Source organism: Tachysurus fulvidraco, chromosome 24, assembly GCF_022655615.1.
Source record: "Tachysurus fulvidraco isolate hzauxx_2018 chromosome 24, HZAU_PFXX_2.0, whole genome shotgun sequence".
NCBI classification, from domain to species: domain Eukaryota; kingdom Metazoa; phylum Chordata; class Actinopteri; order Siluriformes; family Bagridae; genus Tachysurus; species Tachysurus fulvidraco.
In genome coordinates this window covers 15,176,203-15,248,291 of record NC_062541.1, presented here as the reverse complement: position 1 = coordinate 15,248,291, position 72,089 = coordinate 15,176,203, and the positions used below count along the sequence as shown (strand labels likewise).

General features: G+C 38.1%; 1 long non-coding RNA gene across 1 annotated transcript; it reads right to left on the bottom strand.

The window, feature by feature from the left end:
- Positions 1-38,491: 38,491 nt before the first annotated feature.
- Positions 38,492-70,499, bottom strand: LOC113660375. The gene is made up of 3 exons (XR_003444792.2): positions 70,419-70,499; positions 46,742-46,858; positions 38,492-40,916 (listed from the first exon to the last, which is right to left on the bottom strand). It is a non-coding gene; the product is annotated as an uncharacterized LOC113660375 (long non-coding RNA).
- Positions 70,500-72,089: the final 1,590 nt, after the last annotated feature.

Below are 72,089 nucleotides of genomic sequence, written 5' to 3'. Positions count from 1 at the left end.
GTTATTTTTCTCTGAGCTCTCTTATCAACCTCTAGAGACTGTAGTGTGTGAAAATCCCAGAATATCAGCAGTTTCTAAAACACTTAAACCGGCCAATTTGATACCAACAGTTTAACCGTCACAGTTAATGTCACAGAGATCAGACTTTTTCTTCATTCTAAAGTTAGATGTGAACATTATCTGAAGCTCTTGACCTGCATCTGCATGATTTTATACATCAAGCAGGTATGGAACGTGCATGTGTTCCTAATAAAGGTGTTCATTTTCTAATGATGTCTAATGGAATACAACAGATTTCATTACAAAATGTATATTATTGGCATTACACATTTACATTTTAAGAGTTTCTCTAATTTATCCCTTTTTTCTTTTAATGACTGTGTGACTCGAGCTGCATGGACTTCACAGGTTTGTTTAAAACCTGATGATGAACGTTAGATCAAATCCATCGACGTGAACACGTGCTTGAGTAGAAGAGATTAGACGTGAGAAAAATCTGATCTTCTGTACAAATCACTTGAGATGATCAATATCACAAATTTGCTCAAACTGAAATAGGAACCAAGAAATGTGCAAAATCTGTAAATTAAATATTATAAAGACTATAATAAATATTAACACTTACTTTCCAAATAAAATTCCAACACACTAATTAAAACAAAATTTCAGCATATTCAGTGTATTTTTAGACCCCGCTGTTTCCCTACATCTATTTTATGATGCAGCTCGTTTGACTCAGAAATCCTATACATCGTGTACGATCATATAGCAGGTTTTATTCAATTTAAAAGTCTTCGAATTCAGGACGAGCTTTTAAATCAAATCTTGTCTAAGCTTTCTTGGCACTAATCAAAAGTAATTTACCGACATTTCATTATATATTTTTGGTGTAATCCTATAAAATGCTTCGTCGTATTTAAATCCGATCAATGGCTTACTCTTTTGTCAAGAATGGCATGAGAACCATTTTTAATGAGGTTTGGTAATCGAGACATTTGTTTTGACCTGCAGTTTCATCTTCGGTGACAGGTTAAAAATATTATTTATTTGTAGCACACTTATATATGGCATCAATCTAACACATTTTAAATCCATTTTTAATATTTTAATAATGTATGGAAACACAAGAGGCTCTGTCTTTATTTATTTATTTATTTATTTATTTATTTATTTATCTGTCTGTCTGTCTGTCTGTCTGTCTGTCTGTCTGTCTGTCTGTCTGTCTATCTATCTATCTATCTATCATTTGTTTGTTTGTTTGTTTGTCGGGCATAACAACGGTAACAGGGTTCAGTAAAACATTTTCAAAATTCAGCTCAAAACAAATCTTTTCTAAAATTCATTTTAAAGAGATGATGTAAACATCCTGATAATAAACACCATAGGTCAATATACACTTCCTAATTTATTACTCACAATGCTCTCAAATGATTTGAACACAGTACACTAGATTAAAAAATCTTGTTTTAAATTAGTTCAATTACAAAAATTAATTTGGCTCCCCATGACCCGAGAAGTTCGGATAAGTGGTAGGAAATGAATGAATGAATGAATTTTACTTTGTCACTGGCATGACTCAGCCCGGACTTTGGCCACGTGCATCTGTTTACGTTTCTCGTCACGTGTCTGCCCCGCCTTCGTCTGCTCCTCCCTGTCTACACGGCTGTTTCCTATTGTGATCACCCTGTGTATTTAACTGTGCTGCGTTACCTTGTGCATCGCGGAATCCACTGTTGTCCTGTCCTGTCTCTAGTCCGTGTGTTGTTTCATGTCCTTTTGTTATTAAACCCTGTTGATTTGGCTATCCTGCGTTTGGGTCCGCTTCCTTACCCCATGTCATGACAGTCACGGTCTAGTTCTTATCCTTTTTACTTGCGTATTGTATTAACAATGTCAGTTTTTTCATCTTTCATAGTTATAATTTATCTCTATTATTATCTTTTTAGATATTTTGAGATTTTATTACTTTGTTTTAATTGCATGTTGTTACGCAGTTATTCTGTCATATATAGCATTTACTGCTATGCTGTTTCTCAAGCTTTGTTAATTGCCAAGGTGTTGCTTTAATTTGCAATAATGACTTTACATCCGTCGCATCATTTAATTATAGTTCGTTATTCAGATGGAGAGAAAAAAAGCTGCTGTATCTTTTGCTGTTATAAGGTTGCTGTTATAAGGTTGCATAGGTTGTTTATGTGTCGTGTGCCTGTGTGTGAGGCTCGATCAGTGATGGACCTCACTGAGTCTGGACTGGCCTACAATAAATCAAGAGAGGCTATTTCAGATAAGCCATGCTTTTATTAGCTCGCTTTGTGGGATACATCCCTGGCAACCGGGTCAGGTAGACAAATGTAAAGAGATATTAACATAACTGTCACACAAGTCAGCCACAATCTCAGCAGTACAATGGTGACATATCATCAGCTACAGTCTGTGGAGACCTCAAGGGAAATCACAAGGGAGAAACGGCTGTAACGCAAAACCATCTTCTGATGAGATGGAAAACAACAGCTTAGGTATGAAGTAAAATCAGTCAATCAATCAATCAATCAATCAATTTTATTTATTTATAAATAATTAATTAAAGTCTGCTCTGAGAGGCAGAGGAAATTAAATCAAAAAGACATGTACATAATTTAAACCAAGGCCCACTGTTCTATCTATCTATCTATCTATCTATCTATCTATCTATCTATCTATCTATCTATCTATCTATCTATCTATCTATCTATCTATCTATCTATCTATCTATCTATCTATCTATCTATGTGCTAACTCCAAAAGATAGATAGATAGATAGATAGATAGATAGATAGATAGATAGATAGATAGATAGATAGATAGATAGATAGATAGATAGATAGATAGATAGATAGATAGATAGATAGATAGATTTAATTCTACTTAGGAGAAAAGAACAGTGAACCCTTTGTGCATGTCTTCTTTTTTTAATTTCCTCTGCCTTTAAGAGAATCAATTATTAAAGAATCATAATTTCAAGTTTTTTTTAGGTGTCATTTAAGGTTTGTTAATTTTTTTAATAATTGATTATAATTATAATATGATTGATTGATTAATTGATTGATTGGTTGGTTGGTTGATTTTTTATAACAATATACTGTTGTTTTACTGAGGTTAATTTAAAAACCAATAGGATTTAATACTTTTATTTAAACATGTATTTTCACATGCTGAAAGGCAAACTAATTTCAGGTGGAAAAGGTTGAAACTGGCTACTGAAATGACAAAACACCTCTGAAAAGATAGAAAAGAAAAAAACCCTGATTGGTGATGGCAGTGGGTCAGACTTGACGCTTTGCATCACAAAAGGGTTCGCAATCACAAAAGCCTTTTATGTTAATCTATTTTAAATTAATGTGTCAAGGCCCATTTTTTAAAGAAAATGAGGCCACACAAGAGTACAAAAACAACATAAACACAGCATATAAAGACTATAAACAACAGTCAACCACATATTTAATCATCTGTAATAAATGAAAAATAGAAAAAAATTGACATTAGTTTGAAATCTGATCCAAAAGTACATTACAAGTACAAAATACAAGTGTATTGTAATTTCTCTCATAAACAGTTTCTTCATTGTGGTTAAAAAGGTCTAGATAGAATGTTATCATGGTAAAAACCTTATTAGAGAGAAAATTGAAGAAGATAACACAAATACCCACAAGTCAAGGTTTTCATTTTTCATTCATTTAAGTCCTTGGTCTCTTTAGGCTACTTTTGAACAGCCAGAAGAAGTTCATTCCTCCACCTGGGTATAAGGACAGTCTTCCTTGTACCTTGAGGGATGGTGGGCCAAGTCGAGCCATGATAGAGACTAGAAGGAAGAGAAGAGAAAGAACTTTACAGAAGGTAACGATACGTTCCTGGAGGTAGGCAGAGGCATAGGTCCGTTTCTGGTTTTACAGGTAAGTAGAACTTGTGTAGGTTGAAATCACGTCCTGCAGCTACATTCTGGATCAGCTACAGAGGTCAGATCACACAAAAAGAAGATCTGCCCAGAGCTGGGTGCAGTAGTGGAGAAAAAGGACCAGATTTTCCTGGATGTTCCAAAGTACAAACCTGCATGTATCGCAATTGTGAATAACCCATAACATGCCTAATTACCTGATTAATCTTTTGTGCAATTAAATGTTACTGTTTGGTTAAATCAATAAGAAAAACCCTTTTACAAGCAAGATTTAGTCTGGCTATCGATTGTTATTAAAACTAACACCATCTCTTAGATTGGAGAAGGTTAAATAGCAAAGCAATTGATAAAATAAGACATTAGGAGCTTATTGAAACTGCAAGTGTGTTGTAGTTAGCTGTAATAAATGATACAAAACATTAATCCGTAGTATTTATTAAGTTATTAGTTTCAAGGAGGAGATAGTTGACTCCATTACAACATGTAAACAGATCCATAACTTCAGACAGAATCTAAATCAAAAGTTAAGCTGCTGTTCTTGGTTTGGAGCAATGTTTAGGTAGGTGGTACGTGTCAAAGCAACAGTGACCCAAGGTTTCCGAGCAGAACACAGTCAAACACTTATACATCTTATACATGTCTACAGCACCACCCATATTAAACTGTACAAACGCTACATAGTCTTTGTGCATTCACTCAATTGCTGTTTCTCCACACCACATTTCAATACCTCATCCATCTGCTACTATTACACAAGTGTACGTATATATGTTTACTATGTTTACTAGAACCCTCTTTGTTTAAGATCCTCTATTTTTACGCATTGTACTGTATAATATACAGACTGCTTACTGGTCAGAGCTATTATGTCTATAGAAGAAGCCTTTTACATTTTGTCACATATACATTACAGCACAGTGAAATTCTTTCTTCGTGTATCCAAACTTTTGGAAGTTGGGTTCAGAGCACAGGGTCAGCTATGATACAGCATCTCTGGAGCAGAGAGGGTGAAGGGCCTTGATCAAGGGCCCAACATTGGCAGCAAGGGAGCGCTGGGGCTTGAACCACAATCCTCCAATCAACAATCGAGGGCCTTAACCACTTAACCACCTCAGCCCATATGGTATGCCTGTATATGGTTATGCCTGTATATGGTATGCCTGTATAGGGTATACCTGTATATGGTATACCTGTATAGGGTATGCCTGTAAATGGTATGCCTGTATATGGTATGCCTGTATAGGGTATGCCTGTATAAGGTATGCCTGTATAGGGTATGCCTGTATAAGGTATGCCTGTATAGGGTATGCCTGTATAGGGTATGCCTGTATAAGGTATGCCTGTATAGGGTATGCCTGTAAATGGTATGCCTGTATAGGGTATTCCTGTATAGAGTATGCCTGTATATGGTATGCCTGTATAGGGTATACCTGTATAGGGTATACCGGTATACCGTATGCCTGTATACGGTATGCCTGTATAGGGTATGCCTGTATAGGGTATGCCTGTATAGAGTATGCCTGTATATGGTATGCCTGTATAGGGTATACCTGTATAGGGTATGCCTGTATACGGTATGCCTGTATAAGGTATGCCTGTATAGGGTATGCCTGTATAGGGTATGCCTGTAAATGATATGCCTGTAAATGATATGCCTGTATAGGGTATGCCTGTATAGGGTATGCCTGTATATGGTTTGCCTGTACAGGGTATGCCTGTATAGGGTATGCCTGTTTAGGGTTTGCCTGTATAGGGTATGCCTGTATAGGGTATGCCTGTAAATGATATGCCTGTATAGGGTATGCCTGTAAATGATATACCTGTATAGGGTATGCCTGTAAATGATATGCCTGTATAGGGTATGCCTGTAAATGATATGCCTGTATAGGGTATGCCTGTAAATGATATGCCTGTAAATGATATGCCTGTATAGGGTATGCCTGTAAATGATATGCCTGTATAGGGTATGCCTGTAAATGATATGCCTGTAAATGATATGCCTGTAAATGATATACCTGTATAGGGTATGCCTGTAAATGATATGCCTGTATAGGGTATGCCTGTAAATGATATGCCTGTATAGGGTATGCCTGTAAATGATATGCCTGTATAGGGTATGCCTGTAAATGATATGCCTGTAAATGATATGCCTGTAAATGATATACCTGTATAGGGTATGCCTGTATATGGTATGCCTGTAAATGATATACATGTATAGGGTATGCCTGTAAATGATATGCCTGTATAGGGTATGCCTGTAAATGATATGCCTGTATAGGGTATGCCTGTATAGGGTATGCCTGTATAGAGTATGCGTGTATAGGGTATGCCTGTAAATGATATGCCTGTATAGGGTATGCCTGTATAGGGTATGCCTGTATAGAGTATGCCTGTATAGGGTATGCCTGTAAAGGGTATGCCTGTATAGGGTATGTCTGTATAGGGTATGCCTGTATAGGGTATGCCTGTAAATGATATACCCGTATAGGGTATGCCTGTATAGAGTATGCCTGTATAGGGTATGCCTGTAAAGGGTATGCCTGTAAATGATATACCCGTATAGGGTATGCCTGTATAGAGTATGCCTGTATAGGGTATGCCTGTAAAGGGTATGCCTGTATAGGGTATGTCTGTATAGGGTATGCCTGTAAAGGGTATGCCAGTATAGGGTATGTCTGTATAGGGTATGCCTGTAAATGATATGCCTATATAGGGTATACCTGTATAGGGTATGCCTGTATAGGGTATGCCAGTATAGGGTATGTCTGTATAGGGTATGCCTGTAAATGATATGCCTATATAGGGTATACCTGTATAGGGTATGCCTGTATAGGGTATGCCAGTATAGGGTATGTCTGTATAGGGTATGCCTGTAAATGATATGCCTATATAGGGTATACCTGTATAGGGTATGCCTGTATAGGGTATGCCTGTATAGGGTATGCCTGTATATGGTTGAAATAACAATAAAAGCTTCTTGACTTGACATTATTGGCCAGACCAGAGCATCACACTGCCTCCACCAGTTTTCCTTCACTGTTCCATCATTACAATGATGACTCAACGCCACTGAACACCTTTGTGATGAACTTGAACACCGACTGAACCCCAGACCTCCTCACTCTTACACCATCAGTGTCTGATCTCACTAATGAGCTTGTAGCTGAATGAACACAAATCCACACAGTCACGCTCCAGCATCTAGTGGAAAGTTTTTTATAGAACAGATATTACCCTGAGGAAAATCATATTACAGAGAAATCTGGCAAAACCAAAAGTGGCTGATCAATGCATGAGTCAAAGATGAGAAAGAAGAAACAAAACTGACTAAACCATAGTGTGAGTGAATCAGAGCACTGACAATGTATTTCTGGGTCATGCTCAGCAATTCTGCACCTTTTAAACATCAAACTCAGCACCGTCCTTCATATTTCTTTAAATTACACTACATTGTGTTTGTGAAAATAAATAGTACATCACTAATAACACTGATAGCATAACGGTTTAACTTGATTTCAAGTTAAACTAACCTAAACTGTTAATAGTATGCTATAGTAATACATTCATTCATTCATTTTCTACCGCTTATCCGGACTTCTCGGCTCTCATGCGTCATCAGGTATCGAGGCAGGATACACCCTTGACGGAGTGCCAACCCATCGCAGGGCGCACACTCTCATTCACTCACACATTCACTGCACCAGCGACAATTTTCCAGAGATGCCAATCAACCTACCATTTATGTCTTTGGACCGGGGGAGGAAACCGGAGTACCCGGAGGAAACCCCCGAGGCACGGGGAGAACATGCAAACTCCACACACAACCCTGGAGGTGTGAGGCGAACGTGCTAACCACTAAGCCACTGTGCCCATTAGTATTACATTATTTATTTTATTTCTGTTATTGACATTGAGACAAGGTACATTGTTATCGACTGGATATAATGTATAGTTCATCCTATTGTATATGAATCCACACATGATAATGAATTCTCATCCAATCATCTAAAAGCAGCTGTCTGCTGTACAAGGATCATATTAACAAAATCTAAAAAAAAAAAAAAATAAGAAAAGTTGAAGCAAAAAATGAAGCAACTTTTTCTTACCGTGAAAAGTTTTCAAAAAGCATGAAAGCATACCTTGATAAAAGCGCCATCACCTTTGATATTAATAAGCCATTTTTCTTTCAAAGGCTGCATATACACCAGTCAGCAGTTTGGGCATTGTAATAATAATAAAATATTAATTATTAAATAATGAATTATTTTTCAAATGAATTATTAAAACAATAGTGTGGTTGTTGCATTATTTACTACATATATCAGAGAAAAAACTCATACCACTACAAGTATCATCTATATATTTTTAATGCAGGCAAAATCAATATATTTTGGATGAGAAAAAGTGTTGTAGTAAAAGCATGCAGAGAAGAACATGTGACATGATTTTCTGTCTAAGGTCCAGCGGATTCTCAGGTGTATAAGGAGGACAGGGTCGGATAGGATAGACAGGGTCACATACTTTCATCTAGAGCTATCACCTGAACTAAATTACAGTCATTAAGGATGTGACTTTAGTGTAGGCTTTCTTGCAGCACAGTGGGAATTAGAAAAGGATCCTCACTGTGTCTGTGTGACAAAATAGAAATGCAGCCAATTTTAAGCCTGGCTTGGGAAGTGTGTGTTCATGCAAGATTCAAGAGGCTGCGTAAGACATAAAGAACTGAACTAAACAACAGAGGTGTTGCTCGGGGAATAAGAGCCGACCCTATGCTCGAGCAAGTACAGCCAAGGGAACCACATGAACATACACTGCACAAAAAAGGGAAGGAAACACTTATTTCATACACTGGATCTTCATGAATAAAAGATTCAGCTTGAAAAGCTTTACCTATATACATTGTGTAAATCGTGGCGAACAAAATGATGACAGTGGACAGTGGAAACCAAAATCATCGATCCAATGAGGGCTGGATCCATAATCACAAATGTAAAAAATTAAATTACAGACTTCTGGGCATGCTCCTGGTGAAATTATGAATAGTGTCCTGGAGATCTCATCCCAGACCTGGATCAGGGCCTATAAATGGCATTAATGCCATCATCATCCAGAAACTGCCTACACACTCCACATGGCAACATGACACCGTGCACTGTCATACCCCAGGAGGAACCCAGGGCTCACTGCACCAGCGTAAGTTCTGAGAATTGTCCTAGTATCCAACAGCATTAAGGTCACTGTTGGCTTACACATGGTGGCCTTTTCGAGCCTTTAAGGATATTTCTCCACAATCCATCACTGACTTACCACCGTACCGGTCACACTGGAAGACTGTAGGCGGCATAACATTCCCCATGGCATCTCCAGACTCCTTCACATTTCACATGCTCAGTGTGAACCTCCTCTCATCCGTGTAGAGAACAAGGCACTAGTGGTGGACTTGCAAATTCAGGTGTTCTCTGGCAAATGGCAGGGTGGTCAAGCTCCATGGTGCTGAACTGTAAACACAGGTCCCACTAGGGATGTTGGACACTAATGTCCCTTTCATGGATTCACTGTTTGGTCAGAAACATGCACGTCAGGAGCCTGCTGAAGGTCTAGGACCTGTCTCCCAGTATGGCCGATGGCCTGTCTCCCAGTATCTCCTCCATGTTCTTGAAATTGTGCTTGGAGATAGACCAAACCTCCTTGCCATAGCACCTATGGATGTGCCATGATGGAGGAGCTCTAGGTGTCATCTGTGCAAATCTGTGAGACTGAATCTGTGATTTGTTTCAGTCAAGAAGAATAAGGAAAGAGCAATTGTCTGTGGTGTGTTGCAGATTTAGTGGTGATTCCAGGTGGGAGACATACATCCAATTTAGGACACACATAGGATTTTGACAGATTTTTGGCTTGTTTTATTGCCTCCGTAATTCAATTTATTTATTTATTTTTTGAAATTCTGCTACACTGAACAAAATCTTACCATAAAGCATACACCTTTCTGTCCCTTACAACCCGGCGATCAAAGCGAATCCAATAAAAATGCATCAAAGTCGATAAAAGGCAGATTCTCAACTCCGATGAGATTCCATCTTAGGCCTGTTATTTTTTCTATCCTATATTTCAAGCAGACGGTCCCACTGCTGCAAGAAATGCTTATCATAGATGTTTTGTTCTTTTTCAGCATGGTATGAAGTACAAGGACACCTACATCCTACATCGATAGGATTCATTATCAGCAAAATTACAGCCATGTTGTTGGCCCAAGAAAAGGCAAGGAGTTTAAAATAAGGGCCTGGATTTTGTAGAGATTTCTATTTAGGATACAAATAAACATTAGGGCAACTGTGAAAGTGAGCAACAGGGAAGAATTTAGTGCATGGACTATAACAGATAACAGTATTACAATAAACGAGAATCGCCTTTAAATACTCACACTGTGCAGGGTTTTCACATGATCCTATCTCCTACCAAGCTTGATTCTTTTCAAATCTTACCTGGCACCTCAGTATAAATTCATCGGCTATCAGTTAGTCCCTGCTACCTCAGGTGAAAAGCCTTTCTATGCATGCCTGTTTTGAAATTGGCTTTAAAGGGCACCATAAACTTTAACCCAAATAAATGCCCCCCATTTTTCATGTCAGCTTCTTATTACCACTAACGACCTTTGCTTCAAGGCCCAGAATCGGAGCACAACACTACAAAGAGGAATTTTCCAGAAAGACTGAATACTGAAACTTCATGTTCTGTCGTCTCAAACCTATAACTAGGACACCCTGAAGTAAAATGTGTCTAGATAAAAAATGCTGTTAGAAAGTTTTCTAAGTGTGTTTGTTTGAAAGGAATTTGCTAGACATTCTTTCTCTATCTTCATGCTCTCATATATAACACGCTTCCTTCATTTAGACCTGCTATGGAGTTTTTTCCATTTCTCATCTACAGGATGTGAAGAGGAGCAGAAGAGCAAAGGGGCTATAAGTGAACTTTATTTTCTATGGCATAGTAAACTCAGCTTAAGCTTGTAAAAGCAAAAAAAAAAAAAAAAAAAAACACACACACACACAATATGACTATTCATATGCAAACCTGGAGTCATTTATTTGAATTTTTGTGTGATAAAAGGTCCCTGTTGTGTCATGTGGCTTTGGAGGAAATGAACATCTCTGAGCATGGATAAGCAATAACAATACAAATATACATATGTGTTATCTTTTCACACAAATCGTGCCAAACTCATAAAAGATTTCTATGTTTATATAAATGAAATACGGCATTTATTGAGCTCCGCAACAAACCTAATTTAAAAACAACAGTTTTCATGATTTGTTTCACTTTAGACGTACCCCCAGGTAGTGCGCAGTTGAATCGAATTAGCATTTAATGTAATGTAATGTATACTTTCTATAAGAAGATACCTGGAAAGCTATGCACACTACTGCTCATGTTTTAAGATTTATAACCATAATAACCATTGTAATTCTCCCTATACTTCCTCTCCGTGTGTTCTCATCAGTTATTGGGACTTTGGGAAATCTGGACTGCCAGGAATTATTATGGTGGCTTTAAGCTTTTCAGAGAATGTTCCAGAGATGGAGGTAAGGGAGATGTGGTGCTTTGAGTAATTTAGGTGCATTGAATGTATCGATTTGTTGTAGTGACTGTAAAATAAGCATTATAAAATGTTAAAACATTTGAGCAGCAAGACCGATTCTTTTGTTTTTATGAATATGAGATGATGGATTAGAATGTCATCTGGTATTTGATTTCCGGATTTTTCCATCTAGATGTAGAAACTTAGAACATGGCATCTTTTTTGGTGTAGGAAACATCTAACTAGTGGAAGGATGCAGCAGGTGAGGCTGGACGGAGATACATCTATTATACAGACAGTCAGCATTGGTGGTCCTTACGAATGTGCCCTCTCCCCACTGCTATCCTCTCATGTCTGCATATACAAGGACCCAGATGTTATTGGCAGGAGGTTAAGTGGCTTGTTCTATGGTACAGTCAGAACAACCTGGAGCTGAAGACACTCAAAACTGTCGAGATGACAGCTTTAGAAAACCCATCACAATATCCAACAGCCCTGTGTTATGCATAGTGATCTTCAAGTTTCTGGACACTACCATTAACTAAGATCTAAAAAGTGAGTCCAACATGAACATCATCCTCAAAAAGGGCCAGCAAAGGATTTACTTTCTGCACCAATTCAGGAAGTATGGTGTGCCACATGAGCTGTCGGTACAGTTGTAAACTGCAGTCATTGAATCTGTCCGGTGAACATCCATCACCATCTGGTTTGGATAGCAGCGACAAAACAGGAGAGGTACAGACTGCAGCAAACAGTAAAATCTGCAGAAAAAATCATCGGTGCTCCCCTGCCCACTCTCCATGACTCATAGTCCACAAGAAGCAGCAAAACAGGGAGGAGAAATCGCTACAGACCCCTCACACCCTGGACACATTTCCTCCCTTCTGGCAGGAACTACAGAATCATGTACACCAAAACCGCCAGGCATAGTAACAGTTTCATTCTGTATTCAATCTCCCTCATAAACAGCTGACCTTGATTATACGCAACTTGCCATTTAAAAGCACCAACATGCTCTTTCCAAACCTGTTACAATCCACTTCACACCTACAAATACTTTACTGTAAGAACAGTTACTCATCACTCCATCCCCATATGTTATACACATTAGTGCTGCTTGCACTACTCAGACAAACAGTATGCCATTGTACAATCAGTCATCATATGTGATGCCCATTTCTGTTATAATACATTGCTGAACTGTCACATACTCTGTATATTGTCTGTAAACTAAACATATAGTGTTCTTATTTATGTATTTTTCGTTTAGCCACTATATAATAATAGCGAACTGCCAGCCACATTGTTGGAGGTGAGCTTCACTCCCTACAGGACAGCTACACCAGGTGGTGTATAAGGAAAGCCCGGAGGATCATCAGTGAATCCAGCCACCCGTCCCACAGACTGCTCTCTCTGCTTCCCTCAGGAAGACGTCTCCGCAGCATCCGATCCCGTAATAGCCGACTGAGGGATAGCTTTTTTCCTCAGGCTATCAGACTAATTAACAGTCATATCTAATACACCCTACAGCATACTTCCACAATATGGTATGCCACACACTGCACCTTAACTTCAACTGTTCAACACTGGACTACACATACACACTGCATTTAATACAATAATGGTATCTGTTACCACTGGATACCATCCGATGCACATCCATGACATTTCTGTATCCATACAATCATACAATCTGTTGCATCTCAGCGTATTATATATATATATATATATATATATATATATATATATATATATATATATATATATATATATATATATATAGGTACATATTGCATATAATATGTAGTGCTACTGTAAGTATGTCTAAAGTCCTATTCGGACTGGATTAGTTTAACGTGGGGACGTGGGGGGTAAAGTAATTATTACCAGAGCTTCTCTGTGATTTTAGTCCCGTCCGAATGTGCCATCTCGGTAATCATTACGGACAATGTCAGTAAAGATTACGGCGACTTTTACCTTCTGTAAAAAAGATCTGGAAAAATTACCTCAGGTAATACTAATCTCGTCCGAAAAGACCCGCTGTAAATATGTACGGTAAAATTCCGTCATTTCCTGTTTAAAAGTAGTTTTTGGCGCGTTTTTCAAGCATGGAGGCGCCAAGTTGTCTGTTAGCGCACATGATAACAGGAAGCGACTTCATACGCACATGACGACAAGGAGGTTACTGTGGTGCGTTAAGCGAGTTTCCCCTCCCACTTCTGCTAGTTTTACTGAAATGTCTTGTCCCGTGCGAATTGGCCAATTAATATTACAGACGTCCTGAGGTAAAATTGCATTACTCCACGTCCCCATGTAAAAATAGTCCCATCCGAATAGTGCTTAATAGTACACTGTGTGTACCGACTATATGTATGAGCATATTGCCCATTTTCATCTGTTAATTTCACCTGTATGTTTCTGCAATTTCTGGAGTACGCTCTCAAGACTTTCACTCACCAAGGCACATGTGCTGTGGTCAATAAAAGTCACTTGACTTGATATAATATTATAATATTAACTATATAATAGCCATTATCAAATTCCTTGTGTGTGTAAAACCTACTTGGCCAGAAAAGCTGACTCTGACTCTGATTCAAATTGTTAGAGGGCAAAAAGAATTCAAACAGATAGACTTAATGAACAGATAAACTTAAACTAGATTAAAAGAAAGTAAGTCAATTTTGTTGCATATCCCTTTCTGGCCATACAGTAGCTGCATAAAGATAATGACCCACTGAGAACAACATCCTGCTACGTTCTTTTTTCGTGACTGTATTCCAGGATTCTTTCAGACGTTTTAGTTGTTCGTTTCAGATGGTTTTCTCCCCTCACACTCCTTATCAGGAGGTGAAATTCTGCTAAATTGTGTTAAGGTCTGCTGATTGACTTGGCCAGTCTAAAACCCTGATGAAGTCTTTTTCACCTGATGAAGTCCTTTCTTGTGTTGGTAATGTGTCTTGAATCATTGTCTTGCTGCATGATGAAGATCCTTACGATTAGATTGGATGCAATTCTCAGTCAATTGGCTGACATGACGTTCCTGTAGAATTCTGAATTCCTTCTGCTTCTAGCATCATGAGTTACCTAACATCTATAAGTATCTCTACAATTTCCATCAATTTATTTTGTCTTTGGTTAATAATCTCTGTATTTCTTTGCTATCGAAGTCCTCTCAAAATGTTTGCCATCCATTGCTGCTGTTTTCTTTGGCCAACCTGTTCAGTGTTTGGTTGTTAGTACATCAGTGCTTTCATCAGTGCTTTTTCAGGACATTCCAAATTGTTGTACTGGCAATGCCTAAGGCTTATACAATGGCTCCGATCAATCTTACTCTTTTCTCAGCTTCAAAATGACTTCCGTTTTTCTCATAAACATCTCTCTGATTTTCGTGTTGGTGTCAGCAACAAACTCTGGTCTTTACCAGAGATAACCATGACTCCAACCAGAACACACCTGAGCAACAAGAGACACCTGTAACCAACATAGTTCCAATACTTTTTATCACTTTAATAATGGGCAGGGTTTAAACAAGTGTCATGTAGAGTTAAAAAGTGTATGCACCTGAACTACTCATCGCCTGAGCTTTGCCTGTTTGCGACTCTGAGGATCTCTTTCCCTGTGTTTCAATAAAGCATTTATTCATTCATCTCATTTTCTATCGCTTATCCGAACTACCTCGGGTCATGGGGAACCTGTGCCTATCTCAGGCGTCATCGGGCATCGAGGCAAGATACACCCTGGACGGAGTGCCAACCCAACCCACTCTCATTCAGTCACATAGTCACACACTACGGACAATTCTCCAGAGATGCCAATCAACCTACCATGCATGTCTTTGTCTTTGGGGGAGGAAACCGGAGTACCCGGAGGAGAACATGCAAACTCCACACACACAAGGCGGAGGCGGGAATCGAACCCCCAACCCTGGAGGTGTGAGGCGAACGTGCTAACCACTAAGCCACCGTGACCCCCTCAATAAAGCAGGTTTACTGGTAGGTATAAGACATAAATTTGGTTTTTAGTTTTCCATTAAGTACTCATGTGCATGCCTGTTAAAGGAAACAAGATAAATACATAATATTAAGCATGTATGTTTTTTAACATATGCACTGTGATTTGAATAAGCATTTACCCCCTTGAATGTGGCATCTATGCAAAATATTACAAAGCACTGAAGTTTGGGCAATATCAATATATTTTGAAAAAAGATTCTTATTAAGTATGCACCTCATTACTAAATTCCTAAATTATTATTATTATTATTATTATTATTATTATTATTATTATTATTATTATTATTATTATTATTATTATTATTATTTTGGAAGGAGATATGGTTAAAGTGTCAATTTTTCAGGTTGGTAATGAAACAAACCTAATTACACAATTTTGCCCCTAGTGGAATAACTTTTCAAATTGTTCAATAGGTTCATAGTTCAATAGAATTCCACATTCTTCTCAAAACTGTTCTTGTGTCTTTAGTTCTTTCACTAATCTCTCAATGAATGCATTTTATATTTGGTAAAATACTGTAAAGGTATTTTAAGCAATATAAAAAAAAAAACATAGAAAGTTTTGTGAAATGTGTGACAATTGTGTTACATGGTGTATATTTAACACCCCTGAGTCATCTTTTGTCATCTCACAAGTATACATTGGGATGAGTTTATCTTGCCTCCTGGACCAGAGTACTTATCTCTCATTTCATACAACTAGAACATTGAGGGTTAAGGGTCTTGCTAAAGGGCCCAGCAGTGGTACCTTGGTGGACTTAGGATTCAATCTCACAACCTTCCAATTAGTAGTCCAATGCCTTAAACATTAAGTTGCCACATCCCATGCCCCCGTGAAAGGAAACCTGTGACTGACTGGCTGTGTCAAGTAGATGGTAGACAGACATGACTGAGTCTTCTTCTCCAGGGAGGCTGTCACTTTGTTGACACTCCTCCATGACACTTTATACTGTAGCAGCTCGCTAAGCAGGCCAGTCTACTGAAATCCATATAAGACACACGCACACACACACACACACACATTCCTTTTACTATGGCTTAGGATTGCAGTGAGAGCAATTTAGTCAGTGGTTTCCTGTTCTTTGGATCCCATTATCATGAGTGTTAACTCAAATAAGATATTACATATTTATGTGATACCGTTCCATGATAAATGAGATTAATAAAAAGGGTTCTTCAAATAACTCATTCCTTTGAAGAAAGGAAAAAAATGCAAAGGAAAATGATAGTGAAAATGTAGACAAATATAGTGTGAAATTCTAACTAAATGGAATAGTTTAATTAACAGATATATCATCTCGGGGCGACGAAAGATTCATTAAGTTGATATATATGATTTACAACAATGAAAAAACACGATGAGCACGACAGCAATATATGCTTCTCATTAACAAAGTGGCCTTAAATAGATCAGTCTTTTAGACTGTTACAAATGTTTTGAAAAAGATTTTGGACACCTGACCAGCACACACACATGTGCTTGTTCAACATCCTATTCAAGAGCTGGGATTCCCCTTTGATACTATAACAAACTCCACTTCTTTGAGAAGGATTTCAAACAGACTTAGTCCCTGGGTCTGTTTACCAGGCCCTACAGTAAGTACCATGCTTTATGTACAAGGCCATAAGCACAAGGCCCTATGTACCAGACCCTAAGTACCATGATTTATGTACAAGGCCATAAGCACAAGGCCCTATGTACCAGACCTAAGTACCATGCTTTATGTACAAGGCCGTAAGCATAAGGCCCTATGTACCAAACCCTAAGTACCATGCTTTATGTACAAGTCCATAAGCACAAGGCCCTATGTACCAGACCCTAAGTACCATGCTTTATGTACAAGGCCATAAGCACAAGGCCCTATGTACCAGACCCTAAGTACCATGCTTTATGTACAAGGCCATAAGCACAAGGCCCTATGTACCAGACCCTAAGTACCATGCTTTATGTACAAGGCCATAAGCACAAGGCCCTATGTACCAGACCCTAAGTACCAGGCTCTATAAACCAGTTCCTACAGTAAGTATCGGGTCTTTTTAATGAGGCCTTAAGCATGAGACCCTCTGTGTCAGACCTTACGTACCAAAACTTAAGTACCAGGCCCTAAGTACTGGGCCGTATGTACCAGGCTTTATGAACAAGTCTCTTTGTACCAGGCCCCATGTACCATTCCTTAAGTATGAAGCGCTGTGTGCCAGGTCCTATTCACCAGGCCTTAATTACCAGACCCTAAGGACCAGGCTCTATGAACAAGTCTTCGTGTACCATGCCATAAATACAAGGCCTTAAGTATAAGGTCCTGTATACTAATCTCTATGTACCAGGCCCTAAGTACTTGGACCTACAGTAAGTACCAGGCCTTAAGTACTGGGCCCTATGTGCAGCCGTAAGGAAACTCTTCCAATTTACCAATTTATTAACACAAACAGCACTTTCTGTTTCAGTATGAAGAATCCATACGTGTCATGGGCAGCTCCATGTCTTTTCATCATACTGATTTAAGAGCAGCTGTTATAGGCACTCTCATCTCAGCTCTTTGAAAATAAAGACGGCCAGCAGAGGATAAAGGGCAAGTCGGAGCTGAGAGTAAGTGCAGACAGATATGTCATAGCTGTTGCAACATAGGCGCAAGATGAAAGCAGTACCAGACTCATTAGGAACCTTTTTTTCCTCCCCATTTGGTGCATGACTAATAGAGTGCTTGCAAATCGCCCAAGCACAATGAAGCGTTTCCTGTGAAAAATGATCATCCCCTCACTTTGAAAAGATTTCACCTACAGTGGAAATGCAGCATTATTAAGAAACTGGACACAGACTCTTATTGGAAATTCCTCTCAAGTCAGGCAGCACACGCAGCTGAACAAGACACTGGATCATAATCAAAGCCGGAGCGTTCCATCTAGGAACGCAAATGAAACAGACTTTAAAGTAACTTGACTCACTGAGGATGTATAGCACTGATGAATGCTCCGCTGTAGATGATGCTGAGATTGCATCATGCACTGCCTTGAAAGAGAATAAAATGAGTATAGGATATATAGAATTATACATTTCCTTACTGATATTGGTGGTTTTAGTAAGTTATATAATATGCAATTATATAATGAAATGTTTAGGTTGAGCATGTCATTTTTTTCAAAACCTTCTATTGGTTGTAAAGGTTAAGGAGCTGTTCAATTTCCCAGCTGTGGCATTTTGGTGGTACTGGGATTCAACCTCAGAATATCCAGATTGGTAGGCTAGAACCTTAACCACTTATCCACCACTGTTCCTATCACTAACAATATTATATTTTCAATTCTTATTTAAAGGAATATAATGAAAATGTTTACATTTTAAAGATACTCTATACAGTATGACTACAAGTTTGTGAACACCTGACCATCATATGTGGGCTAATTGTATAGAATGTCTCTCTTTCTATCCATCCTGAGGCATCCAGAAATTGTACCAGCTCTTCTGTGGGATAAAGATTTTGGACCTCCACTGAGATGAGACCGTCTCTGAGAATCCCGAGGCATCTAGAGATCTACCAGCTCCAGTAGGACTCTGCGATACTTAAGAGGAGATAAGAACTCCATGTGATCTTTTGCATCTATACAGCATTTGTCAGACTGTATATTTATAATCACACCCTCCAGTGTCACCCATATGAGGATGAGGTTTGAGTCTGGTTCCTCTCAAGGTTTCTTCCTTTACCATCTAAGGGAGTTTTTCCTCCCCACAGTCACCACAATGTGTTTACATACACATTGTGAACTAAATATATCTAATATTAATCTTGAATTTTGTATTCTATTAATCTTTATATTATTCGTTATATTAACCTTTTGTTCTATGTTTATGTTCTGTAAAGCTGCTTCGAGACAATGGCAATTGTAAAAAGCGCTATACAAATAAACTTGAATAGAATTGAATTGAATTAAATGTCTCTGCATTACAATTTTCCTTAAGTAGAACTAAGAGACCTTATGCATAAAGTAAGCTCCTATGGTTTGAGAAGGATGGAGCGGAAGAACTCGAGTGTCCTGTACAGAGCCCTGACTCTAACTCAACCCCACCGAACACCGCTCTTGTAGCCGAATGAACACAAATCCACAAAGACACACTCCAACATCTAGTGGAAAGTCTTCACAGAAGAGAAGAGTGAAGAGAGAAAAGGAAATAATTCATGAAAGGAATATCCAGCAGAAACATACTAAACAAACTTTTGTCCACTTATCTTAATCTTTTTACGACATTGTGAAATAAGAGTAACTCTCTGATAACAATGTTTTCAGGCCTTAGTCAGACAGTGGACATGATATGATGGGGGTCTGGATCTATGTGTCTGAAGGTTGGACACTTATTTTATCACAAGACAGCTGTCCAATTCATCTGAGGATGGCAATTCTAAAGATCATACACTAGCCCAGATAAAGTCTGTTGCTGCAAAATGTCAGGCTACAACAAGAGATAAGCGAAGTCCAGAGAGGAGGACATAAAAACATATCTTTTTAACACAAGCACCGTGTGGGAAATTCCTCATGCTGGTTTTTCCATCCTGGGTAAACTTTTCATTTTACTGGACGTTCAGTCGAATGTGAAATGTTCAGGGACATATCAAATCTTACAAAACTTTCAAGACTCATGAAAACAGATGACAAGTGACATGTTTAATAAAGCTATGCAAAACTATTAATGCTTAGATGAAGATGTAAGATTGCATGAAAAACCCTAAGGGATATTCGATAGATGTTCGGCTTGGGGAGTGACAGTTATATTACTGCTCTCCATTATGGTGCTGGGGAGATCCTCACTTGTTATTTATTATGAAATGTCAGTGTCAGCGTTTTAGACATCATTATTTATAGAGATGATGTGCTGCAAATAAATGAACTGAAACTTAAAAGCAGCAGTAATTCCTGTTCAATCAGGATTAAGTTAGCGAACAATAAACATTAGAAAAGGATTGCAGAAAATTACAACACACAATACTGACCAGACAAACATTCATAATTTTTAGACGGTTGACAAAGGCAATTAAATGAACAATACAGATATCGGGATCAACTTCAGGGAAGCTATTATTCTGATAAGCAGTACTGTTCATTACTGTTCCTCTGGTTCTCTAGGGCTCACTAGTATCACTAGTATCGTTGGTATCACTAGTTGTCTATCACTGTGCTGAAGCACTTGGCCTTGTAAAATAGCAAAGCTTTGTAACATTGCATGGATTTCTGGCTCTGTGTATAGAGTCTAGTCCTCTAGTGAAAGCAATATGCTTACTTGTCATCAGAGTATGACAACATAAAGTAGTATAAAGTCAAGGAGAACAGAGATTTCAGCAAAGCTTTAACAAAGCTTTCCATGGATCATAGAAGTCTCTGAAACGTACTGTAAAACACTTTTTTTCTTAAAAATATTTCTAAAGCAATCATTGGTTACTAATATAGTCATGGTATCATGTCAAATTTGACACCCTGGCATAACTATAAACGAAAGGAAAGTCACACAACTGTGTCACATGACACTGAACATGTTATATGTTTCATGTTACTCACCTTTAACATTAACACTATTTGAGTTCGGTTTCTATTTCTCTCTTTCTTGCCTGGTATTCACAGTTTATGGATTTTTACAGATTTGTTTTTTATTAATGTATTAGTTAATAATTCGTAATTTGTAGCAAACAACAGTTACAGCTTAGAGATTGCTTATGCTTTTGGAGATCTTTAATAAAGATAGAGAAATGTGTTAAACAGAAAATTACAGTACTACAGTACAAACGGTTCATGAAGTACTTGGATGACGGTTTCTGTCTGTATATGAACTTGTAGAAAGTTGCATAAAACTGGCAAGTAAACGATTGTTTAGTCACAACTCTCTAAAAACTCGTTTCAAAAGGACTTTCATTATAAACACCATTCAATTCTGTTTCACTATTTAACGCAGACAGTCTAATTACCAGCCAAATAAACTGCTAGTCTCTGTATAGAAACGGTCAGTTAAATTAATCCGATCGATAAGATTCGATTCGAAAGTATGCTTTAGTCAATAATAAAAAAAAAATAAAAATAAAAGTAATTGCTTAGATTGTGGCTTTTTTTTTTTTATTGTGATTCCCTTTATTCTTTTTATGTAACGAAATGTATGTTTGGTACATAATAGTGTGAGTCATGTATTTAAAAATAAAAGGATAAAATTTCACTGGATGTGAAAGATGTTCACTGGAAAATCGAGTGAAAACAGTCTGCCGGGTGCATGAGCGGTTTTCTTCTTAGACAACATGTTCACCGTCTTAATTAACCTCAGCTTAAGGAAAAAAATGACAAGATCAGAGTTTTCACTTCTGGTCTAGTTGAACTTGTGCTCTCTGATGAGCAACAACCTATGTATGGCCAAAGAGATCAAGCAGGTCTAACAATTTCAGCTGAAAGCAGGGAACAGTTTCATTAAGGTGGAAACGTAAGCTCATGAGGATGAGCGCTATTTATGCTGATCACAGTCTAGTCTAATCAGCAGAGCATTTCCTACCGACATGTCTGAAGACAGCCTCCTGAGAGAGCCTTTCAGTACTTCCCAATTAAATCGTGCACAGTCTGTGTTGCAGTGAACTCATTCGTACTCCATGACTGTCATCCATATCGAACACTCCGCTACATGCATTACAAGCTCTTAGAGCATTTATAGTGCGTGACGAATGTTTATCTTTTCCTCAAATGAACAAAAACCGATAATGGATTTCCTCCATTTAAGACTGTAGCTTTATTATAGACATGTCTGTACTGTATATAGATCCCAGGTTTGCTGTAATCTGACTGTAATCAGCATTAGTCGATGATTGCTAATCACTCATTGCTAATAATTACACTTAATGAAGTAGTGACTGATGTAAAGTTTCCTTTAAAAGTGGAAAGAAATTCAATTAAACATCACATTTTCCTAGAGGAGCTGAACAAAGTTTTAATTTAATTTCTTTGTGATGTTGCATAATTTATATAACAACCAAATTCATTTCATAGCACTGTTTTACTAATGTGGACCAAAATTTTAGATTGGCAAGAGTTAACCACAGGGGTTTATTTGCCTCATTAAGGACAAAGCAGCACTGGCAGCACATCAAGTTAAGCTGTTTGCGTGATGTAGAAATAATGGGAATATATCACCGCCTTTGTTTTCTACTGACAGTGATATTCTAGTCACCAACTGTGAATCTGAACAATGACACTTGAGTAATAGTGCCCATCATTACCCAAACAGTGTCTAAGACCGAGTGTGGCAATGCCTGGCTTTGTAGTCATGCTCCAGCAAAATATGGACCTTCTGTGGATACTCATCAGCAGGTTAGCAATGAGCCTGCTGACCTTTATGTTAACTCGTTGTCACCTTCTAACAATGACAGATTTTTAGCTGTTGGACTCACTGTAGTAGCGTGCTTGCCTGGATTTGATCGAACGCTACCTGTATGAAATCTCCTGAGAGGCCAAGGCAGCGAGCCTTCTGACACGTGAGTGATTTGCGGTGAGCAAAGTCAATTGAAAAACTGTGACTCTGTGAGCTGGTGTAGAAAGTGCATATGCCACCATTGTTTGAACAGCATCAGGGCAGCTGGCGTAGGGACATGTTTTTTTCCGCTTTCGAATACAACCAGAGAGAGAGCCACATGTTTCCAGCTGCACCTTTTCCCTCCGTCAGTGCAGAATGCTTTTCAGATCTCTCCTACTGATAGCATGAAGATTGCAGCCGTGCTTTTACAGAAGTTAATTTGCTGTGGCACATGTGTCCGTTTTCTTGCAAATGGCTCGGGGAGGTTAAAAGTAAACATAGTCTAGAATGACCTTGCGATAGGCGTAGCTTACCTGACACACGCAATTGTGTGCTGTCAACCCCCATCTGCAGAGCTTTCGGTGAGGAGCTGGGTCTGAAACACAAGACACCATAAAAACAACATGAACATTAAAGCAAGCCTGAAGAGATTCTGCTGTCTGGTGTGGTACTCTAGCAGTGGCATAATGCTTGCATAATATAGGCCATGCATTAATATCAGTGGTAAATGTCAAGCATCGCCCACTGGCTGGAACAGCTATTCACCAGGCTTTTTCATGTATGCTCTGGAAGAAGATTTTAAGTGCTTACACAGACATCATTTTACCACAAAGAAGCAGAAAAGGAAACATTCCCTTTTGAAATAGCTCATTTGAAAATAAACATGGATACCAAAATGCTTTTATCACAAAAATGAAAAAAGAAAAACAGGCTGTTCAGAGAACAAACAGTATTGCACACTATGATGGATATTTCCAAAATCATTCATTATACCAAAATGTCATCACACCCCCAACTTTAGGCATGAAAGGAGACTGGAGGAGCAAGAAGAAAGAGTGAAAACAATCAAAATGGAATTAGGAAAGTAAAAGACTGTAATATTATACTATAAAAAGGAAAAATGAGTAATGGAGTTAGTATGATGGAGCATTATTGTCAGAAAAGGTAAGGCATTTATTTCTTATCTGATTGGCTGAAAAGCATCTGATTAATAATATACTAAGCATCTGATTAATAATATGTTTTCACACAGGGACTCATTTCATATGAACATGAGAGCGTTCATGTGACATGAGTGACAACAAAACTTAGAGACTTGATGAATCAGTAATATTCAACAGTGGTCCCCAACCCCCGGGCCGCGGACCGGTACCGGTCCGTGGACCAAATGGTACCGGGCCGCCAAAGAAACATTAAATTATTTCCATTTTATTTATTGTGGTGTAGCTCTCTAGGGTTTGTGCGACTTTCCATGGACGAGAGGTTAACCGGGAGCTGAGAGACGTCACCTAAAGCCGCACCGATACCGCGCATGCGCACAATATCATGATATCTGGCCGGGTTTAGGTGACGTCTGGAGCTGAGCGGCTGCGAGCGGCAGTGGTGTTGTAGCTTTGGTGGAGAGAGAAGATGTGTATCGCTCTTCTCTCTGTTCACCGGTACTTTGTCATGTTTAACAGTGCTTGGTGTACGTGTATATAGTGTTTGCTCAAATTTAACCCACAAATGAGCAAAAAGGAGCACGAAATAGACGTCGTTAGAAAGTTAGAAACTCTGCCGGCCTGCAATACCCTGAGATTGTCACCACAGCACTTAAATCCCTATCGCCATTTCCGACATGCTATCTGTGTGAAGCGGGGATTTCTGCAGTGACGGCAACCAAAACAAAACCACGGAATAAACTGGACATAAGCGACACACTTCGGGTGTCATTGTCTCCTATTACCCCAGATGGAACCGTCTCGTTGTAAAGAAACAAGCTCAGGGTTCTCATCGATTTAGCGTTGTAGTGAGTTGTTAAAGGCATGTTTAAATACAATTAAATTAAAATTATTAATTTTAATTTAATTGTATAGCCACCACCTCACACCCCCACCCCACCCCCCAGCGGGCCGCGGTAAAATTAACAAACATTGACCGGTCCGCGGCGGAAAAAAAGTTGGGGACCACTGGTCTAAAACACCAAATCTCCAACTAGAATCTTTAATTTTAGCAGCAAGAAAAATGATTTAGAATGCTTGTAGCTCCAGCCACTGATAAATGTTATCATTATGGCAACCAGTAGGAGGAACGCCAACATAGTATTAAAATCACCGTGTTCACGTCTCCAACTTGTAATAAAAATCTAGTCCCTAACTGGGTATGTGATGAGATATGCATAAACGTTTGCATTTCAAACGCTGGTAAATTGGGCAAGAACACATCGATCTACAAGAGTGTTGAAAAGATCTTTGATTTAGACAGATTTCTGCATATTTATTCTCTAATCTCTATAGCACACAAATAAATCATGGGTAAGGGATTTCCCTGCACTTTATGTACACAGAGCTTGGTTAATTGATTGTAAGATGCATTGTAGAAGCTAATGATTACACATACTGTAGCAGACGCAGAAGGGTATTGTTTCTTTTATTAGCCACACAATCTTTACAGCTGTTGCACAATCAGGTGTTTCCTATTATTAACCCGAAAGGCAAGAAATGTGAATTGTTAATGCTAGTCAACACCTTGTGACCACCATGGATGGTGATAATCAGCTTCCTGGTTGCATTTTTCTGCTCACTGCCACACATGCAGAGACGCAGAGAGTTTCTACACAACAAAGGAACATTATTATTATATTATTTGCTAAATTTCAGTCATACAGTGTTTTTATATATTCCCATCCATCTAACCAACTGGTGTGCCAAAGTTCAAGTGGATTTCCTTCCAATGCACATATCTTTTTGGGAAGAATACCAAGATAAATAGTATAAACAGTCATATGGCTTTATTTTAGCCTGTATGTAAATGTCTTACATCATTTTCTTATAGCATTTCTGTTAATTCTCTATAAAGCATGAGATTCAGTTCAGAAAGTGTATTTTATGATTCAGGCTATCTCAAATCTTAGTCGAGATCTGTATTGTTCCCTGATGTCGCTAATGTAAACCAAGCCCCAAAAGTTCCATCTGAAATTGATTGCTGAATGTCGAGCAGTGCTTAATTTGTAAAACATGAGGTACAAGAGCACTGAACAGAGAGGCAAAAGGTCCCAGAACATAGAAACACAATGATACAGTAGTGCTGAATGCTGTCGAAGAGCTCCAGCCAGCAGCAGAATGACAATAGAAGAGATATATACACATTTACTGTGTTAAGATTTACAATTGCATAACCTAAATATAACATGACTACTACTGTCAAAGAAAAAATATGTTCGAAGCTTGACGATCCAAATTAATCAACACATGTAACGCATGTTTTCTTCTGAGGTCGCAATATTGTGTTATGCAGGAATTTAAAAACACACATAAGGTTGAATTTTGTGAGAAATGGGAATCGAGTGGTTTCCTTTGTAATAATGAGTGAAAGCACACTCAATAAAGGAGCTTGGCATATACAATCCCGTTCAAAAGTATCGGAACAGCAGTGCCAATACTTTTGTCTTTACTATACACAAAAGAGATATGAGGGTTTTAGATCAAAAGGTGAATTAGGATTTCAAGGTTTATCTCCTTATGTTTACATCTAGATGTGTTCAAATATTTAGAACATGCCAGCCTTTTTTTAAAACCACCTATTTTTTCAATTGATCAAAAATATTGGAACACACACTTAATTGGTGTTCCTTGTTACCCAGGTGTGTCCTGTTGGATTTATTGTTTAAATAATTAATAACCCTGAGTGTCTATTCAATGATTAAGCTATGGTTTTCACCCATTAAGCATTTTCTATTTAAAAAAAAAAAAAAAGCAACATAAGGTCCAGAAAGTTGTCTATGGGAGAAAAGAGATTAATCCATTAAGACCATTGCACAAGCATTGGGCATAGCCAATATTACAATTTTGAATGGAAAGAAACCAGTAGAAAAAAAGTGGAAGGATTAAGACTGACCAAGCCAATCACCAGACCTTAATCCTATTGAGCATTTCACCTCCTGAAGAGAATAATGTATGGAGAACCAAGAAAAAATGTTCTATTATAACATCGTATACACCACACCATGTCCTAAGATGAACGCATCTGGAGATCTCTTTTTTATCTGGAAATGAAAGCTAATAAATTATCTTTTAATCTAAAATCTGAATGTCTCATGGTATAGTGAAAGCATAAGAATCGGCCTTGTTGTTCAATTTTCTTCTTTTTCTTCTTTGAAAGGCCACATGGACACTCTGCAGCCACCGCTGGACGATGTCGCTTGTACTCTGGGCTCTCTGCCAGGAACACCCAGACAACTCTGTAGTGCCAGATGACCACCGTGCTGCATTTAGCAGTTTTTCAGTTCATAAAGTTGCAGTAAGCTGTGTGGAGATTTTTGCCCAGAGACCAATTACTTGTTTAGGTACATAAATAACATATAGTTACATCTCTGTGGATTTTCTTGAGGTCCTGTACCATAATATCGTTGCATGGACACATTTTGCAGTTGTAGTACCCAGATGTTGAGTCTTGTTCAGGAGCATCTGGCAAATTGCACTAACCTCTGCCTAACCTTATTATAGCACTAATGCTCAAATCCTGGCATAGAAACACCTGGAGCACTGTGCTAAGTAAAGGTTATGCCCTTATACCTTAGATATATATAAAGGTTTAGCCATGTGCCACAATAGGCAACATTCAAAATCAAATCATGTGACTTTATAAAAATTCTTAGAAATTCATTTAGACAATGTTGATGTTAATAGCGCTTAGCAGGAGCTTTTCTTTTCTTATGCATAAAGATGCAAGTCATGATTATTGCTTCTTGATTAAGAAAAAAAAAAACACTGAACAGCAGAGGCAAAGCAAGATACATTATGTAGCAAGGATTACTGAATAGAAAATATGTTTTTAAAACATTTAAAAAAAATTTTTCATGTTACATCTCAGGTGCATCTAAATCTTTTTGGGAGAATCATGGCCTCAGACCTGGAGTTGCTGATTTTCACCCCAGACACTCAGCAAACAAGATGTTTGAATGCATGCCAGAGGTTTGCGTCATGGCATCAAGATGCAACCTAGGAAACATCAGCTCCAAAATACCCCAAGGCTGAATATTAAATTTAACTCCACTAGTCCAGAACCTTTTTCCTTGAAGCTTGAAGTGTCTGATTCACCAGTTCAAAGGTTCCCTAGATCCCCTTTGCAACAGTGAAAAGGTGTTTCTACCACACAACCACACTGGGGTGACCCCGTCTTGTCGTTCTGAATCAGTGCTGAATTGGTGACAGTTTCTGGGTAACTTTGTTTTGAAGTTCTCAGCATACAGGCACTTCTACACAAGAAGGTACCAAGATGATGCTCACTATCTTTGGGAATTTTCCAGGGTTCACCAAACTCACTCACTTTCTACCACTTATCCAAACTTCTCGGCTCACGGGGAGCCTGTGCATCTCAGGCGTCATCGGGCATCAAGACAGGATACACCCTGGACAGAGTGCCACCCCATCGCAGGGCGCACACACACACACACAATTTCCCAGAGATGCCAATCAACCTACCATGCATGTCTTTGGACCGTGGGAATCGAACCCCGACCCTGGAGGTGTGAGGCGAACGTGCTAACCACTAAGCCACCGTGGCCCCCGGTTCACCAAAATCTGAGCGTGAAAAACACTGAGCGCGAGCTGATTGTGGCTTCTGTTCACCTTGTATTCTAATTGTACATTGTGTGCATTTCATCTGTAAATACTCTTTTCCCAGTGTGAGCCATTGGGTCATTGGGCAATGGAGGCATTCCTATTTAGCCTCGAATTCCCATTGAATGTACTGTATATTATCTGGCATAAAGGAAAACGTTCATCCACATTCAGCTTGCAGTAGCATTTTTTCCCAGAGAGGGTGCAATTCCAAATCATCCTGCAGCTTTAATTAAGACATGCTGATGATCCAGAGTAATTAACCATGTTCCACTTTGATATAACTTATTAGCTATTTTCATGATTAAGCCACAATTAAATGCAAAATCATGGCTGCCAAGGATTAGATTAGCTCGCTCTAACCTGTCAAGTGGCAAGCCGTAATTAATTGTGTACGTTAAACGCTATGCTTTACTAAACAGGAGTCTAAAACGGAGACGTGAAGGTTGAAAGCTGGTTAGCTTTAAATAACGCAAATGTCAATCATGGAGAAAGATTTCTACCATTATTTTCTCTTGATTTTAGAGCTTGTAGACTTGACAGATTGAGTGATTCATGTTTCGATCTCATTGTTTAAAGATATTGCGGGGAAAAAGGTTTAAATTAAGTTACCTTTCCTAAATAAATAAAATACATGTTGTGGATGTTTTTTTTATCCATGATACAGTCTAAGAAACACAAGAGGCAGGACAAACATAAGTGTCTTGTAGTCACTCTTTTGGATGCTGTATTTTCCCATAATAAATACAGTATGGTTTATTATGGTCCAGACACGCATGTGCTCTAATCTCAGTTTTGAAGGATAGAGAAAAAAAAAGTCATCTAATTGGCTGTTGATTGGACATCTCCAGGACTCTGCTGAGAACACTATACAGCTAAAATGACGGCTTTGAAACTTAAGACCTGCTTAAGCGTTTTATTTTTAAACTCTGCAGAAAAGGAGGAGAGATGATACTTCACTTTTTTTCTGAAATTGAATTATATCCAGACTGAATGTATATTTTAATCAGATCTCCAGAATAAGTAAAAATACTTAATAGATACAAAATATACATTATATTCGAACACACTGGAATGGTAAAAAGACATCCAGATCCAAAGACACTAGACACAGTAACACATTTTGTATCACAATGCATTTACATTTATATTTGTATTCGGGCTGCAATAGATGTTTTATAATTGGATAATTGTTGAACTTTTCACTCTTCATTATTCAGCTCCATAGGCACCACCAGTTTACATCTATTTATTTCTCTTTCTTTCTTCTTTTTTCTCATATTTAACTCTACAGTACTATATATCCTTTTCATTGCTGTTTGTAACCTTCACACTGTTGACAGTTTGCACCACACTGACACCTTCATTCAACTCAAATCAGTTCCTTATGTTTATAATATTTTTACCCCATTGCACTCACACATCACTTTCTTACACCTGATAATCATGATACATTACTTTTACAATACTTCTGCTGTTTATCGGTCTGTCTGTCTGTCTGTCTGTCCGTCTGTCCGTCCAACTGTGCATCTGTCCATCTCTATCTATCTATCTATCTATCTATCTATCTATCTATCTATCTATCTATCTATCTATCTATCTATCTATCTGTCTGTCTGTCTGTCTGTCTGTCCGTCCAACTGTGCATCTGTCCATCTCTATCTATCTATCTATCTATCTATCTATCTATCTATCTATCTATCTATCTATCTATCTATCTATCTGTCTGTCTGTCTGTCTGTCTGTCTGTCTGTCTGTCTGTCTGTCCGTGTAACTGTGCATCTATCTATCTATCTATCTATCTATCTATCTATCTATCTATCTATCTATCTATCTATCTATCTATCTATCTATCTATCTATCTCTCTCTCTGTTTGTCTGACTGTCCATCAATCCATCCAACTCCCCATCATCAGTCCACCCATCCGCCCGTATGTCCATATCTATCTATCTATCTATCTATCTATCTATCTATCTATCTATCTATCTATCTATCTATCTATCTATCTATCTATCTATCTATCTATCTATCTATCTGTCTGTCTGTCTATCTGTCTGTCTATCTGTCCATCAGTCCATCCAACTCCCCATCATCAGTCCATCCATCCGCCCGTCTGTCCATATCTATCTATCTATCTATCTATCTATCTATCTATCTATCTATCTATCTATCTATCTATCTGTCTGTCTGTCTGTCTGTCTGTCTGTCTGTCTGTCTGTCTGTCTGTCCATCTTTATATTTATCTATCTACCTGTCTGTTTATATATCTATCTATCAATCTGTCTATCCATCTGGCTGCATCTACACTGTTTTTGTTTCCATGTTAGTAGCATGTTATAGCAACAAAACCACAGTTAACATAAAGTCATACAATCACAGTATAAAAGAAGTTGTTTGGAGATATCAGTATTGAACGTGTATTGAATGTGTCAGCTGAGCTTGTCAGGATTAAATGATTCTCAATATTGAAATTGAGTTCCCAGTAGACGCAGACTCGTAGGATCAGATGTGTATCATTAAAATGTGTCAAAACCAATTTCTTTTAATCTAGACAAATACTTTGAAAACCTCATCCATCATCAGTTATGTCGATTTCTTTATCTATTTGTTTATCTCACCTTGCTTGTATAACCATCTGGATCCTACTGAAAAACCAACAACTGCAAAACCACTGCCGTATCAAACAGCTCATTGTTTTAATACTGTAATACTGTACTGCATGACTGGCTCCTCAGAGATGCCAAAATGCCCCAAAGTCTGGCAGATCCTTTCCAAACTCGATAGATCAAAACAGTGCCAAAGTCTTACTGGTAACTGGGAGGTTTGGTAATTCATCAAAGTTAATGAAGCAGAAGATATTTTTGACTACATAAGTAATGCCAGAGCTCCAGTCATCAGAGACGTCGTCCTCTTCTCATTATCATTCCAGGAGAAACACCCCACAGCCTGACAAGACAGCAGGAACTGTTTCCATACATAAGTAGCGTAAGTACCGACAATCCTCAGGGTCTGATTCTGTATAAGCAGTTCGATCAAGACACGGCACGCTATACATTTGAAATCCCAGTTTTACACTGAAACCACTTCTCTGTCTGGGTCTATCCGTACAACCTGTAGAACAAATCTGGGAACACACTCTTGTACAAAAGATCCACTTAAGATTCGCCGGGATTTTATTTTGGTCCTAACAGCAATGCTGGATTTGTTGTTTTACTTCTTACTAAGATTAATTAGACTACTACTAATGGTATCCCTACTAATATCCGAGGTTTCACAACCAATACCAAACTTCAACCAGACTTAAAGACAGCAGGTATCATTTATATACAGTATATTCTCTTGATGGATTTATAACAGAATGCATTGTGTTTTCTTACAACAAAAGCTATTAAATGTGTAGTTTGAGTATTAGCCTTACTCATCATAAACTAAATGCAATAAAAGTATATGACACCTGACCATCTCACCCCCAATTCCAATACCATTTCTCATTTGTATAATATACTTCAAAGACATGCGGGGTCACGGTGGCTTAGTGGTTAGCACGTTCGCCTCACACCTCCAGGGTCGGGGGTTCGATTCCCGCCTCTGCCTTGTGTGTGTGGAGTTTGCATGTTCTCCCCGTGCCTCTGGGGTTTCCTCCGGGTACTCCGGTTTCCTCCCCCGGTCCAAAGACATACATGGTATGTTGATTGGCATCTCTGGAAAATTGTCCGTAGTGTGTGATTGTGTGAGTGAATGAGAGTGTGTGTGTGTGTGTGTGTGTGTGTGTGTGTGTGTGTGTGTGTGTGTGTGTGTGTGTGTGTGTGCCCTGCGATGGGTTGGCACTCCGTCCAGGGTGTATCCTGCCTCGATGCCCGATGACGCCTGAGATAGGCACAGGCTCCACGTGACCGGAGAAGTTCAGATAAGCGGTAGGAGATGAGTGAGTGAGTTCAAAGACATTCTATAAAATTGTATGCTTTCAGAAAGCAGTTTGTGTGTAATGTTCAGGTGTCCATAAATATTTGACCATAGGATGTAACTAAGAAATCTAAACACTTATAATACTGTTCTAATGCATGACTCGAGCATAAGGCGTACCTCTCACTCACTTCCTGTTTATTCTGCTTCAGAACTAATACTAATCTTGTCTTGCATTCACTGCTCTCTGTGAAACCTTTCTACCATTTCTTTTTTCCTTTTACGTTCCTTAGCTTTATTTTACACCAAAGACATTTAAATAGAACATTGTGCTGAAAAATTTAACATGAATTATACCAAACCCCGATCCATTTTAATCAAAGTGATACGCATAAACAAACTGTTTTTCATGAGCTACTGTTAATGAAGTAAATAAAATATTAGATCAAGTAAATGTCAAAGTTGCAAGTGATCCAGCAGAAGAAGAGAACAAGACTTTGGGAAAGCAGCTGGAGTCCAAAAACAGAAAAGTAGCAATCATGAACTGAGTGATTTACATCCCAGGGTTCTGTATCTATCAAGCATTTTAGCACATGATTGCTATTGTGCTTATGCATTATGTGTTTCGATAATCCGCTGAGCAGCCTGCAGGGAAGGAAGAAGCAGCACAAATTAGACGATTAAGAAAACCTCCATGCTGCCTTCTCAAGTGTGCCTCATCTTACGGTGGAATAAATCCATCTTGGATGACATACTCCATGGTATTTTTTATTTACGCCACATCATATCAGTACAAGGCTCTTGTCCAGTCTTGCCAACAGAAAGTGTGACATCCGTACAATACAAAACAGCCAGCTCTGCTCGGCACACTATTAAACACCTATACTGTACAGCATCTTCTTCCAATTACACATGCTTTTAGATATTTTGCTGTTTAGCATTTCATCCCCCTCTATTGTTTTTCTCTGTGCAGTAGGTGAGAATGTATTATTATCAATCCATGGGCAGAGATTCAATATGTCTGACTGCACTACGTGGGTGTCAGGGATTGGCTTGGGCTGGTGGACGATGAGTGGGAGACTGCAGGCAGAGCAAAACATTCCTCAAGCTCTCTGTGATTTACTGCAGTTCTCAAACCCATTAAGCACCTCAGTCATGATGAATGGTCAACAATCCAAGCGCTTCCTTCATGCCACACCAAAAGTGTTCTATGCTCACACAAAGTCCACACCCCATAACAGAATGAATTTGTGTGCTGGGAAAAATATGTGAATGGTTTCCAGTATGGTGTGGAGCGCTACTACAGTGAAAAACCTCAGGCATAACCCATCTTCTTCATTAATCTGCTTTAAGGTCTTTGTAAACAGCCTGGAACCGTCCCTTTCCCTGTCCTAATTAATAGCTGAGTGTTAGAAACACTCTACAGCAGCACATTCCCTGAATAGAGGTGCACTATATTAGCCATACAAAAGCACCATTAAAAAAAAAAAAAAAAAAGATCTTGGACAAAACAGAGCTTCTTTAATGCCACACTCTCCTGACTGTAACCTTAGCAGCCTAAGAGCACTAAGAGGACTCAGAGTGCCCTGTGCTTTTCTTTTCAATATAGTGTAAACCTCGTGCAACAAAACAGAGGCAGCTTTTTTTTTTTATTTTATTTTTTTTTTTACAAAGGTATTTATATTCACAGAGCCCATTTTGAGCATCTTGTTCCAGCAGGCAGACTTTGTATTCTGCTACGGCTCCATCTCACAGACGTGACCACACACACTGTACTTGTTAATGCATTAGCCTGCCAACGACAATAACATGTAAGGCGTGAATACTGCATGGAGCCAATACCCAGAGTGTTCATGTGCACAAGCTGTCTCTTAGTGCTAGGAATGGGAATTGTAAAAGCTCCTCGAATAACAGTTTGGAATTTGACTCTCCTTTTGCAATATTTTGTAACTACAAAAATTTTTTCTTTCCTAACACAGAGCCTGGATATATGCATTGAGATATGCTGCAATAATCATGCATATGTCATGTATTGTTTGATGCATATGGTTCTTTTATTATTTGCACGATTGGCCAGTCTGTACAGATTTCCTCACAAATACCAATAGAGCCAATTGAGGACTGTTCTTGTCTGACAAACATGCTACAAATATGAAAATATCCAATGCCTATTATTCATATTTACTAATAAAAACTTATCAATAAAAATCACATATACTGTTATATCTGGTGCTGTTAGCTGAGATGCAATGTCTCCCATATCTTCATTTTACAAATGTCAAAATAAAAGTTTGTTTGTTTGTTTATTTATTTATTTATTTTCCTCTATATTTAAGATTTTCACATTATTTACTATTGAATTTTAAAAAGTATTGCATTGTTCATATTAACAATAATTCAACTGCCAATTAAATAGCAAACATCTACACTAGACTTAAAGACAGATAATTTAGTTGGGTATTTTTAATGCAAAGAGCACAAACGTAATATATTTTGTTCTCTGTGTTCTCTACATGAACTGGTGTTGAGATCTCCTTTTTTTTCCCCTTCACCCTAACACAAAAAATAAACATATGCTATGAAGTGCATGGTCTGACCCAAACATACAGTTAACCCCTGTTGCTTTTCTTATGTGAGATTAGTAGGCCTGGAAGGCTTACGTAAGTGGGTGAGGTAATCTTGGACTAAGACTAGCAGAGCAAATATTTGTGACTAGCAATACACTAGCAGAGAAATTCAGAAGGCTAAATAGCCCATGGTAATTGGTAGTAAGATGTGGAAGAGCAGCAGATAGGAAGCTGGTGTTAGCTACTAGCATTGTACAAAAGCTACAGAATTTCTAAACAATCATGAACGAATGTATCGTACATGTATGTACACATTATATAAAATGTATACATTTACATTACATAGCAGACACCCTTATCCACAGTGACATACATTTTTATCTTATTTTATACAACTGAGCAATTGAGGGTTAAGGGCCTTGCTCAGGGGACCAGCAGTGGCAGCCTGGTGGACATGGGAATTAAACTCACCACCTTCTGCTTGGTAGTCCAGCACTTTAACCACTAGGCCACCATATCCCCATATACAAGGACAATAAAGTACCTTACCTTACGTTAATGTACCTGAAGACAAGCAGTGAGGGGCAATCGAATAGAAATAACATTTTTAGTTAGTAAAGAGCAGCAATGGGTTCATATTTAAATAAAATAATGGATATTGTAATATATTTATCAACTTGTATAGGTGTGTAGCTCCTTTCCAAATGAAAAAAAAAAATCACCATGGGTTATGATCAAGATTTCAATATATATGACTCATCTGTCACAGCCAGTTATATAGGAATTTGAATATACCAAGGTTATTCTGTGTTGGCACGAATAATCCAAACAACATTTGTTTCAGTTTATTTATTATATTGGCTGCTTCTTAAAGTAAAGTCTACCTAACTAAGGCTCAGTGTTACTTATGGATAACTCTTACTGTCAGCTATGGAAAATGAGAATGAGAAATAATTTAAAAGAAAAAAATCAATGAAGTGAAGAAAACGGAAAGCTGTCCTTATTATATCGTGGATTTCGTGGTTATTTCTGGAATAATGATTATGGAGAGTATTAATTATGGAGAGACTTCTGTAGTGAGCTCCCATAAATTGCACCATATCTTAAGCTCTTTGGAACTGTTTAATCAAGTTTAGATAGAGTGTAAGACAGTCATGTTTAAAAGTTTTTGAACCCTTGGAAAAGTAAACAAAGAAAACACAATTAAAAATTATTTCCTCCGGGTACTCCGGTTTCCTCCCCCGGTCCAAAGACATGCATGGTAGGTTGATTGGCATCTCTGGAAAATTGTCCCTAGTGTGTGAGTATGTGAGTTAATGAGAGTGTGTGTGTGCCCTGCGATGGGTTGGCACTCCGTCCAGGGTGTATCCTGCATCGATGCCCGATGACGCCTGAGATAGGCACAGGCTCCCCGTGACCCGAGAAGTTCGGATAAGCGGTAGAAAATAAATGAATGAATGTTGTATCAGTAATGGCATGTCCTTCTCCCCCAGATGTTTCAAAACATGCCCAAAGGGGCAGTGGTGGCTCGAGTGATTAAAGCTCTGTGCTGTTGATTGTAGAATCAAGGTTCAACAATCAAGGTCCCAGCACTGCCAAACTACCATTTGCTCAAGGGTCGCTGAATCATGGCTGACCCCAAAGTTGTGATATGTGACGAAAGCTTTTCACTGTGCTGTAACATGTAAGTTACAAAAATGGGCTTCTATTCTACATGGTACTTTCACCACCATGTAAGTTCTATTTTCGTCTTCTCCATCCACAAAACTTTTTTTCTAATACCCATCTGGCTTGTTCATGATTTTTTACTTTGACGTTCTCCTTGCATGCCCTGTCATGCACAACATTGTTGTCCAAAAGTCTCCTGATAATGGACTCATGAACATTAACCCATTAACTAAGGTGACAGAGGCCTGGGAGTGCCTCGGAGGAAGCATGTGTTAGAATTCGCCATCCTTAATGTGATGGAGAAAGACGGCTGGTAAGTGGGAATTGGCCAAGACCGAATTAAAGGGAAAAAGGAATACGATACAAACAGGGCCTGTTGAGAAGCTTTTCCTTAGCTACTAAATCAGGACATAGGCAGTTTTATAAGTAATGGAATCATCAGAAAGCTTTGCAAATGGAGCACAACATCTCCATCGACAACGACAATGGTGGTGTCATTATCTCTGTGGCACCATTGTACTGTCTGATTATAGCTTCAGTCTCAGGGCAAGCCACTCTGGTGAAAGCAGAAAGCAAGACATAAAAGATTATAAAACATACCAACGAGCAGCCGATAAGCACCCGAACCTAAGAATTTGGCTGTGTCAGCCTTAAAGCAGATGTTTAACCTTAATCTAATCAGACCAACAGAAGTGAAACTTCTCAGGGTTTATTATTATGTGCAGCTCAAATGGATTCTTACCGAGACGTCAACCTCCTCAAAAATGTACTTCTCTGTTTACAGTGTTTTATTGAGGACATACACTTTATGGCCAAATCACATAACCAATTACACTCATGTGTGTTTGTTGAACATCCCATTTCAGATTCTTTCCTGTTATAATAAGCTCCACTCTTCTGTTTTGTGAAGTCTTTCCACTAGATGTTGGAGCGTGGCTATGGGGATTTGTGTTCATTCATCTACAAGAGCATTAGTGAGATCAGACAGTGATGGTGTAAGAGTGAGGAGGTCTGGGGTTCAGTCGGTGTTCAGAGGGGATGAGTCACAGTCAGGGCTCAGGGTGCAGAATGCTCGAGGATGTTCATGAAGACATTTAAGAAAATGTGAAATATGTATGCCATTAGGGATGTAGAATATCCATCTATCCATTTTTATAGCTCTTATATCCTATAAAGTGTCACTGAGAGTCTGAGTCTATCCCAGGAGTTTCAGGGTACAAGGTGTGGAAACCCTAGATGGGGTGAACACACACTCACACATTATCATTGGATACCCCATCTAACAAGGTCATTTTACACTTTGTACAGCCTCCATCAAGCCATGCTTAACAATTAATACAAAAGTACAATATATGCAATAAAGTATAAATGATTCTCTAGAATAAAAAGTTTTCAATATTCCTGGATATTTATCCTTCATCCTTTATTCCCTCATTTTTCACTTGATCTTCACCAACACCAAATCGATTCATTTCTGCATTCCGATTCTCGAATGTTTTTAATCTCGATAACTAGAAACACCAAAACCATGAATCAAGACACCAAAGCCAAGGACTCCGCTACAACGCGGAGGAAATAAATACACATGATAATTTGTCCAATTACGACCAGGTGAGTATGATGATACACGTGACACAAAACACATTTCCGGAACGCCCCCTTATGTTCCGGCAAAGAATGTCCAAGCAGAAATCCTGACATAAATATAGATTTTAGTTAAAGCTAAGCAGAAAATGAATATGTTTATACAGTCTGTAGGTAAGGAATCACTGCCAGAATAATGTGTAACATGCAAAATTTTAATTTTAACACAGATGAAATCACCAAATCAGACGTGGTGCAACCAAACATTAAAAAAACCATTAATGATCATCAGAAAACTGCTGATGATGGACACTTTTGGACACTTTTTCAACTCCTACACTCCTGTGCGTATGTAAATAAAATTACCTTTCATTGAAATAGATCATGAAATTCAAGAACAAAAACAACTCCAAAACCCAAGATTATAGAATAATAATACAGTTTAGCACATTGCATAGTCTGGGCTTTAACTTGGCATTTGTTCATCTTTTGAACAAAACTTTCTGCCACCCGTTGAAAGAAATGCCACATTCAGCAGAATGGTGTTTTTCAAGCTTGATGCAAGTTTGATGGTTTATTTTTCATCTAGGTGGCAGAAAAGAAGAAGAAAACCAGATCTAGTACACAAGATAAGTGTATGAATTATTCTCTCTCTCTCTCTCTCTCTCTCTCTCTCTCTCTCACACACACACACACACACACACACACACACACACACACACACACACACACACACACACACACACACACACACAGAGCGATGCAGTAGATAGGTACTCCTTCACTTTTACCATAATTCGCACTTCTGTGAAAGCTTGAGACTATTTAATGTTTAATTATTTAATGCAAACTTTATATATTTATATATGTATATATTTACATATATATACGCTCTGGAAATATATTCTAAGATAAAATAAGTACAATATAAAATAAGCCCATGGAATTTGTAGAAACAATAACAGAACGGTATTCAGCATGCATCATTAATTCATTATGCAAAAGACTTGTTTTAACCTTAAACAATGCCAGAAATCAAGATGAAGAAAATATCTAAAAGAAGGATTGCTTAACCTTTATTTCCTTTTCGGTTATCAAAGAAAAAGTCAAGCACACAGTTAATAACACAACAATATATCTCTGCCACAATGTATACATGGGAACAGGTCTGTGAAAGGCACAGTGGAGCTGCAGACCTTCATTTTATCCATCTTATTGTTTGTTATAGCTGCATCTGAGGAAAACAATATACACTATATCTTTTTTATGTGCTTGACTTATGTAATAACAAACTACTTATCGAGAACTATGCACCTTGCACCTCTGTAATAATGCTGCTGTTGTCCTTTGTGTGGTCCCTGTTCAGGGTCGCCACAGCGGAGACTCTGATTCGGATATTTTTATTTTGGAAGACGTTTTACACAGGATGCCCTTCCTGACTCAACACTCCCATTTTATCTGGGTTTGGGAACTGCACTGAGTGTTAACCCTTTAGTGGCTAAGTCGGTTCCCTGCCCAGCGATGGGGAATCGACGGAATCGGCCCAATCGGTGAAAGCACAGGAGCCTGCAACTGAACCACCAGGAAACCCCTTGCCTCTATAATAATACTAATAATATTAATAACATATACTACTACTATAATAATAAAAATGTTCCTACTGTGACACTATTGAGAAAAGTAATCACACTGGAACACATTTTAGCCTGGAGCAAACAAGGAGATTTACACAATCCCAGCAGATGCGCACGTAGCACATCAGTATCAGTAAGAACCTGGAACTCAATATAATAGATTTCAGCTATCATATATCTTGTTTGTCTGTCAGTGATGAGTTGCACTCATCAGATATGTAATGTCTAATATGTCCAACCCTTAAACCACACACACACACACACACACACACACACACACACACACACACACACACACACACACACACACACACACACACGCACACACATGCACAAACATTTATAAGAAAAAATATAACACACACTGTATAATTAGCCAACAAACCTTTTGATGCATTACCTGTGAAAATAGGTTGTTACACTGCATTATTCCCAGCTACATCATTAACACCACAGTAGGTCATACATAGTAGATGTTTCATTCACATGTATTTATTTAACAGTTTTAACAATGCATAATGTTATAGAGCAGCAAAAGAAATCTGGTTCCTGGTCCAGAAATGGATTTAGATCCCTAATGAGTGTCAGGTCAACTCCCACACACACCTTCAAACAATCTCTAACCTTTGTCACGACTCAGCCTGCGAGAGGGATGAACACAACACGGAAGAGGTCAGGGATTGTGGACTTTGGTGCAAATTTAATCACAGTGTGTTTTAGTGAGCGAAAAATTTAAAGAAGAATCTTTGTTAAGTGAAGGTTTTACGGTGCGATGAAACAGTGGGGCGGATGCATGGAGTGCATGAAGTGGTGCAGGTGCCCAAATGCAGTGCAGGGTTGAGGCAAAACCCAGGAGGCTGGCAGCTTGAGACAGGCTTACAGCGCGCCGTCCTTTGTGTCCAGAGGTTGCTCTGTAATAGAGAAGAGGGAGAAACACATGTTAGTCCACACATTACTCATCCTTTACCTCCGCTGGCCCGTCACAGCCTATGCTGCGCTTTCTTCTTCTTGGCAAGAGTGAAACAGTTGCTGCTTGGTGGACCTGGGATTCGAACTCCTATCAGTAGTCCAACACCTTTACCTCTAGGCTACAACATCCTACATTAGGCTACAACATCCCACAGGCTTCCACATCCCACACTAGGCTACAACATCAAACATTAGGCTACAACATCCCACACTAGGCTACAACATCAAACATTAGGCTACAACATCCCACACTAGGCTACAACATCCCAGACTAGGCTTCCACATCCCACACTAGGCTACAACATCAAACATTAGGCTACAACATCCCACACTAGGCTACAACATCCCACACTAGGCTACCACATCCCACACTAGGCTACAACATCCCACACCAGGCTACAACATCCCACACTAGACTACAACATCCCACACTAGGCTACCACATCCCACACTAGGCTTCAACATCCCACACTAGGCTACAACATCCCACACTAGGCTACCACATCCCACACTAGGCTTCCACATCCCACACTAGGCTACAACATCCCACACTAGGCTACAACATCCCACACTAGGCTTCCACATCCTACATTAGGCTACAACATCCCACACTAGGCTACAACATCCCCCACCAGGCTACAACATCCCCCACCAGGCTACAACATCCCACACTAGGCTACAACATCCCCCACCAGGCTACAACATCCCACACTAGGCTATAACATCCCACACCAGGCTACAACATCCCACACTAGGCTACAACATCCCACACCAGGCTACAACATCCCACACCAGGCTACAACATCCCACACCAGGCTACAACATCCCACACCAGGCTACACTGGTTAAAACAACTGGTTATCCTGGGGTTGCTTCCTTCATATCTTCAGACTTTAGAAAACATGATCGCAAGAATTTTTCTTAGTATCTGTTCTGTTGGTCCACACTGAACTGGGAAAAAAGAAGGCATTTGTTACAGTAAGAGGCCTGATCTCTTTGGACACTTTTAAAGTGATTTTAAAATGTTTGGTAAGGGAAGCATTTAGCTGTACATGCTTTACATGATTCAGTTATGTACTGCTATTGATCCTCTTCTCATTATACATTATTTTATTAGATTCTAATTTGATTCAATTGTATGATGTTTGTGGTTTTGCATTCTGTATGGCTGCTATTTGATCAACCTGCATTTACTGTGCTGCAGCATATTTTCACCAGGATGCTCTGGAAAAAGAGATTTTAATCTCAACATGCTTTTCCTGGTAAAATAAAAGTAACAACCAAGAACAGCATACCTGTTACTCACATCCTTAAATAATCAGACCCAGCCCTTTAAACGTCCTGCTCCTGCTTTGTCAGTGATATCAGTGATGATACTTTGCCTAGTTTAATTCATGGTTCATTCATTTTTTTAAATTTTGTATTCTTTTTACCTGTTTGCATCTAAAACTTTGTGCTTGATCACACTGCCCAGATAGTGCATTAACAGAAAAGCAGTTAATTTCCCGTGGCAGCACTGCGCCTCTATTTTTCCTTTATCTTGCTTTCCAGTCAGACCTTAATAATGGGGCTTTATTACAGAAAAATTAAACTGCAAAGCTTAAGGGGGTTTGATATTCACTGAAAATGATTCAATTAAAGCTGGGAAATTGGTTGCCAATTAAAATAAATAGTTTCTCATCCCTATTTAGCCCTTTAATATGGTAAGGGCAGTTTCACATTGTGGAAACACATTCAGCAAATCACAGGCTCACTCATGAAAAAACAAAGCTTTGGTTTTGAAATTGAATTGCCATTAGCGGGATGGAACAGAGGGCCAGAGATCCCTGAGACAAATAGATAGACAGATACATGAATAAATTAGACAGACAACCTCTCTGAATCTTTGCCAAATGTATCTTGTAAAAAAGAAAAGATGCTTTTAAAAATGTATAACAAATAAAATCAGTGTATTTCATACTGTGATAAATAATCAAATGAAAAGAAACATCAGTGTTGTTTATGATGATGGATGTAAGATTTAAAAATTTCGACTTATTAATATTATTGTTGAAGAAATCGGAGGTACTCAGAAAATTAATTAATTGAAGTATTTAATATCTCATGGCTATTCAGTCATAGTTCAAGTTTAATAACATGCCTATGCATGGTTTCAGCCATTATGGTCTTCGTAGAATAAAGCAGAATAATATAGAATTCAATTTTAAGGATTGATTTTGCATTAGCTATCATTCCTGATCATTTGTTTTTCATCTTAGTACCATATAGTATAACATCAGACTCTCTCCATCCTCTTGTTAGGTTCCACTCTTCCTCCGTCTCTCTCTTCCCTGACTGGGTATCAGTTCAGTGTAGCTGGACTTCTTTTGTGCCTAGCTTAGATGTGACAGACATTAAAGTACATGAGTAGGTGTATAATATCTGTGTACAAATTTGCCATCATTTTCTGTCTCTACACTCTGGACTGAGCTGTGACTCTGAATTACTATTGTGGGATGTCAAGGTGACTCATAGCAGTTCACATTATATGTTTTTTTTATCTTTCCAGTGAATCAATAATCATATTTTTCCTTTTCATTTTCTATACAAAGTTACTTTAAGTTACATATTTGGTTGCCAAACAGTTTTGTCTCTTTCATCATTTACCCTGAAGCAGTTTCTCTATTAGACTGTGTCAAATTAAACTAAAGACCAAGTTGGAAGGCAAATCAAGCCAAACTCTTCCAAACTTCAGAATCAGTCAGGTTTCAAATGTGGGTTCCTCTGTTGTGAGGACATCTTTTTACTAATCCTATATATCATCATAATTATGTTATTATCATAATTAAATATATTTGACATGCGTATCTTACATGTACCATTTTTCTCACCTTTGGGGCTATTTACACCTAGTCACTTCATGCGTTTTCTGTGATCAGATAGCTATCGGAACGTAAAAAGACCAGGTGTAAATGTCCTCCGAAACGTTTTTGAGACTGATATAAATCAGATAGTTCAAACCCCTTCAGGAGGTGGTCTGGGACAGATTTCAGATAAAACTGGACGGGTGTAAATGCATGTGGTTGTTCAAGCCACACACGTCAGCGCTATACTCCTCCCAAACGGAAGTACGTCACTCGCAGGTGATCTTTCACCCAGGTGTGTCGTTGGGTCTTAAAATGCACTGCTGCCGCCAGCGAAAAAGGAAGCAAACAGTAAATGCTGTTTTTTGTAGCATAACCGTTGTAATACGTTTTTTCCTCTTCTTTTTGATTGCATTCTGAAAACCGCATACACCAAAGCATGTTCCATTTCAATTACCCCAGAAATTAGGTCAAATATATTTGCATTTTGGGCGGGAGTAGAAAGATCGGATTGACATTCATGTGGCCTAATGTAAATGGAACAGTTTTAACAAATCAGATAGCTATCGGATCAGAGAAAACACATGAAGTGACCAGGTGTAAAAGGCCCTTTGACACAGTCATCAAATGACAGATATTATTCTTAAACTACTATGAAACTGGTGATAACACTCATAACACCCTCAATGTCTTTTTGCTTTCACACCGAATACGAACACACACACACACACACACACACACACACACACACACACACACATATATATATATATATATATATATATATATATATATATATATATATATATATATATATATATATATATATATATATAAATATTGTTCACAGTGTTTTTCCTAACAAACTGTATCTCATCCATTTAACAGCATCTCCCTTTACTTAGCATTTTATTTTGTTGTCCCACGATGCGACACTGCGGCCATGAAATCGAGGCCACAATGTTAATTTGTAAATTTGACTTCATTAATAACATAACGTCCTTGTTTTAGTTGATTCCATGTGGTCTCCTTTAATGAAATCATTTAAACTGTTTTAAAGGATGAGATATCCAATCATTCATTTGTTATGCTTTTTTTAAGCTCTTTTAAAGTTAATGGAGTGTTGTTCATAATGTAACCATGGAAAATTAATCCTTGAGATAAGCAATGCTGCTGTTTATGATTCTGTCCTCTGATGTCGTCCAACACTTTTTTCTGGACATCAAACAGGTTTTTGTGAGTGTTAAGTGCCCAAATAATACATTTCAGCTTGATTTACTGTGTTTACCTCAAAGTGAGACATGTCTGTTTTAATTACATATCCTTCTCATTGAGCATTCTCATACACTTTAGAAAATCAGATACCGCAAAAATGCAAAAAAAAGAAAAGAAAAGAAAAGGGAAAAACCCATAAAAACACTAAAACAGTAGGGCTTCAAAAAGATTGTCACATTTTGTTGCTCGTGTCCTTTTAAAGACCAGTGTTATGACACCCCCCACATTTCACACAACCACAAGGCCACAGAGCATAGGCACTGTTGAAAGCCATGCTGTGAAGCCCCATAGCCACAGACAGTGAGCATCAACATGGCTATGAGGCATCTCAGACCCCAGACAACAGAACTACCAATCTACTGAGAGAGACATTGGAAAGGAGCAGAGCATAATTATCCTCATCTGCACTCCTACACACAGAGCATCTGCTCATTGTTTTATGAGCTAGACATTACTCTATTCACTAGTCCAATTTAATTCAATTAAAATGTATTTGTTTGGCACTTTTAAATATGGACATTGTCACGAAGCACCTTTAAAGAAACATAAATTCCGGATGTAAAATAGTAACAATTTAAATTTAAATTTATCACTAATGATCAAGCCAGAGAAAATGTGAAGGTGAGGAAAAATTCCCTGAGACGATATATGGAAGAAACCTTGAGAGGTAACAGATTAAAAAAAGGGAAGCCATCCTCTTCTGGGTGACACCAGAGAGTGTGACTATAAATAAAAATCACCTTAAATAACTGCGTACAATATGGTAAAAAATTCAGTGTTGTAATGTAACAGAGTAAAAATACTTCGTTACTGTACTTAAGTAGAAATGTCACGTATCTGTACTTTACTTCACTATTTAAATTTATGTCAACTTTCACTTTTACTCCACTACATTTCCTAGATAAAATGTATAATTTTAACTCCGTTATTTTCCACTAAGCGTCTTCGTTACTCGTTACTACAAAATAAAATCAGCAGAAATGTGTGTGACTGCATTACGGGAGGTTTGGCGAATCATCTTGACACAAATTGTTAACTCAACTGATCTTGCTCCTACTGGGAAACTTTGAGGTATTTTCATCCCACTCACATGCGCTTTTGACGAAATACCGTATTGCACTCAAGCGAAGCGAACACGCACAATAAAAAGACTCAAATACAAACTTCAATATGAATGTAAGAGCCCCATGAAACCGGGCAAAGAGCCACATGCGGCTCGGGAGCCGCAGGTTGGTCACCCCTGACGTAGAACCCGACGATAGCGGTGAACAGGGAGAAGAAGATAACGTTATACACCCGTATATATAATGTTTCTGTACATTGGAATGAAAGATTCTTCCTACCGGATGAAGTGTCTCTTATGCCTACTGAAAATCACTGAAATTTAACTTTTTACTTTTACTTCAAATACGTAAGTACATTAAATATCAGAAAATGACTTTTGATACTTAAGTACAGTAAATATCAGATACTGTAAGACCTTTACTTGAGTAATATTCTAAAAGGTGACTTTCACGTCTACCAAAATATTTTTCTAGTACGATACTTGTACTTTTACTCAAGTATTGCTTTCTAGTACTTTATACAACACTGCAAAAATTGCAATGGTGTAACCAGGAAAGGTTACCATCCACCGTAATATCATGTACCTGCAGGCTGTCCATGTGGTCCATCCTCAACAGCAGAGAACGATCTACAAGTGATGAGACTCCAGCTAGAAATCAGGCTGGTCCAGAGAGTTGAAGTGGTCAGGGTAGCCTGTGGAGCTTGACACAGAGAGAGAGAGAGAGAGAGAGAGAGAGAGAGAGAGAGAGAGAGAGAGAGAGAGAGAGAGAGAGAGAGAGAGAGAGAGAGAGAGGGAGAACATTAGTCACTTAGTGAAAGTGATTCTTGACCTTTCAGCTATCTTAGAACAAGTCAATAACATGATCCTAGTTATCCTCGTTCAAGCACCGCAATTGTTTGCTTCTTACCTGGAGGAGTGATCATTTTAGGTTAAAAGGATGGGATTTCACATCTGCTCTGTGTCCCACAAAGCTACTGGCCTCTTGTTCTTGCTGAGGATGACCGCCACATGGACAGTTCAAAGATACATGAGATTTCTATGCATTACATTACACAACAACTGCTTTTGTGGCCATTACCAAGAGTTTTCGTTCCCTAGATCAGCAAAACTTGCACAAACAACTGCTCTATATACAGTACCACAAAACTCAGAGATGCGTTCTCAAGTAAAGATTTTGTGATGGAAGACATGCAACAAGATTCACTGGCGGGTAGCTGGTGGAATGAATCTCCACTGGTTGTGGAATGAATCTTCATTAAAGACTTACTTCTTTGCTAATAAGTCTGTAAATCGATGTGAATAAGGGAATCTGCCATAAATGAAAATGTACATTTCTCATGTTCTGATAAGAACATTTTAGCATCAAGCATTCTTCTATAGTCCTAACTTTGATCAAATCCAAGAAACTGCTCAGTGTTAAGCAAGGCCAAGGCATGTGCATTTCTAGAACATATAATCCTATTACACGACTAATCCATTGTCAGACGCTACACTAACTCAGTTCCAAGTCTATTCCTTATAAAAACAGAAATGTATCAGGTTGTACTTGCCCACATCTGCTGAATTTTACTTAAATCAAAAGAAAAGAGGAGACCTTTGTACCCACATTGATTAGGGGGTTAATCAAGTGACTGTCAAATGTTAATACCCCTGGACCAGTCAGCACTTGGACAACTGAAACAGCCTGTGTATTCACCGTCCTTGATTTCAAAATTGCATAAAGGTTGAGAAGGGGGCAAGTTGAAAACCATGTTTAGCATCTAATGTAGCTACTACAGATATCTTGTAATCCTATATGGTTTGGTCAAAGCCCTTCCAGTCATTCATAAATATAGAATCAATGTTCTCAGGCATGTCATAGCATATATTGATCAAATTCTGACATACTACTCTTGTTTCCTTTAAGGTCTAGATATGGATTTTCTGTAAAACACAAAATGTGAATTTTGTCTTTATGAAGTGACTATAATAGGATATATTTAAAGCATATTACAGACCAACAGAAATGTATGTGCTTATGTATGGCACTCTCCATTTGAGTTCTTTGTCTGCAAGGTTATTCAACCATGCCACCTTCTCGGTTATTGTTACATCCAGGAAATTAAGTAGTTTACTATTTTCAGATTAGTTTAATCCAGATTAGTCTGAACTATGAGGTTGTTGGTTTGTTGCTCCAGGATTCTTTTCAGCATGCACCTGGGGTTGGTGCAATAGTATGGAAGACAGTATAGGTATTAGGGTGGGCTAATGTGTTCATCTATGGGTGTAAATATCTGTTCTGGGAATAGGTATGTCTTCCTTTAGTAAGATTGTCTGTCTCCAGAATAGTTATCTTCTGCTATGATTGGAGAATATGATGGTGGTGCTAGTAGCATTGTGGTAATGATGTGGCTTGAAGATACATTAACAGTATGTAAGGTGCTGACTCAGTAGATGATCCAGTTAAGGTAAGGGGTAGTCAAAGTTTCTGCCATAGTTGTATTCTACAGTATTCTACTCTCTTCAAATATGTTACGATATGCAGAAAGAGCAGATGGTCTTTTTTCTTCTAAGCATCTTGGATTTACCCCTGAGGCTGATCTGCATATCCCTAATCAAATCAGAATCTGTAATAACATACAAAGGAACAGTTTGCTTATATTGATGATAACTGTGAACTTGGTCTCGATCTAAAGAGAACTGAAAAAAAATTGATAGAAAACTGGATGCTAATAAAAGGCTTGCAGTTGTTTGGTCTATTTTTGGATATAAAAAAGAAACTCTAAGGATCTGCTTTATCTTTTTAAAAGGAACAATTCTTTAGCCGCCTCGATGCCCGATGACGCCTAAGATAGACACAGGCTCCCCGTGACCCGAGAAGTTTGGATAAGCGGAAGAAAATGAATGAATGAATGAATGAATGAATGAATGAATGAATGAATTCTTTAGCCAGTGTTTTTATTTATTTTACTAGTAGATGAAGGACATAGCTCACCTTTGAAAGTGTTTAGTTCACATTAAGCATCTAACTTCATGCATAGCAGACAAATATATATTTAAAAAATCAGCTTAAAGTACACTTACTGTACAACACACAAGCATTTCTTGTATTTTGCTATGCTCACCATGTTGAAATATCAGAAAGCTCAGCTAAGCCAGAGCTTCTGAAAAAAGACCCTAGTAACAATGCAGCATTACTACATACACTAGCTTTCCTGTAAATCTGTAGGAGCTGTGAGCCATAAATCTGACCTACAAAACAAAAGAATGGCAGTAATTAATGTAGACCTACTAAATATTTATATCCATATATTGTTCTTGTAAAAAGTTTATATGAGTTACGAAAGTAACCAAGGTTATTAATGCTTAGTTCACTGTTTATGCCCTATGGGACATAGCTAATAATGCAGTGACAAATGCGGCTTAGAAATACTAAGCAAAATTGCTGAACAAATAAATGCAAATAACCAAAAAAACAAACCGCATGTATTACAGTGATGCTATCCTTTGTTATTAAAGCATACTGGAGTTAATGCTGCTGCTGCTATATTCTCTTGCAACGTCTCAGAATTAGTCTGTAAATAATGAGACAATACACCCACAGATATGACACAGAAATGTAGGAACATCCCTTAAATTAACATTCCTTTAATCCTTTTTAGACATGCTTGGCAGAGCAGCAGAGTCTGTACCCAGACTGTGCTACATGTGGCTTCATTCATAACCTTAAACAAGTGAAATATTTCAATATAGTTGTATATGTATAATCCATTCATTCGTTCATTTTCTACCGCTTATCCGAACTTCTCGGGTCACGGGGAGGCTGTGCCTATCTCAGGTGTCATCGGGCATCGAGGCAGGATACACCCTGGACGGAGTGCCAACCCATCGCAGGGCACACACACACTCTCATACACTCACACAATCACACACTACGGACAATTTTCCAGAGATGCCAATCAACCTACCATGCATGTCTTTGGAGCGGGGGAAGGAAACCGGAGTACCCGGAGGAAACCCCCGAGGCACGGGGAGAACATGCAAACTCCACACACACAAGGTGGAGGCGGGAATCGAACCCCCGACCCTGGAGGTGTGAGGTGATCGTGCTAACCACTAAGACACCATGCCTCCCTATGTATAATCCAATTCAATTTAATTCTCAATCAACAGCTAGTGAGGAAAAACCATTACCCAAGAACTGAGTTCATGAATAAAGGCTAGATTGTGATTAGCGGTTGGATCGGCCTCAGCAAAGCTTGTCGCTGTTTGTTGTTGCCTTTGGCTGCATCAGTAGCATCAAATTCTTGGTACATATCTATTAGCTTGCTTCAGCCTACAATATTCATGCCTACAATATACACTTTCATATAAAGTTTTTAGAAAGGTCAGCTCATGAAACATGAAGTGTTTTAATTAGATATTTGTTATGTACTAAAGTCGAAATGATGCAAAAATCCATGGTGCCAGTGAACAAGTCATAGTTCACTCATTGTCTGATCTTAACACACCATGAAACAGCCCACAGTGCACAGTTCAATAATAATGCCTCAGATCCACGAACCCTCTAAGCTATACTTACATTTAATCATAGGGTTAAAGTCAGAGGTGAGGTTATGTATAAATGCTTTTTTGTTAATTACATCCTTTGACAACACTTGGATACCTTCCTGATGCCAGCGGCTTTAACTTCGAGCAAGAATTAAAAGGAAGCCGTTGCAATCAAGGTCACAGATAAAGATTACCAATGGGTGCATAATAATTTAAGACCCATGCGTACGAATTTAGGGACGAGTCATTTCAAATGATTTCACACAGATTATAGTGTACTAAACTAAAGGACATCCGAGGGATGACACACATCAACAGTTTTACACATAAAGTAGGAAAGTATTGCGCTTATGGACTGTGTCACCCAGACTCGGGTGAATGGACACTGACTTGGGGAAAATATATCCTGATTGAGCTAAGGAAGTGAAAATGAAACACCATGCTTCATGATCAATTTGATCAAATCTAAACCGAGCACAGCTGAAGCTTTTCAGTCTCCAGACGCATCCTCAGGCTTAGGTTTATAAATAGTGTTTGGGCTTTGTGAGGACGACACTAAATGGAAAGTTCAGATTTCTTTGGGTCATTTGCTCGAAAATAGGATATTATATAAGTGAAGCCATAAACACAAACTATTTCTGAAATGGACTCAACATAAATGCCTGGAAGGAACATGTAAAAAAATATGGGCAGTGTACACCATTACCATTTGGATAGCATTTATAGTACATACGACTTGGAAAGAAATATGTTTCTGCTCTCAAATGTACAAACTGTTTATGAAAAATCTCGTAGTGAAGTTGAGGTTTTAGTCATCTTATAGGAAAGTGCTATTAAGCATTTTCTACCCCGATTCGAAAACCTTTTTATCAGATTTGACTCTTATTGCACCTCCTATGCTGTAATAAAAGCGGAGCTCATTTCAATTTTGTCACAAATATAAAAAAAAAAATTCCAAACAAAGCATTCATCAAGCTCCCAATAATATCATCCTTGACAAGGCATTTACATCTAAATGCATATTGAACTAAAAAAAAAAAAAAAGACAAATACAGTGCTTTGGTGCTACACATAACTCAGTCTAAGTGCTGGCTACTGGAGCGTACAAATACACTCAGCAAGAGAAATTCTCCATATTAATGCGTTTCTCAATAGTCTCACATTGTGCTGATTACAGTTGACGTTTCATTTCGGTTTTAGATGAATGGCAGTTGGATGTTTTTAGCTTCATATAAAACACATGCATAAAATACTAAAGAGGACACAAGAGCTATTGTGAGAAATGACGACCGGGTAATGCAGGTTTAAGCCGCAAGACAAAATACAGACAATTTCTATCTTTATCTATAAAGATCAGTGACGTTATCATTATAAACATTTTTTATAGCTTTATTATGAGAATTCATTCATTCATTCATGGGTCATGGGGAGCCTGTGACTATCTCAGGCGTCATCGGGCATCGAGGCAGGATACACCCTGGACGGAGTGGCAACCCATCACAGGGCACACACACACACTCATTCAGTCACACACACACACTCACACACTACGGACAATTTTCCAGAGATGCCAATCAACCTACCATGCATATCTTTGGACCTGGGGAGGAAACCGAATTACCCGGAGGAAACCCCCAAGGCACGGGGAGAGCATGCAAACTCCACACACACAAGGCGGAGGCAGGGATCGAACCTCCAACCCTGGAGGTGTGAGGCGAATGTGCTAACCACTAAGCCACCTCCCATTATTATGAGAATTGAGAATTTAATTCCATTGTGAGAAGCTCAATGCATTACACACTAAAGAAAGTCAGTTTATTTACAGTATGATTTAAGACACCATTATTTCACAAAATATCATGTCAGTCTGATATCTTTCATTTATTCTTTAATTGGACCCCAATTTTTTTCTTTGCAAAGAAGACAGAATTTGGCTTATTTCTACAAAAAAAAAAAACGCTGGCCAAAATAGTCTAGTTTTTGTACAGAAGTTCTGGACATTTAAGCCGTTTTTGAAAAGCGCTGCAGGATTTTATTAACAGTGAAGCACGAAAGACTGCATTTAGGTTTTTTTTTTTGGTTTTTGAAATGATTGACAGGTTTAATTAGGCGTACTAAGCTTTGATGGGCATAATAGCCCCTTTGCATTCTGTCAAAAAAGTGTTTCCAGAAGTCTTTACTTTTTATGTGAAAATAGATGTGTGAATTTTGTAAAGGAGTGTAAGATCTGTGATACGGGTTTAATATGTAGACCTGTGTGGTTAGGGTTAAGAAGAAGAACTCTAGAAGAACTCAGAATACAAATGTTTATTTGTGGAGTTTATTGGTTTTTAACACAAATTCTCATCAAACGGTGTGTGTGTGTGTGTGTGTGTGTGTGTGTGTGTGTGTGTGTGTGTGTGTGTGTGTGTGTGTGTGTGTGCGTGTGTGTGTGCGCGCGCCTGCGTGCGTATGTGCGTGTGTGTGCGTGTGTGTTCTTGATTGATAAATTGTGCTATAATCATTGTGGCTTTCAAATCAGACAAAAATTCAATCAGAAGATTTATTTAAAAAAAAATAAACAAATAAATAAATGAATGAATGAATGAATGAATGAATAAATAAATAAATAAATAAACAAACAAACAAACAAACCGTTCAAACAGTTCACAAGTTCAAGTGTTGTGTGTGTTATTTGTAGGCTTTGTCAGCTCAATCAGTCTCTGGTTTATCACTATCAGTAGACTAGCATCATGCATTATCTGCCTCCTTTGCACTTAAACTCCAGAGAGCAATATTGCAAATGGTGAAAGAACACAGTCCATGTCACATGTTCCTATATCCCTGTATAGGTTATTGCCTGATTATTGCCACTTCTTGGTTCAGAGCATTAGCTAATCCACCTGGATACCTGAAGTGTAGTCTGAACCTACACTTACATTCACCGGGCTCTTGATGCTTCTATGTACTCCAAACCCAGTCACTTACTTTTGGTCAATAGCTTCCTCAAGGATGTTGCATTTGTTCCATATTGTTTCCATTTATTTTATACTGTATGGTATTCAAAGAGTGGCTTTTTCTATTATTAATTGATTCTTTTAAAGATTATTATCCCAGACGTCTTGTCTTCATGATTCATGTGTTTAGATTCATTTTCTAAAAACTCAGTGATCTTTCCCGATTCTATTGAGATCACCTCATTACAATTGCAAACTATTCAGCCAAGGATGTCAATCTCTATGTAATTGCTACTATAACTATATATAACTATAACTGTCAGGACTCAGCCCGGACTTTTGGCCACATGCCTTTTGTTTATCTTCCTCGTCACGTGTCTGCCCCGCCTTCGTCTGCTCCTCCCTGTCTCCACACCTGATCCATATTGTGTCATCATTGTCTTTTATATTGGAGTGAGCCGCATTGCTGATGGCAGCACGGAATCATTAGTTACGTTTACCCTTCATTATGTTTAGTCATTGTTAAGTGTCGTCATTTGTATTGTTTAGTTATCGTCTTTTTCTGTCTTTTGTCTTCATTGTTTATTAAACCCCATTCATTTGAAGCTATCCTGCATAAGGGTCTGGCTCCTTCCTTCCTGGTTGTGACACTAACCTATATATTGAAAAGTTCTGGATACTTTCACCAAACACTGTATCCAAGCTAATGCTATATTGCTACAGTAAATCATAAAATTCCACCGTATTGATTGAAGAATGAGTCAAATTCAGAATAAATCCAAGCAGCTAGATTTTGAATTAATAATTTTTGTTATAGTCAGTCGTGTCGTCTTTCAGAACCGTCAATCAAAAGCCTAAAAGGAAGCTGCATTTCTCCAGTGCTTTTTTTTTTTTAGATTAAACTCTTCACTTCGATATGCAGACACATGACTCTTGCTCTTTCTCTGCAACAGTTAAAGACAAAGGCATGTCAATAACTTTTCACCACATGCCTTGGCTTTTATGAACTGGAATGAATAGAAAGTTGATCCATTCTTCTTTGGGTTTTTCTCTCTTTCTTTTTAGCAGAAGAGCAGGTGCGAGTGTCTGATAAGAAACGTTAAAACAATCGTTGTACTCACTTAATTGTAATTGGGTTGACATACCCAGAAAAATAAATATGTAGATTTAGGCCTAAACGATTCTATTATTATATTATTTAGGCCTCATTTAATATGTAAATATATATTTAGGCCTAATCCAGACTGACGTGGATTTACAGCAGTTTTCCACTCAAAGATAAAACGGACAGTGGTTATCGTTGTAGGAAAGCTGTAGATTTTCAGTGGACGCAATTTTACTCGGGCTGCTAAATTAAAAACCTGCTGGCTCAAGCATTTCTGGCACAAATGTCAACAATGACAGCCAGTAATTGTAGTGCTTTCTTAAATGGACATTACCAGATTATAGAGATCTGACTTTCGAGTGTATGCTGTATGTTTCCCTCCATGGTCTGACTATACACAGCTGATACACACCAACAGAAAATGATTTATAACTGGATTAATTAATATTTGCTTTTACTTAAATTATTTTCTGTTGCTCTGTATCAAGGGCTGATGAAAAGACCTATGTTTATTTGTTTTTTGTTGGTGATGGTCAGGGTGGAACTGGAGTCGTCCTGGATGACACACACACACACACACACACACACACACACACACACACACACACACACACACACACTTGTCATGAGAAAGAGCTTTTTGACCAGAGGCGTATTTTAGTTGTGTCCATGTTCAACACAGTGTCACAGTGGTGGTTAATGTATCATACTCAAGAATATGTAGACTTTCATAACTACCTATTCTACTAGGGGCAATATATTCATAGAAAAGTTCCAAAAAAACAAAACAATTGTTTCTATCTTCTATAGTAAATGTTGATATCAAACCCATTGCTGCTCTCTGAGATGCTCCAAGTGTTTGTTCATAATGATCTAAAATGTGAAGGTGTTTACCTTCACCCATTAAAAATTCTGTGTAAAGTTATCAAAGCTCAAAGCCAGAACATCATTCAGTCCATTATACTGAATGAAAATGTCCCATAAGTCAATTTATAGATTGCCAATTTACTGGTAAAAAAAAAAAAAGAAGGGTTAAACTATCCTATAATCCCTGAAGTACCTTTAATCACTGGATCCCATTTTATCTAGTTTGGTTTATGGCCACAAAAATGCAGGGTGATATAGTTTGTTTCAACCTTTATTTTCTTGTTTTTTTATTGGTTTCCTTGGTAACCTGGATTAACTATTAGTGCTTGGCTTTGTCTGTGTAAACTCCTCTAGCCAATTTTTATTTATAAAGTCACATAAAATATTTTTTCCTTTTAAGTTTAAAGAACTATTAATGTCAGAACAAGTGTAAGATTTAATTCAGAAAGGTGTATAAAATATATGATGATCCCATGCACGCACACACACACACACACACACACACACACACACACACACACACACACACGCACACACACACACACACACACACACACAAACACACACTTACATATTTAATGTAACCTGTTTACCGTAGCCAGTCGCCTACCGGCATGTTTTTGCACATGGGGATGAAACTGTAGAAATAGAAACAGAAATAGAAATAATATGAAACCTATGGTGAGAAAACATTACAACCTCCATAGAGATGCGTATCTTTAACTTGCGTTTATTAAATTGCTCTTTAGATTTAGTCAGCTTTCATACAATATATAATACATCATTAAACTTTATGATTTAAGATTAATGACCATCAGATATATATATATATATATATATATATATATATATATATACGTATATATATATATATATATATATACGTATATATATATATACGTATATATATATATATATATATACGTATATATATATATATATATATATATATATATATATATATATATATATATATATATATATATATATATATATATATATATATGTGCATGTTATTCTATGCTATATTTTTATACCTTCTATATATTTATTTTTTTTATTACCAGTACACTTACATGATGTTTTTATTGTAATTCTATTCTACTTTTATTCTCCTGGATTTTGACCCAGACAGTCAAAACCTGCATGTCTTTACTGTGGATGATTGTGTATGTGACCGATACATTTTACTGTCAACGTCAGAACGTGTGTCAGAATTTCATCTCTGTATTTAATTATTTTTCAATCATTTGTTTTCAAACACTTTGTCTTGTGGGGAAACTTCATTATCGGTGAACAAAACTTTCCCAAAAGCAAGAATTTCTTATAAAAAGCAAATGTATTGTGGTACAAAAAGTGCTATCAGGTATCTAGTCCTGTTAAAATATTCAAATTTTCTTGAGATCCTAATGAGAAACATAAGATGTTATTGAGTTTATTAGAGTTAAATTGCCGAAGATTAAACGGACCACACTCCTATTACATCCATCAACAATGTGTGTAAATATCTTTCTTCATTCAAATGAGTTTTAAACATCCTGTAAACACCTCAGCTTTGTTGCTGATTCATTCTATCAACCTGTAAAAACCATGGCGTGGGCCTATATAAAAACATTCTAACAAACCTACACCTACACAAAATAAACAACTGCACATCACTTCCACCCTCCCTAAAGGGCAGAAATACAATTTCTTTGGGAGATGAAACAGTACAAAAATCAGTTTACTTCCTACGCTTTCTATTCAGAGAGAGACAGTTAATGGATGCGTGCCGATAAAAGGTCGTGGCGTTTAAAGCGAGATGGGTAATTACTTCAAAACATTCTCAACATTAATGCAGCTACCTTTGACAAATGCATGCCCACTTCACTCCTCTTCAGCTGCTCATTTTGCAGTCGAAGCATGACGGAGTAGGAAAACGTGTCAAACCGACCGACTGACCGGCGTTTCCTGTCGAATCCTTCTTTCCTTCACTCTCAGCAGTCCGCGCTGCTTTGACTTCTATCCGCTCTCTTTTATTCTATACACAAGCACTAATTATCTTTTCCAATCTTTCTCCAACAAAGACAGAGCCTTCAGATTAGCTGTTCAGCTCTTGTCAGGATCGGCCTACCGCAAGGCACGAGTTTAGATCATTTATTTCCACAGAACTTGAGCACTGTCTCTGAAATATTAGCACATGCTTTCTGACTGTTTTTTTTTAATATATTTCTCAAGGAGCACTGTGGCTTAGTGGTTAGCACGTTCGCCTCACACCTCCAGGGTTGGGGATTCGATTCCCGTCTCCTCCTTGAGTGTCTGGAGTTTGAAAGTTCACCCCGTGCCTCGGGGGTTTCCTCGGGGTACTCCGGTTTCCTCCCCCGGTCCAAAGACATGCATGGTAGGTTGATTGGCATCTCTGGAAAATTGTCCGTAGTGTGAGAGTGTGTGAGTGAATGAGAGTGTGTGTGTGCCCTGCGATGGGTTGGCACTCCGTCCAGGATGTATCCTGCCTTGATGCCCGATGACGCCTGAGATAGGCACAGGCTCCCCGTGACCCGAGAAGTTCGGATAAGCGGTAGAAAATGAATGAATGAAAGAATATATTTCCCAAGCATATAAATCGATTTATCAAGAGGATTGTTATTGTTCTCTATAACGATACGATGAGATTAAAATCAAAGAATAAAAGGATCATGAAGCAGGCAAACAGAAACCTCTACGGATCAGATGATACGTGCTCTCTTTGGACCCTTTTACATGATCCTGACCCAGAATAAATTGAAAAGAATTTAAATTTTAAATAAATTCAATCCTCTCCATGACACTTGGCCAGGCAATAGGTTGTATTGTATTGTATAGATGGATCTCAAAGCTGCACACCACTTCACTGCTAAATAGCCCTGACCCTTGTAGGTCTTGGCATTGATTAATTGTATAATTTAGTGCAACTTCGGATAAAAGAGCTGAACAGAAAAAAAAAAAACGTGTAATCCCTCTGTGGCAGATTGGATTTGCTAGAAGAAAATAAAAACTGGCTTGTATTTGAAACAATGCGGCGTTTCCCAAAAGGGACGAGTGAAAACACAGCCACAGAACTGTAGACCTGCTTCAACAAGCAAACCCGTGTGGAAATGCAGTATAAGAAAATGCAGAGGTATTACAAGAGTATTATATTTGCATATACTGTATAAAGCCAAATATAAAACAGCGCCAGAATATTCTGACCCAAATGTAGTTTGTTGTCTGTTAAATGTGGCAGCTCAAGAGTGGGTTTATTAGCTAATTTAATTGTAATATATTAATAACTTATAGTTCTTAAAGTAGGGGGGCACGGTGGCTTAATGGTTAGCACGGTTGCCTCACACCTCCATTGTTGGGGGTTCGATTCCCGCCTCTGCCTTGTGTGTGTGGAGTTTGCATGTTCTCCCCGTGCCTCGGGGGTTTCCTCCGGGTACTCCGGTTTCCTCCCCCGGTCCAAAGACATGCATGGTAATTTGATTGGCATCTCTGGAAATTTGCCCCTAGTGTGTGATTGCGTGAGTGAATGAGAGTGTGTGTGTGCCCTGCGATGGGTTGGCACAGATAGGCACAGGCTCGCCGTGACCCGAGTAGTTCGGATAAGCGGTAGAAAATGAATGAATGAATGAGTTCTTAAAGTATCTGACTGCAGCTTCATATTAGTATAATTTGAAGTCCTTGTCCAGGTTATGGTACTCCTCGAATTTATAGCACCATGTTATCTACTAAAGATACTTCATTGTCCTAGTATCCTCTCAATGAACGGAATAAATTAAATAAAAATAAAGAGTTAAAAAATAAAGAATTAAGAATTAATAAACATGAGATCACACAATGCCTAATTATATACAGGTTATATAGACAATTAAAACCCAGATAAAATCAATACATGTTAGCTAATCGTCTAAAAGGACAGTTAACGTTTGTAAGTCTTACTATCTGGTTCTACGAGAGGTGTAATTACGGTGCGACTACAAATATGGAGTCAAGAAATACTTACTGCATGTAGAATAGAAGATTTATTTATTTTATTCAATATTTTTGTTACATTTACATTTCAAAACAGTGAAATTCTTTCTTCATGCATCCCAACTTTAAGCACAACGTCAGACATGATACAGCACCACTTAAGCAGATAGGGTTAAGGGCCTTGCTCAAGGGCCCAACAGTGGGAGCTTGGCACTGCTGAGGCTTGAACCTTAATCATACAATAAAAAACAACAGTGCTTTGAACTTTCAGTGTTTTTGAAGATAGAGAGAAAACTGTAAAAAAAAAAAAAAAAGTATAACATACAGCAAGAATTATTAGAAACTCCAAAAAGACACTGCTCTTTTTACACCTTTCACGATAAAAGTCTGTACCTGCATCTGCCTATGAATCTATGAATCATTTTGTTGTTGTTGTCGTTTTCTCTTTTTTTTTTTTTTTTTTTTTGAAGGGCTAGAAACTTTGCCTATTATGTTTTTTTGTTGTTTTTTTTTTGTTTTGTTTTTATAAAAAAAACATTTAATTATGAGGACCATTTTTCTAAGATCACTAGAACTAGGAGACTTTAGTTTATTGTTTTTGCTTTGGATTTTTACATTCTTATTTAATAAAAAGTCTTATTTAATATCCTCAGCCTTCCAATCATCAACATTTCAGTAGATCACTACAGTGCATTTCAGCATAATATGAGACTTAGACTATTTAAATACACATGATCTACAGCGTCCATTAAAACGAGTGCATCAATGCAGAGGAGCTGAGCATGATGAAACACACACATCCATAAAACCTGCATTGTTTTTACACTCTATATAATTCCATACGGTGTGAACACATAATATACTGTATAATGAAACTGATATACAATTACAAAGTTATATTTATAAGGTAATTAAAATAAAGGTATGAAAAATATGCTGCTGTTATTTATCTTTTTAATCATTAAATGAAAAATAACATACAATTCTAAGTAATACGGTTTCTCAGAGAAAAATTGTAATATTGTAAATTTAAATAATCAACTTCAATGTTTTTCTATTCAGTGAATTTTCCATCTTAATCTGTGTAATGGATATTAATGTCAGGATCTTGTTTGAAGATTCCCTCCGGAACATTAGGGGGCGTCTGTTTCCCGCTCGTTCTCACCTGACCCTAATTACCCTTCCTATTTATTCCCTGCACTTTGCACGTGGCTTTGTATTGTCCGCGTTGTTGATTTGATTCTGTTTTGTTTTTGACCAGTTGTCTAGTTTTTGCTGTATTATGCACTGACTTTTCCATTGTTTTTCCCTGTTGTTAGTCTTTATCTGTTAATGGCTTTGAATAAGTTAATGTTCCCCAAACAACACATCGTAAATTCATGTGAGCCAAATGATTTCCTCAGCTGAAACCATCAACCGATAATAACCGATCCACCTAAACCTAAAAGTGTAAAGAAATAATCAATAATATACAGTGTGCTGCATGTGGTCTTAATAGTTCTCCATCCTTGTTAGATGGTATAGGAGAAGATTTCATGCCAATTTCATACCACTGCTTCCCTGATGACACAACTCCTCCTCTTGTTTTCTCATGCACTCTTCCTCATGTGTATGCACAGGTCTCAGCATGTCTGGCAGACATCTGATCATGAATGGCAGCTCATCAGCTGAAACTAAATTTTAGCAATTCATAGCTGCCATACATCCCTGGAGATGCGGAGATGTCAAGATCTCATGAGCTCCCTAGACAACTGTTAGATATCACCATCTGTCACTGCAACACAACCTTGGGGTAACCATGGACAACCAACTGTCCTCCATGTTCCAAACTGACTCACTTATATAGGTTTCTTCTCTACAACATTAGGAGGATCCGGTCCTTCCTATCCACAGAGCTCATTCTGGTGCTTTTTCACTCCCTGGGTGTTTTATTAAGACTGGATTTCTGAGAAAAAACTTGTTCCTAGCAGGAACTCGTCTCTCACTATCCAAGCTTAGTTGGATCAGAAATGAAGCTGCAAGGCTTGTTTTCAACCTCCTCAATGGCTTATTATTAAGTTCTCCTACGCCACTCCATTGATAACCCTGATTCTGGCCACAAAGCCAAAACAGACTAGTACCTACCCGCATTAACATACTTACCACACCTCACTCTGCACCATGCTCCTGATTGTCTAGCACTGAATTTAATCAGCGAGACTCCTCTTCTGACAACCAAGATGTTAAAAACGAGCTTCTTATTGCTGTTTAAACAGCTGAATCTTCAAATAGGAGCCTTCACACTGGCAATTTAGTCTGAAACAGATGCGTTGAAGGTCGTCATGTGTTCGCACTTGCTCAGGAAGTAAAGTGACCTGCATGTGTGTTTTATGGTGAGTCAGTAGAGTTTTGTTCTCCATGTGCATGTGTAAGATGAACACAAATGTGACACAAGTGAGTCTGAAACCAGGCTTTCTAGATGCCAGGAAAGACCACACTTAGTTTCTGACTACAGCAGAAGTCCCCAGTGTGAAACCACCTACCTCTTCATTAAGTGCTTAAATGGCCACTTAATATTTATTTATGCATTTTTAAATCTGTGTGATGTGTTTTTTCAAACTGCACTAACATTCCCAACAGGGTTTTAAACTCTTAGTCCCTGAACTAGTGAACTAGCATAAGCTTGTGACAAAGTGCTTCTGTAAGTTGATCTAGGTAAGAGATGTGCATCATAAATGTAAATGTAAATATAAGCTCAGGGATTTTATCCTCTGTGTTAAAGGCTTGACTGGGTATTGATTGTAGGGATGTGTGTTTTACATGGAGAAAAATTCATAACTTTATTTATAAAAAATAAATAAATAAATAACTTAAACTTTAACGTTTCTTCTTTTAAATTTAAATTGCAGGTTTTATCATTATTCTTATTCTTATTCTTCTTCTTAGTATTATTATTATTGGTGTTGTTGTTGTTTTGCATCTTAAAGCACATGAACAGAAAGCTTTCATGAATGAAAGACTTTTAGCCAAGATTTAAAAGAATTTATAGACATTATGACATTAAACAGAATTATACAGTAATTGCTTAGGCGACTCTTTTCTCTTTTGTTTAAATCTGTCCATAACTTCTGGTTACCATGGAAACCACTACTGAAGGCAAGTTATACAATTAAGACTGCAAAGTCTGAAGAAAATAATTTCGTTTTATCTTATTAGAGTAGCAGGCACAGGTTATTTTATCCCTCAGCAGCTTTCTCTTAGTTTCGGTCTGAGATTGTTGTGGATAATATCCTTGTAACCGTTGTTTAGATTCTGTTGAGCGTTCTCTAGTCTTACGCATTCAAAAGCAATGTGTTTCTCCCTTCACCTTTCCTAAATGGTGTTCTAACTACATAACCATTTCGGTCTGTTCCTGCTGCTGTTCCACGGTCTGTATGAAATGTTATTAAATCAGTTTAACACATTCCGGTTTTGGGGAATTGTGTGGACCTAATAATGAATCATCAGTTTCAAAATGAGCTCTGGGCCCACTGCATGATGGCTTGTACACCAGATCATACAAGAGTTTAATGATAAGTCAGCTTTTGTCTGCTTCACTTCTTGAGACAGCACTTAATAGACCTTTCCATCAAATTATTAATTAGAGTCCTATCCCTTTTAATTCCTGTGCTATAGTTTATAACTCCTTTCTTTAGGTACAGTAGTCAAGAGGGAACATCAGAGCCTACAGCCTCTAAATCTTTCTCTTTTAATTATCTTGGAAGTGATCATGGCTGCCCATCAATGCAATATCATTTAATAATTGAGCAGATAAATGTTGCCTCGTGTGCCGTCATCTGGGGTAATGTTGTCATACTGTATACACTAATTCCTAAAGGGGGGTCACAACGACCTATCCAAGTTTCACACCACTCCTTTAACTGTAAATTGTATTTAGTAGCTGGTACACCACCTGGGTATATTACAGTATTCCCAAAGAAAAATGGCCTGTAAAGACCAAATCACGCTGTCGCTCCCCACAGAACATAAGCCTAATGCAGTTCTCTTAGTGACACCACTCAAACACAACTGCCAGTAACCGTGTTTGGTGATAATACTAGCAGTGTGCTGTTACTGTGAGTAATAAGAGAAGAAATGATGTTAGCAAAGTTTCTGGGCTGACTTAGTCTAACTAGAACCATGTACATTTTCCTCCATGGAATCTCTAACATCTTTAGTGGTTAGCATGTTTACCTCACACCCCCAGCACTAGGGATTCGATTCCCACCTCCACCCTGTGTGTGAAGTTTGCTAGGTCTCCCCATGTTTCTGGGGATTCCTCGCTCTGTCCAAAGACATGCCTTGTAGGCTGATTGGCATCTCCGAAGTGTGTGTGTGTGTGTGTGTGTGTGTGTGTGTGTGTGTGTGTGTGTGTGTGTGTTTCTGATTGTGCCCTGTCTTGAGTCCCCCACCTTGTGCACGGGTCTATGAGATTCCAAATGCTACAGAAAAATGGATGGATGAATGGAAGGATGGATGGATAGTAACTATTTAAGGCAACCATGTCTGCAAATCATAAGTCTGTCTAATAAAAGCACAAAGACAAAGCAACTACCAATTGCTTTATAAAACAACATATTGTTGTTATTGCTCACGCGAAAAGTTTCATCCATCATTTATTCAGTTCTTATAAATCCAACTCTAAAATAAACCCTTTCAGACAACCATCTCCACCTGGAAAATGCACACGTCTATCTAATGGAAAAAAACCCCCAAAACATATCATTTGTCTTCGGGATGTCTCTCATCTGGCGGGAAACTCTGGTGCATAAACGCATAAAACGGCGTCGTTGAAGTGCATCGATGTCGGCTAGTCTTGCAATAAAAAAGTTTATCCTTTCAAATGGCAGCATGTTTTCACTGCAGTGGCTCAGGAGCTGATTATGATTAAATAAATAAATAAAGTGGATAATGGTTTTAATGGTTGCTTCAGCTTCGGTTTCAGATCGAATGCCAAACTGCAAAGTAGTGTATTATATTGTCTGCCAGGTTTGTACACCATTGAAGATTACTTTTCATCATAAAGGCTGTATTATCTTGTCACTCTATTTAATTCAATTCAATTGAAAATTATTTGTATAGCGCTTTTAACAATGGACTTTGTCTCAAAGCAGCTTTACAGAACATAAGAAATATAGAATAAAAAGTTTATTATTATACAAAGATTAATATTATACAAAAGTTTAAGATTAATATAAGACTTGTATTTAAATGTGTTTGTATTTATCCCAGATGAACAAGACTGAGGCGACTGAGATGACTGTGTGGAGGAAAAACTCCATTAGATGGAAGAGGAAGAAACCTTGAGAGGAAACAGACTCAAAAGTGAACCTCATCCTCATTTGGGTGACACTGGAGGGTGTGATTATAAATGTACAGTCTGACAATTGTGTATTGATGAGCAGGTTGTTGTCCTCAAATACCACATGTGGTTGCCATCTCCTCTTAGAATGTCCGAAAACTTTATGAAGTGAAATCCAAACCTTAAGATGCTCAGAGGATTGGCCTCATCTCAATGAAGGTCTGAAATCTCTATGACATGGAACACAACTGAAGCTGGTACAATCTCTGGATGCCTCGGATGGGATGGAAAAAAGAGAAAAAGTGTTGAGAAATTAGCATAGCTGCTGTTAATAATATTAGCAAGCACTAGATGATTATGTGCATTTGATCAGATTTACTAGAGCACAAGATTATGTGGTTATATGGGATGTATTGTGTGTACGCCTGACTAAAGAAATAGGTCTTTAATCTACGTTTACAATGGGAGAGTGTGTCTGAGCCCCCAAGGAAGGCTATTCCAATGATTGGGAGCTAAATATAAAAATGCTCTGGTGCCTTTAGTAGACTTTGATATTCTGGGAACCAGCACTAGTTAGAACACTGGTATGTATAGTAAGTTTGGGACACAGCCCTTAAATCACCACTGAAAATTAATGATGGAATGGTAGAAGCCACAGCCCCCTGTACCAGCAATCAATTTGGGCCCTATGTATGCTTTTTCAATCAGTATAAACAAATTAATTATTTTATCGCCGCAAGTCTGATAATAAAATAAGCCAGGACTCTGTTGGCTTATACTGTGAGATATGTGTTTTTCCCTCTGTTAGGATAAGCTTACACAGAATTTTAGTGCAACCAGAACTAAGCTTTCTGATCACAAAGTAACTCTGCATTGTCATTCTTTTTAATTCAGCTGTAAAAGACCTCGGTTATTATTGTTATTGTTATTATGTTATTATTGACTCCGGTCACTTGTTTGAAACTCGTAGATAATATCACTTCTTTCATCTCAGAAATATTGCTAATATAGGAAATATGGAAACCTTTACGTTGAATTATTGTGATGCTTTTTTGTCTGGAGTGTGTGAGTGAATGAGAGTGTGTGTGTGTGCCCTGCGATGGGTTGGCACTCCGTCCAGGGTGTATCCTGCCTTGGTGCCCGATGACACCCGAGATGACACCTGAGGCTCCCTGTGACCCGAGGTAGCGGTAGAAAATGAATGAATGAATGAATGAATGAATGAGTGAATGAATGAATGAATGAATGAATGTAGGAGAATTAACTACAGTAATTCCAGTTTGTAGAACGCAGCAGCTGGAGTCTAGTGTCCTAACTAGAACCAGAAGATATGAACACTTCTTTCCTATCTTATTCATGCTGCACTGGCTCCCGGTCAAATTTTATATAAAGCACTGAATGGTATCGTGCAACAGTATTTAAGTGACCTGAGCCACACCTACTTTGATCAAAAGGTGGATCTATTTGGTTGTACCTCAAGTAGTAAAGGCTACAGCATGGGGCAGAGATTTAAGTCCAGGCTGAAAACACATGAACATTAGATTTCTGTGTATAATTTTCTTAGTAAAAGAGCAGATCTTGAGAGTTCATGGTTCATAGAGTGCTTGGTTAACTGGAATGTCTGGATGCTGACACCTTACCACTCTCACAAGTCACTCAGCTGTACTGACTGAGTAGTAGTTGGACACTTTATGTCATGTCTGTGTCACGTTCTGGCTCTATCTTTTAGTTATATTGTCATAGCTACACTTGCCGGAGTCCCTGTCTGCACATTGAACATAATGTACATTGTCTTTAACCATCACATGATCACAGGCATACCTATTATTTTTCTCTCTCTTTTTTGTCTCTCTCTTTTTTCACACTCCCACTCACAGACTTTGACCCATGGGCCTGTCATAGACAGAACCACTTGGAGACTATCACGCCATCGTTGAACTGCTAATGCGGTGGTCAGCTTTGTGCTTGGGTCTTCACCATCGAACATTTCAGGACTTCGGCAGTAAGGAATTAGTGTTAAGTCTATAATGAGCTCAGAAACTACAAACCTGTTACTTCATCAGGAGCTCTTGGTTGCAAAATTCTACTTGACTATAAACTATTGTAGAAAGAATATTATTTACATTTACATTATTTACTGTTCAGTGTCACCCAAATGAGGATGAGGTTCCCTTCTGAGTCTGGTTCCTCTCAAGGTTTCTTTCTTATATCATCTCAGGGAGCTTTTTCTCACCACCGTCAATATATATTAATTTAATTTTAAACCTCATTTTAGCAATTTCCATTGTTTAAAAGTTCTATGCAAATAAAATGAATCGAATTTAAATAGTGAAGAGAACAACTTTAAATTTTAGATGCTTTAGATGCTTTATGGCACAACAGAGAGCAGAAATGGGCTTGATATATATCACCATTTACTTTGGGGATAAAAACAATTGTATGAAAAAACAATTTGTTTTTTTTTGTTTTTTGGAACATTGCTATGAATATACAGCCCTTAGTAGGCTAGGGAAAAACAAAAAATACTCTGGACTCAAACTACAAACTACATCCTGGACGGATTGCCAACCCATCACAGTGGCTTAGTGGTTAGCACGTTTGCCTTACACCTCCAGGGTTGGGGTTCGATTCCCGCTTCCGCCTTGTGTGTGTGGAGTTTGCATGTTCTACCCGTGCCTCGGGGGTTTCCTCCGGGTACTCCGGTTTCCTCCCCCCGTCCAAAGACATGCATGGTAGGTTGATTTCCAGAGTGTGTGAGTGAATGAAAGTGTGTGTGTGTCCTGTGATGGGTTGGCACTCCGTCCAGGGTGTATCCTGCCTCGATGCCCGATGACGCCTGAGATAGGCACAGGCTCCCCGTGACCCGAGAAGTTCGGATAAGCGGTAGGAAATGAATGAATGAATTAATTAATTAATTAAAGAATTCTTGGGCTCTAAGTGAAAATTAGTGCTCACTAATAGGAGAAATACTGTATCAGAAGATTAGCATAAGAGTATCAGGTGCATCATATAATCTGCAGCACATGCGAAAATAATTTACAAGTATACCACAAAGTCTGCCACAGAATATGAACAAGAATTCATCGCCATTACCGAATACATCAGCTTAAGAAAATGTTGTACGTATAATGTGTATTATTGTGAAATGGGTGAGATGACTTCTCTCTCAACTTAAATTTAAGCTGCTGGCAACTTATGGGCTCAGGAGAATTATAACCCCATGATTATAACCTCATGGCTAATCATCTTTGAATAGAAAAAACTCTGTGTAATATAATGGCATGATTTAATTGGAATGAATCCCGGCCCGGAAAAAACAGCCAAAGAAAAAGTCTGGTTTTTGCCAAAATTCTGTTCAGCCTTGGCTATCTGCCTGCAAAGATCAAGTTGTGCTGCTAAAAACAGCCAGTCTAGTTTAGTCGGCTAAGTTCGGTTTCCTCACACAGTGAAATTTCATGCTTTGATCATGTTGTTTTACATCTATGTGTTGAAAAAAATGGGCACATGTTTTCAGTTGCCAAATTTCAAAATGCTAATGTTTTGTTGTGTTCTTCCATCTGCTTGATTGTAAAAGCTTCCACTCAAAAACCACACACTCTCTCCTCTAATATTTTTCCAATACCTTGTGTCAACAAATGCTGGATGGATAAATACTACAGTACTCTATTTAATTGAACAGTGGATTTAACCAAGGAGCCTAACAAGTTCCTTGATTGCCAAAGTCTAGGAAAAATATAATTCTCTTATTTGTTCCATTTCCAAAAATTCATCACCTTTCTATTCATTTTGTTTGAGCTTCCCAGGACATACCTGATGTCCAAAAAACTATATCGGCACAATAATCTTCACTCATTACTCAAGGCAAATGTAACATCGGATGCTAGGTCTGAAATTGCTGACCTGGGCAGCACAGAGAGCCAAAAAATGTGCTAGAAAAATGTGCTTACCATACAGTGCAGAGTTTCTACATGATTCCTATTTGACATTTTGTGAACACTTTTGTGAGTTGTGATCAGTCATGGGTATAAATGACTTTCTAATGGAATCCAAAGGTCCTACAGAATCCATGTAGATTTGAATGGTGACTTCAGGCCTGAGGAGCTTTGCTGCTCGTAGGCATTGGTGCTATTTGCATTTTAAAATGTTCTACACTTCAGGGTGTTTGCAATGAAACAAAAAACGTTCGTTCAGTTTGGGTTTCTGAAGTTCAAAAGAATTGAATTGAATTGTAAAATGTGGGCATTGCAACACAAACATATTCCTGCTTCCTAACTCCACCAATATTACAGCTCATTACAGCAGGGGAAGGTGCAGAAAATCCTGCTATTAAAGCAATGATTACATTTTAGTTCTTGTGCCTGAATGTGAAAAAAAGGATGGACGTATATGCCAGGTCAGGTTTGTATTCACTGCTACACTAAAAAAAAAAAACTTGTTGAATTGAATTAATCCAACGTCTACATCAGTTCCATGTGATTGAACTGAGTAACTTTAACACAATTAATTTTTGTACATCCAGTAGGATGTAAGCATGGACTTTCCAAGCCATTACTAAAATCAAACAGCAAGCTCATATTGAGCTGAATTCCAATCAGAGTTAAAGCTCTTGTAAGATTTCACACTACAACTGGTTTAACGTTAAAATCATATGAATCGATCACGCTCACTCTACATCATTCAATCTGGTAATTAAGAAACTTGTCAAATTAAATTTACTACAAGCAATGAAATCACATTTTGTTGCAAAACATGAATCAGACCACATATTTGCAGTGTGCAGGCGTCTTAATTTGATTGGATGTACAGACAGTTGACGGGAAAAAGTTGGACATGAACCCTATGCTAATGCTAGCTTTAACAGCATGTAGCTATTAAACCCCATGGAGAAGCAGATGGCAGACACAGCTCTGTGGAATTCCTGTAAGGCACTGAATTAGTAAAAAAAAAAAAAAAAAGTTAAGTGAAACATCATGAAGAAGAAACTTTAAGCGTTAAAAACACACCCATTTTGAGAATTTAAGTATGGTGTGAAGAAATGGTATGGATTTGTTTTGAGAATTCCTGCTTTGAGGATCAGGAATGTGAACGGGATACTTACTGTATTTATTTATTTGATTGTTTCTTTGTTTGTTTATGTAAATAAACATTTTAAGTTCACTGTTAATACATAGCCAACTGGACACTCCAATGGAACATGGAACATGCTGGAACAGGGGTTGAGTTCTAGTGAATGGAAATTACAGCTACACTGTAAAGAGACATTCTATACAATAGTTTGTGTTTAATGTTATTGAACACCGTTCCACCTGTGGAACACTACCGCTAGGGGCTGAAGCTGCATAATTTCATTGTAACTTTTAAGCATTAAATCCTCTAAAAACACGAAAAAACTTATGTTTCTAGTAAAGTTTATACTCTCAATATTTTTTTAAGCCCACGCACAAAGCATAATATGATTCATAGCCGTCATACTCTTAGAAAAAAATTTTGGGAGTAAACTGACCTAGGTGGCGCTAGACCAGTTTTTCCTTACCTTTAGACGCATCCCTTTCTTCACTGGGGTAATATATTCCAAAACAAATATTCCACAAAAATCCACACAGGTCCAAGGAACTGAAATCTGTAAGCCTTTTAATCCAAAACGCTCTGGTCGCGCCGCAAATATTCCGAAAAATTGGAAACAGTGGTGCGCCACCATCTTTGTTTCGGCTCTAACTTCTCATTGGGGTATTCAAAAATTCTAAATTTACGTCATATTTATAGCCCAGGGCGTAACGAATCAAACAAGCCCTCACTTAAGCCAATCGGTGCTTGTATTGCAGAGATAGACGGCTGAGAAGCCAATGAGGTCAGACATCGTTTTTGGGAACCCTCCCTTGACTGACAATTACTCCTTCCAATAGCAATGAAATTGGCCGGGACCTATACAGCTCTTTAGCCAATAAGGAGACGATTCCAACGGTATGCCACGACCCGCCTCTCTAATGCTGGCTTCTGCGCGAAAATCGTGCGCGATGGGTTTATTGCGCAATCCTTGAACTTTTCACACTCTCACAGCTCAGGGTGTCAGGTTACAGGCCTCTTTACACAGCAGAATAGTAGAGAGAGAGGCTGTGCTGGTTTCTGGCCATTTAAACTGAGCATGCAGTCTTTTAATTCAAAGTTATACAGTAAACAAGTAAACAAGAAACACATGACCGGATGGACATGTCCGTAGAAAAATAGTTTTATTGAAGCCATTTTTGGGTCTTTTGACTTGATTTTTTTTTGGTGAAAGCCAAGACATGTGGCTATGACCCTCAGGTGTTAAATGTTACCTAACATGTTCCAGAGAAATAAGATAAATTAAAAACCTCAGGCGAAAATCAAAATTTTCCATTCTAGCCTCTGTAACTTTGTGTCGGTAAGGCCTAGAATCAATCTGACACTTGTATCTGAAACTAGAGAATCACTTCTTTCCAATGAGACCAGGCTCACCCCTGTGTGTTAAAGTATGTGGGAGCTGTATCACTTTTTGTTTTGTATACAATTTCGTCCGATCGTTCGTGTGCGATAACAGGTTAAAGACAAAAACAAAGTAAACTACAATGCAGAAATCACTGTATCACTGTTAATACTGTACATTTAGACCTGTTTTGGAGAGGACTTTGTAGTTATATGCCGGTTTATAAGTCACCGCGTTCATAAAAGATTCATACGAAAATTAAACAGAGCTAAAATGAGTTTGTGTAGTTTAAGGACACTTCAGTGTGATTCAGTTCATTGCAGATCAGTGCGAGGAAATGAATTATCTCTGAACGCTGATGCATTATTCAGAATGAGGCGGTGACTATATTTACTCACTGGCAGAGGAAATGTTTATCTAGATATCAGGGTTGGCAGATCGGAAAGAACGTTTCCAGTTGAATCAATGTTTAAAAACCTTCCCAGCTGACTACAAACCAACTCATATTATCTGCGGCCATATTAGATTTCAACTGAGCGGAAAAACGTATTATCAAAGTAAACTATAAAACACAGCAATAAATTTAAGGTAAAACAACACAAATATAGCACAATTAAGGCAGCTGATCAGAAAATGGCACAGCAAAGCAAAAAAACTTGGCAAATTAAGAAACATGACAGAAAACTTGGAAACACTAAAAAAACAACAACAAATTTGACTACATGACGGCTAAAGAAAAAAAACATAACAGCAAATTCA